The sequence below is a fragment of the Manihot esculenta genome, chromosome 8 (assembly GCF_001659605.2).
Source record: "Manihot esculenta cultivar AM560-2 chromosome 8, M.esculenta_v8, whole genome shotgun sequence".
NCBI lineage: Eukaryota > Viridiplantae > Streptophyta > Magnoliopsida > Malpighiales > Euphorbiaceae > Manihot > Manihot esculenta.
This window is the reverse complement of record NC_035168.2, coordinates 8,718,886-8,790,974: the sequence shown is the minus strand read 5'-3', so window position 1 is coordinate 8,790,974 and position 72,089 is coordinate 8,718,886. Positions and strand designations below refer to the sequence as shown.

Below are 72,089 nucleotides of genomic sequence, written 5' to 3'. Positions count from 1 at the left end.
AATCGGAATCTTTCAGTCCTCTTCCATGTTCATAACTTTGAAGAAAAGTTCAACCTCTGCCAATTAATCAAGAACAGATTCTACATTCAACGAATCAGAAAAGTTCTGAAGGTCTATCTTTCCCTTGTAACCTTCTTGATAATTCTGTTGGAGATTTGCAGGCATAGGATTGGCGGCCACAGGATTGGCGACCACAAGATTTGGAACTGGCTGGGGGCATTTGGCAGCGGCAGGTTGGTGGATTCCCTACTGTAGAGCTAACTGTTCGATTATCTCCCTCAATTCTGCTAAAGATGCCTCAATTGTAACAAGTCATGCCTCTTAGTTGTCTACCATGGATGAACTTCGCTCTGATAACAATATGATAAAGGACTTACTAGACTCCGTCAGGAGTTTTAATTAATATCATTTGGCTAAGACGATATAAAAGAAATGATAGGGTAGAAGCCGAAAAGTCTTATTAAAGTTCTTCAAAGATTGAAAAATGAGTCTCAAATAGTCAAGGAAATGCTATTTATAACAGAAAAAACCCTAATATGAAAAATTATAAAAATATCCAAAAAATATTTAAAATGCAAAATTGACCCCCTAAACGGTGGAATTTTCGCTTCAAACTTTGTGATAGGCCTATGACCCTCGACACACTTTTGAAAGTCGTGCGTCTCAAAATTTCATTTTCAAAAAACTATTGTGGGTCTCCATCGGACGTTGGTAGCAAAAGTTAGGACCAATCCAAATTTACCGTAAAGTCTAAGTCTAGTTGCTCCTTGTCAACGCAAAATGTAGAGAATGTGGGTGCTTTGAGTGGATCGATTCAAAAGTACCGACTTAGACTATTGATGTGATAAACGAACTGTTGAATGAAAATAATAAGATGCAACGTGAGCTTGCAAAGATGAGCCTGGGTTGGCAGAGGTATGATGAACCTGGGTTGGTAGAGGTTTTAATGCTAGAGAGCATATGAAAGAAGAAGATAGCAAATTATGGGCCATTCTAACTTTAATGGATGTGAGCCACTCTTCGCCTTTTAATGTAAACGATGCTAAATTTTTATATTAGTACTAAATTGTCTTATTTAATAATTTTGAGAGCCTGATTAGACCAAAAAATTATCTAAGGGCTTAACTGGACTTTTGATATTAGTTTAAGGGCCTAAATGAGCCTTTTGCCTATACATTAAAATATTTCATTAAATGTTAATATTCAAGACTATTATATTATATGTACAATTATCCGTATATGTAAAATTATATTTCATACTTATAATATTAAATACAAAAAAATATTTTATGCTTTATGCTCCATTTTTTTTAAAAATAATTTATTTATACAAAATATTTTCTATAAACAAATTTTTTAGAAAATATTTTTCATAAAAAAATATTTTTTAAAAAATAATTTATTTTTTATTTTTATTAAAATTTAAAAAATAAAAATATTAATAATTTATATATAATAGTGTTAATAAAAAAAAATTTTGTGTTTGCGCATTTATCTCTTTCGACAAAAAAAACATAAATAATATTGCAAAAAATGCTCATTATATGATTGAGCAACTTGCAAAGAAGATAAATGAGGTGGCTGGTGCCTAGAGACAACCACTCTGACACTCAAATTAGAAAAATGCTTAAGCGGGCAAGTGAAACAAAAACTGTAATTGTGTTAAATGAGTAGTAGAATACATACCTTAAATCTATGTCCTAAATTACTTTTACACTGTAGAAAAGAATAGGTTAGTTAGTAGTTTTCCCTGAGAATCCGGAATGTACCAGCTAGTAGATTAGAGATTATGTGATGATAAGAATTCTAGTGATTATCTTGTAACGACCCTTAACTATATGTAACAGGTTTCCAATAAGACTCTGCCTACACAAGTGTAGGTTTTATCAAGACCGAATGTCTTTATAAACATCTTGAGAACCGGGCCTCCACATCTCGAGTCCTCGAGCCTTGATGTCTGAGTTTTCTAATCAAGGCCATGTCATCACTTAGACCAATAGAAGGCCACCAACGTGTACCATATTTTGATCAAGTACTGAGTCATATAAGAAGTCCTCTGATGATTTTCGATTCTTTAGGTTCAAAATTTCAAGTAGGTGCCCACTATTGGGACACATGATGCCTCTAGATTGGATTCATATCCCACGTTTTTTCACCTATCTGAGATGCTTCATTTCTCAAGTGTTATTAAAGCCAGCCATCATAACCATCCTATAAATTCCTTACTTCTTTTTCTATTACCACTTTCGTTTCCGACGATCTTCTGCTACTGCTATTCTGCCTACTTCTTCAATCCAATTTAATTCTCTAGTATCCTTGTCCTTAAGTTAATCTACAACCCCTTTCTTCTTTTACAACCTTACAGTAAAAATGAGTCAAGAGGTTTCATCTTCCTCGTCAAGAATGCCTATTCATGGTGAGGGTATTTTTTCATCATACTCCTTCGATTCTTCCTCTTCTTATGGCCCTATTCACGTTCTTATTCCTATAATACCCTTGAGAGCTCACCCCTCAAATAATGAATCCTTTCTGATCCACGATATTCCATCTATTATCTCAAAAAGAGATGTGAACAGGCTTCACACTCTTTACCAAATCCCTAATGATTTTTTTCAAATCGTTCCACCTAGTCTCAAGGCTCGGGCAAATGGGCCTGCTGACCACAGAACCCTTATGGTATATAAGGAATAGCTGAAGATTAGACTTTGCTTCCCTATAGATCTTTTCTTTTTTAGGGTTCTTGCTTTCTACAAAATCTCGATGGCTCAGCTACATCCAAAAAGCTGATGGATGCTTATAGCATTCAAGTTTCTCTATACGAGCCGTGGGATAGAGCCAAGTGTGGCCCTCTTTCCCCAATTTTATCAATTCGAAACCCGAGTAAATGAGCAATACTAGTTCTTTAGCGGGAGGAAGCTGTTAGTGTAAGCCCTAGTCCCATGTACATTGTAAAGACATTTTATCTACAAGACATAAAGATGAGGCATTTGTTTTATCACTTTGTTTATTACTGTGCATATTAAATTGATAAAACATCCTTCAATGTTGGATTCGTTCAAGTTATCAAGTGGGAGGCACTTGGTAGTAAAACCTTGGAACTTTAAAGAATAATATTCTAAACTTTCCTAGTCAATCATTGTCATGGGAGTGACATGAACTAAGGCTAGTATGGTCTCTGTGAGATGATCATATTTTACGGGTCATAGGATATTGGATATCAATTAGAAAATATAAATACAAGTTAAGAAAATTATATTTGGAAATGATCCACTTATGAGAACACTATATGGTTGAAAGTTATAAGTGTCTCTCTAGTGATACTTGTACTAGAAGTCTTTAGACTGAAATTCTCTATGGAGGCTTAGATGAGTCCTTGTATGCTTTAATTTATACCTAATGCACTCGTAAATGGGTTAGCAAGTACTGGTATGATTGGGTAGGCCATGATTCATGCTAAGCAACATGAGAGAAGTGAAGGATTGCCTCTCTCGAACAAAGAGAAAATATCATCAGCCACTTGACTAGTAAAACTGAGAAGAGTATGGCCATACCCAAGTTGTATGATAAGAGTATTGATTCAGTATCACTAATAGATCAAGAAAAATAATTTAGCAATGAGTAAGGATGACTTATTTCATACTTTATGTAAATCATGATATTTTATGGTGAAGGATTGTACTAGTCCACTAATAGGGTGATTTTGTGAGCAAATTCATAACTATTTAATTTGGATAATTATAATATCTTGCTAGAGACTAATTATAATTTATGGACCTTAAAAATCCATTGCCAATATTAAATATTCCTACAGGATCGTACACGATAAAATTTAGATAAAGGGTATTTTAGTCTTTTCTTATCGGGCCATTAGTAAGTATTTTATTTAAAATATTATCAACAGGCTCATATAAATTTCGGTACACATTCCTAGGCCCACTTAATGTGGCTTAAGATTTGATATAATTAATTAATTAAAAGGTTCAATTAATTAGTAAAAAGAGAGAGAGTCCTAATAGGATTAGGGCTTGTTTTAAGGAAGTTTATTTTGAATTAAATGCCAATATTTAATTGGATTTGATTTCAAACTAAATAAAAAAAATTTTATCCAGGTTTCCCACTCCCTTGGCCGATTTAAGGTTCCTAAAATAGGGGGAAATAAAATCCTCATAGGACTCTGAAGGTGTGACTATATATAAGTGAGAAAAAGGAGAGAGAAGCACACACTTCTTCCACCTTCTCTCTTTAGCCGAATTTCTTAGAGAACAGAAGAGATTTTTCTCCTACTTACTCTTATGTTTTTGGCACTAAACACTTGAGGGATTGAAAGAGATCATATCTCCAATTATCTACCTAAGTCGAACTCATAAAACCGAAAGAAAGAGGCAAACATTCAAGGTGCTAGCATACTTCCTTTGGCCGAGAATTTCAGTGTGTGAAGTTGTAGAGGAGAGTTACTATTGGTGTAATACCCGGCTAGACTCCGGTATAGGAATTCCTACCGTCCGGTGGAATCTCGGGTGTCGGAGACTTCTAGAAGGGTAAAACCATGTTTTTTATAAAATGTTTTAATGCATTTTTATGTTTTTAAGCAAGAAAGAAAATGAGTTTTTGCATGAAAATAGCATTGGAGGAAAACTCGGGTTCGGCCGCCAAACCTCAAGTTCAGCCGCCGAACATGCATGCGCTTCGGGAGTGCTTTAGGCCCTCGAAGGCATAAGTGAGGGAAGCCCAGGTTCGGCCGCCGAACATGGCATGCATGCGGAGGCACGTTAGGCCCCCGAAAGTGGCCTGGCCAGCCACCTATAAAGGGGTCCCCATGTCCGAATGGGTGAGCTTTTTCTCCCCATTTTCGGCCAAGGTGAGTCTCCGCTGCTCTCATGCCGATCTTGAGTTCTTCCTTCAAATCTTCCATGATTTTTATGAGTTTTCACCTTTGTTTTGAAGATTTTTAAGCAAATAGCAAGTTTTGGAGCTTGGAGGTTCCAGGAACTTGATCTCTCCCATCTCCGAGCTAGGATCGTTTTTCCTCTCGATCTTCAAGAGGTAAGAGTCGATCTTGAGCTCATTATATATTTTAAACAAGTTTCAAGTTGATTCTTGGAGTAGAAATGCATGTTTAGGTTAGTTGAGCTTTGTTAGGTTTTGTGTTGTGTTTATGGATAATGTAGGTTGCTGAGTTGCTTTTGATGTGTTGTAGTTGGGGTTTAGGATAGTTTGAAGCCCCTAGGAGCTTATGTATGTGTGTATGCATGTTTTGGTTGAGTTGTATACATGATTGAAGGTTTTGGAAGGCAAATGTGCTTAAGAGCCGAGTTTCTACCACTTTGGGAGAAACTCAGGTTCGGCAGCCGAAGGGACTTTCGGCCACGAACCTGCCTGTGGAGGCAAGCTTTCGGCTGCTGAAGCCTGCCCCCGAAAGTGGACTTTCGTCTCTGGAGGGGACTTTTGGCCGCCGAAGGTGCCGCCGAACATGCATGAGTTTCGCCTCTGGAGAGAACCTTCGGCCGCCGAAAGTGCCGCCGAAGGTGCATGACTTTCGGCTCTGGAGGGACTTTCGGCCGCCGAACCTGCCGCCGAAAGTGCCCTGTTCAGCCCTCCTTTACATGAATTCTTTGATTGTTTTGAGGTGTTTTAAGGGATTTTTGGGGGATATTTTTTTAGAGTCATGTTCTAGTACGTTTGGTCCCTTATTTGAGTCCACCTGTGTAGGTTCGGACCCAAGGAACCGAGGACCCCAGCAGTGAGTCAGCTGCTTCCGTTCATTGTCAGAGTTAGCCTGAGGTGAGTAGAATAAACCTTATGTTTTAAATTAATGCAAGCTTTAGCATGAATCATGCATCACGAATGACATGTGATATAATAGGTTGTTACATTAGAACCCACGAATATGTTGCACTGCATTCTTTGTTGTGGATGTGGGTGAATGCTGTATGATCTAATTAGTCCCTGAGGAAAGACCAGGACTCCATTCTACGGCCTGGCATGGTATGAAAGACCAGGACCCCATTCTACGGCCTGGCACGGTATGGAACGCGAAGACCAGGTGCCCAGATGAGACCCTGGGGCAATGGTAAGTAATGTTATGATATGACAGGAAGACCAGGACCCCATTCTACGGCCTGGCATGGATATGATGCTGGGACTATTTGGTGACAGGTTCACCCTTGATGTGATTTGTCTGTGATATGATGCATTACATGATGGCATATGTTTTAAATATTTTAGTATTCTGCTCACTGGGCTCTAGTAGCTCACCCCTTTCCCTATATCCCCCAGGTTTGCAGGTATGGGCTAGATCAGGAAATCCAGAAGAGTAAAGTCATGTGATTTGTAATAGTTAGATGTGGACATGATGATTTGTAAAATGATGTAAGGTTATGATCAGTCATGTTATGTAATATTGATATTGAGGATTAGAATTGTGCTTGACCATAGTATGTTTGAATAATCCCATGTATATACATGATCTATGTTTTATGATGTTTATGTTCAACCAAACTTGATGTTTGATGAGATACCCCATTGGAGCATGTGATGAGACTCCAGTGTGTGGTTTATGTTTATGTTCATGTGCATGCACAGGTTGAGCTTGGTAAAAGAAAAGAAAAAGTTCTCATGTTTATGTATATGTATGATCATGTATGGGATTTGACAGGTACTCAGGATGTATGTTTGGCTTGCTATGGGTCCCGGCGACCTTAAGTCGATCTGGATCCTAGCGCCGGTAGCGGTCCGATTTCCGAATCGTTACAGAGTGGTATCAGAGCCCTAGGTTCATATGGTCGGACCTACAGTGTGTCGGGCTCATAGGTGTCATAGAAGGTCAAGCACAATAGGAAAGATCATGTCCACTAGGATAGGATGTAGAGTCCTGTCTTGAATGATGATGTGAAATGCCATGATTATATGCATGTGCATTAATGTTATGCTATGATATGTGATGTATGTGATGCGGGTTCATGTGTTTGCACATGAACCATTTGATGCTAATGTTCTATGTGATGTGTGCTGTTTTTTAGAAAACAGGATGAGAGGAACTCGTCGATCTGCACGATTGACTGGAGTACCACCCCAGGACGGTGGCACTGATGCCCGTCCTCCTGCATTGCCTAGGGCAATGTCAAGTAGGTCTAGCAGAGAAAGAGCAGTAAGAGACCCTAGAAAGTCTTTGGATCTAGGTAGAAGCAGATCAGTGAGGGGAACAGTGCAAGGGGACATGTCAGAGGATGTGGGGGATCAGATGGAAGTGGGGGATCAGATGGATGTGGATCAGAGGAGGGATGGCAGTCTCGGAGTAAGTATATAATAGCCCGAAAACCGAACTGCTACCAGCGCTAGGATCCAGATCGGCTTAAGGCCGCCGGGACCCGTAGCAAGCCAGTTGTGAACTCTGTGTACCTGTGAAATCCCATACATGTGCATACATAATCTGTCAAACCATTAAAACATTTCTTTCCTCCAAGGCTTAACCTATGCATGCACTATCTCTATACTGTAAAACCCCTGCTAGAGTTCTCTTCTTTGCTCTAGGCGGGTCACACTCATAATGTTAAGCCTGGATGTCTCATATACATAAAAGAAAAACATATACATAAACTGACCATGTATATACAACAAGGGATTACCATAACTGATCAAGCATAAGTCTATACCTGGTATTACACAACTACTATCTCTTAATGGCGCATTGCATAATACGATGACTATGAGGAAGTGGATAGACCAAGGCGACTCCAATAGCTCTAGCTCTGTTATAAGACCTGGCCGGGCCAGGAATCCATCTGTAGGTAAGACCTGGCTAGGCCAGGCAGCAGAGATAGTAAGACCTGGCTGGGCCAGGCAGGCAGAGTTTGTAAGACCTGGCCGGGCCAGGCATACTGAGGTTGTAAGACCTGGCTAGGCCAGGCATCCTTACATTGGGAATTTTGGTGGTCATGTCTATCCCTGAGATGAACTGTTTGTGATGTGATGCATTCCATGAGATCATGTTTTAAAATCATGTTTTATAGTTCTGCTCATTGGGCTTGTATAGCTCATCCCTCTCCCCTAACCCCAGTCTTGCAGGTTCAGAGTCCGGAGGGAGTCCAGCAGTGTATGGAAGAAGAAGAGTTATGTAATAGCTAGTGTAGACATGTATTTGTGAGTTCTGCCACTTTGGAAGAACTCAGGTTCGGCAGCCGAAGGACTTTCGGCTGCCGAACCTGCCTATGGAGGCAAGCTTTTGGCTGCCGAACCCTGCCCCCGAAAGTTGGACTTTCGGCTCTGGAGGGGAGTTTCGGTCGCGGAAGGTGCTGCCGAACATGCATGAGTTTCGTCTCTGGAAGGGACTTTCGACCGCCGAAGGTGCCGCCGAAAGTGGCTGAGTTTCAGCTCTGGAGGGACTTTCGGCCGCCGAACCTGCCGCCGAAAGTGCCCTGTTCAGCCTTCCTTTGCATGATTTCTATGATTGTTTTATGATATTTTAGGGGGTTTTTGGGGAGTTATTTAGAGTCATGTTAGTCTATGTTTGGTCTCTCATTTGAGTCCACCTGTGTAGGTTTGGACCCGAGGAACCAAGGATCCCAGCAGTGAGATAGCTGCTTCAGAGTCTTTTCAGACCTAGCCTAAGGTGAGTATAATAACTCTTTATATTGCAAAGTAAATAAATAAATTTTGAGCATGTTCATGCATCACGAATACCATGAGATATATTAGGTTGTTTGCATTAGAATTCACGAATATGTTGCATTGCATAATATGATGTTGATGTGGATGAACATTGGATGATCCATTAGCCCTCGTATGGTATGATATGATATGATGATGATACGGTATGGAAGTCCAGGAAGACCCATTCTACGTCCCTGGCACTATGTAAGAGAAAGTCCAGGAAGACCCATTCTACGTCCGTGGCACATTAGAATGTTATGATACGTTATGTAAGGGAAAGACCAGGACCCATTCTATGTTCTGGCACTATTGGATATGTAGAGGGCTATTGGTGACAAGTTCATCCTTAATGTGATTTGTTTGTGATGTGATGCATTTCATGAAAGCATGAATTTTAATATAATGTTTTACTATTCTGCTCATTGGGCTCTAGTAGCTCACCCCATTCTCTTAACCCCCAGGTTTGCAGGTACAGGATAGACCGGGAAGTCAGCAAGAGTAAAGAAGTCATGTTTATGTAATAGTTAGATATGGACATGTATTATAAAATGGTATAATGTGATGTAATGTAAAGAATTGTATTGAGGATAGAATTGTGCTTGGCCCTAATGTATGTTAATCCCTTTTTGGTACATGATTTTTTTAATGAAATGTTTTAATGATGTTTATGTAAACCAAGCTTAATGTATGATATGTTGCCCCATTGGAGCATTTGATGATGGCTCTAGTGTGAGTTTTATGATTATGAGTTGTGCATGCACAGATTTAGCTTGGTAAATGAAAGAAAAAGTTTAAAGTTTTATGTATTCGTATGATCATGTACGGGATTTAACAGGTATACAGGATGTATGTTAGGCTTGCTATGATCGAGCATAATTTAGTCCATTTTATATTAATATTATTAATGAATATTTACATGATTTCTGCTTAATTTAGCACTTTTAATATTATTTTGCAGAAAATAGTGTAAAAGGACAAATTGGAGAAAATGCCCCTAAAATTACCTTATTTGGAGTCAAAGAGAACAAGTCTGCTAAGTTGGACTCAAAACAAAGCAATTCACAAAGGCCAGCACACAAGGGACTGCACATGGACAACCATTCACGCCCAAATGGATCAATTCACGTGCGCGTGGGCCCAGCGCTCATCTCCCCGTGGACCGCATGTGGCCAGCACTCACGGGCCAAGCTCTCCTCGCGTGGGTCGCGCTTCACGCCTCCCCTCCGCTCCAGCGCATGGGCCAAAACACTCCACACGTGGCAGTCCACTCACGCCATGGGCCACTCTCTCGCCCAAGGCAAGCTCATATGGGCCCGCGCATCCCTTCACCAACGCGCACGTGGACCGCCTAGGCTTCAACTCCAGCACATGGGACGCTCACGTCACAAGGCCAACAACATGGCCAAGCGCATTCTCACGCGAAAGATCCACCAACGCGCACGTGGACCGCCGAAACTCTCCTCGCGTGGGCCCGCAAGATCATTCACGCAGCCCACTCGCTCCAGGCGCCCGCACGTCCACCTGCTCGCTCCAGCACCTCACCGCACCTGATCCACTCACGCCCTCGCGGTCAGGAAAATTTCCTAAACAGCGTGGCTCCTCTGCACCTATTTAAAGGCTCTTCAGTGCACTCACACAATTCAATTCGGCAGCCCGACGCAAGAATTTTTCGGTTCTTTCTTTTTCCTTTTTTTATTTTTTATTTTTATTTTATTTTTCTGTTTTTAATTCAGCCAATGAGTGGCTGATTTCTTTCATCTAGTTGAATATTGGTTGAAGCTTTAGTTGTTTAATGGGTTGTGAGACTTGATCAAATATTGTTTAATTTTGGGAATTCAATATTCATGCAATTTCATATTTAATTCTCATATTATTTTGTTATTGAAATCTACGTAGATTTTTTATTGCAAAATAATTATTTGTTAGTTTGAATAATTTAAGTCCGTAATTGCTTGAGTTATTCTTACATGAGAACACTTTGGATAAAACCCAAGGAAATTGCATGATCTAGCGTTATCTCCATACGTTTGGGTAGCTAGGATTGGATCTCTCTATTTCTTAATGCAATTGACAATTGTTTTGATGCCTAAGGCCTAAGGACGTTCCTTGGCAATTTGTTAATTAGTAATTAATTAGAGAACGTTCCCTAATTGGTTTAATCATAAGGAGAGATAATGGTGGTGAGAAGCGTCTTCCATCTCCATAAACTAATCTATTGAATCAACCCAAAAGAACAAAGTGTTTGTGATCAATCCCAACGACTAAAGTGGATCCAATACTTCAACTAGAGCTTTCTTATTATTTATTTCTCTTTTATTTTATTATTCGCTTATTTTAATTGCTTTTAGTAGTTTGTTAATCAAATCAATCTCAAACCCCCCCATTTTACTTTTACTGCAATTTATTTTTATTCCGCTTTCAGTTTATCTCATTTTTGTTTATCTCATTGTTTCAGTTTATTTTATTGGTCTTGTTGAGAAAAAAATAAATAGGTAATCAATTCTCTGTGGATTCGATCCTTCACCACTATCTGCAGTTGTAAATTGTTGATAACCAAGAAGGTTATTTTTGACCGGCTTCGACAACCGCGAGTCATGCTACGGGTCCCGGCGGCCTTAAGCCGATCTAGATCCTAGCGCCGGTAGCGGTCCGGTTTTCGGGTCGTTACAAAGAAGCTCCGGTCACACCAGAAATCCAAACATATACTCGGAAGGTACCATCTCATCCGAGAGATTGCCGGAGAAGGGATTGTCAAGATAAGCAAGATTACAAGTCAAGACAAGGTAGCTGATCCTCTAACTAAATAGTTAGCTAGAGACAAACATGAGGGACATGTTAGATCATTTGGGCTTAGAGCTATGCCTAATTGGGACTAGTTCTAGTGGGAGATTTTCAATGTAAGCCCTAGTCCCATGTACATTATAAAGACATTTTATCTATAATAAATAAAGATGAGGCATTTGTTTTATCACTTTGTTTATTTTAGTGTACTCCAAGAATGCATAGGAGCATGCCCATCATCTGAGAAGAGTGGTGTAGACCTTGAGAGAATATAGGTTGTATGCCAAGTTCTTTAAATGTGAGTTCTAGTTGAGGAGTATCTCTTTCTTAGGGCATTTAGCATTAGAAAATGGAATCGAGGTAGACCCTAAGAAAGTAGAAGCAGTAGCAAACTGGTCCAAACCCACTACAGAAATAGAGATTAAAAGCTTTTGGGTTTGACAGGTTACTACAGGAGATTTGTTCAGGATTTCTCCAAAATAGTTGCCCTATGCTAAGTTAACTCAGAAGAATCAGAAGTTTATTTGGTCATATCAGTGTGAAGAGAGCTTTCAAGAGTTAAAGAGAAGGTTGACGTCCCAGTGTTAGCTCTGCCTACAAGTAATAAGGATTTCATAGTTTTCTGTGATGCATCTTGAGTGGGACTAGGTTGTTGTAATACCCGGCTAGATTCCGGCATTAGAATCCCTACCTTCCGACGGAATCTCCATTGGAATCTGGAATTCTGAAGATGCCAGAGGCTTCTAGAGGGGTAAAATGTGTTTTCTAAAATGTTTTTACTGATTTCATGGTTTTAAATGGAAAGAAAATGAGTTTTGGAAAGAAAAGACCAAGGAGGCATTTGCCAGGTTCGGCCGCCGAAAGTGAAGTTCGGCCGCCGAACATGGGAAGGCTTCGGGAGCGCCTTTGGCCTCCGAAAGCTTTGTTTGAGCGAGCCAAGGTTCGGCCGCCAAATCTCAAGTTCGGCCGTCGAACCTGCATGAGTTTAGGGGGCACGTTAGGCTGCCGAAGGTCTTTGACCAGGCCACCTATAAAGAGCCCTCAGATCGGAAATGGGCGAGTTTTCTCCCCATTCTCGAGCTCAGGTGAGTTTTTGTCCTCCCTTGGCCGTTTTCATGTTTTTCTTCATCTCCTTCATGTTTTCATGAGTTCCATGGTTATTTTGAAGAGTTTTCAAGCTTAGATCAAGTTTTGGGAGCTTGGATTCTCCACACCTCCGAGTTAGAGATCACGCAACCCTCGATCTTCAAGAGGTAAGTGTAGATATTTGCTTTCCTAGTGTCTTTTGAAGTTTTATGAAGGTTTTAATGGTAGAGTATGGGTAGATATGCATGTTAGGATTTATGTGGGTTTTATGCCCAATGTATGTTATGTGATGCTCATGTATGTTTATATGATGCTATGTTGAATGTTTAGGCTAGGTTATGCATGTGGGAGAGTGTATGCATGAGTGGGAAAGAGCAAGTGAGATTATGGGTTGTTTTGATGGTTTTGGCCTATGTGGGTCATAAGCTATCTATGTATGTTTTGATGTTGCTTTTGGAGTTTAATCAAGCTATTAAGCTCCTTTGTGCATGGTTAAGGGTTTATGCATGCTTTAGTGAGGTTGGGTGTTGTTTTGGGGTGTTTGGAAGGTTTGGGAGGCTCGAATGCGTGAGAAGCTGAGTTCTGCCCTTCTGGGAAGAACTCAAGTTCGGCTGCCGAAGGTGGTTTCGGCCGCCGAACCTGCCTTTGGATGCATGGATTGGCCGCCTAACCTTGCCCCTGAAAGTTGAGTTTTGGCTTGAAAGCAGACTTTCGGCCGCCGAAGGTGATGTTCGGCCGCCGAAAGTGCCTGACTTTCGTCTCTGGAGAGGGACTTTCAGCCGCCGAAGGTGCCCGAGTTTCGTCTCTGGAGAGAGGGTTTGGCCGCCGAAGGTGCCGCCGAAAGTGCCCTGTCCAGCCTTTTCATGATTGTTTTCTATGCATGTTTAAGTGATGTTTTAGGGGGTTTTTGGGCAGTTGTTTATGAGTTGTTTAGAGTGTGTTGGCACCTCATTCGAGTCCACCTGTGTAGGATCGGACCCGAGGGATCGAGGAGGCCATCAGTGTTAGCAGTTGCAGAGTCTGTTCAGCGTCTGCCAGAGGTGAGTAGAACTAAACTTAATCTTTATTTTATGAAATCAAATGCCTAAAGCATGCTCATGCATCATGTTTATATGTGTAATAGGTTGATTGCACTAGTTACACGAATATGAAGCATTGCATTAATTACTGTTGATGGAGATTGGACCAAGGATGACCCCACTAGCCCTAGAAATGTTGTGAGACCTGGCCGGGCCAGGCATACATATACAGTTATTGTAAGACCTGGCCGGGCCAGGCATACGAAGGTTGTGAGACCCGGCCGGGCCGGGCATACTGAGACTGGAAGGGATGTTTTGGGGTTAGGTCCAATCCGTGATATGATATGTTTGTGCTGTGACGCATTTCATGAAAGCATGTAATTAATGAACTGTTTTCTTTGTTTCTACTCACTGGGCTTTTTAGCTCACCCCTTTCCCCTAACCCCAGTTTTGCAGGTCAGAAGTAGTCCAGGAGGACGTCAAGGGTAAAAGTCTTGTAATAGCAATATCTTAGTATTAGATTAGTGTTTTAGTGTGGACATGTATTGCAGATTGATGTAATGTAAACTGAGATAATGTAATGTAAAGTTAAGCAGAGTTATGTTTATGGATTAGTATTGTGCTTGGCCCTAAGACTTGGTTAGTCCCTGTTTAATGCATGATGTATGTTATGGTTTAGATGCTGAGTTGTGTTGAACTAAACCGGTGGCATGTGTTGTTTACCACGCTATGGTAATTGATGAGGACCCTAGTGGAGGTCTTATGTTTGTGGTTTAATGCATGCACAGGTTAGGTTCTAGTTCTTTGGATGTGACTCCGGCTTGATGTATGTTATGTTGACCCAGCTAGAGTTTTGAGGGCTCTAGTAAGGGGGTTTCTTTACGTTTTCAGTTATGTCGCATACAGGTCAAGCTCGGCTTTTACACCAGATGTTTCAGTTTTTATGTTAAAGTTTTGATCATGTATGGGATTTGACCAGGTGGTAGGAGGTATGTTTGGCTTGCTACGGGTCCCGGCGGCCTTAAGCCGATCTGGATCCTAGCGCCGGTGGCGGTTCGGACCGTTACAGAGGAGTACCGGTTTCCGGGTCGTTATAGTTGTGTATTGATGCAAAATGATAGGGTAATAGCTTATGCTTATGGAAAGCTAAAGAAGCACGAGTTAAACTACGACAATTGTGATATTTGCACTTAAGATGTGGAGGCACTACCTTTATGGGGCAAAATGTGAGATCTTCAAAAATCATAAAAGCTTGCATACATCTTAAGTCAGAGAAAGTTGAATTGAGATCTTCACAAATCATAAAAGCTTGCATACATCTTGAGTCAGAGAAAGTTGAATTTGAGACAGAGGAGATGGGTAGAGCTGCTTAGTGATTATGATTGCAAAATTCAGTACCATCCAGGTAAAGCAAATATAGTAGCAGATGCTCTTAGTTGCAAATCACTTGGCAGTTTATCCCATATCTTAGTTGAAAGGAGACCTATAGTGAAAGTGTAATACCCGGCTAGACTCCGGTATCGGAATTCCTACCGTCCGGTGGAATCTCGGATGTCGGAAGTCTCTAGTAGGGTAGAAACATGTTTTCATAAAATGTTTTAAGGTATTTCATGGTTTTAAGTATGAAGATTTAATGAGTTTTTGCATGAAAATTCTTTGGAGGAAAACCCAGGTTCGGCCGCCGAAAGTCAAGTTCGGCCGCCGAACATGCATGCGTTTTGGAGGCACGTTAGGCCCCCGAAAGCATGAGTGAGGGAAGTCCAAGTTCGGCCGCCGAAAGTCAAGTTCGGCCGCCGAAAGTCAAGTTCGGCCGCCGAAAGTCAAGTTCGGCCGCCGAAAGTCAAGTTCGGCCGCCGAACATGGCATGCATGCGGAAGCACTTTCGCCCCCCGAACATGGCCTGGCCAGCCACTATAAAAGGGTCACTTAGTCGAAATGGGTGAGCTTTCTCCCATTTTCGGCCATAGCTAGCTTCCGACCTCCCTCTCCCCAGATCTTGTGTTCTTTCTTCAAATCTCCTCCATTTTTCTTGAATTTTCACCTCTCATTGCAAGTTTTGAGCATTTAAGACAAGTTTTGGAGCTTTGGGAACTCAGGAGCTCATTTGCTTGGATCTCCGAGTTTAGGTCGTCTCTCTCTCGATCTTCAAGAGGTAAGAGCCGATCTTAAGCTCATCTTAAGCTCATTATATGTTTTAAGTAAGTTTTATGCAAGATCTTTGGGGTAGAACTGCATGTTAGGCTATAAGCTGAGTTTATGGGTTTTGATGATGATTTTGAACAATGTATGTTGATTTTGTGTGTTTGAAGTGTTGTAGTTGGGGTATATGATAGTTTGAGACCCCTAGGTGTGATGTATGATGAGTAGGCATGTTTTAGAACAAGTTTATGCATGATTTGAGGTTTTGGGAGGCAAGAGGTTCGTTTGAACCAAGTTTCTGCCCATTGGGAGAAACCAGGTTCGGCAGCCGAAGGGAGTTTCGGCCGCCGAACCCCCTTGTGGAGGCAACATTCGGCTGCCGAAGCTTGCCCCCGAAAGAGGACTTTTGGATCTGTCTGGGACTTTCGGCCGCCGAAGGTGCCGCCGAAAGTGCCTGACTTTCGGATCTGTCTGGGACTTTCGGCCGCCGAACCTGCCGCCGAAAGTGCCCTGTCCAGCCATTTCTTGCATGTTTTTATGTAGTTATTTTATGATGTTTTAGGGGGTTTTTGGGGAGTATATTAGAGTTATGTTTATGTATGTTTGGTCCCTCATTGGAGTCCACCTGTGTAGGTTCGGACCCGAGGAACCGAGGACCCCAGCAGTGAGCCAGCTGCTATAGAGTTTGTCAGAGCTAGCCAGAGGTGAGTGGAATAAACCTTAAGTTTTAAAATAAATGAAATATGAATTTTGAGCATGATCCATGCATCATGAATGCCATGTGATATATTAGGTTGTTTGCATTAGTATTCACGAATATGTTGCATTGCATTTATAATGTTGATGTGGATTGGTTATTGGATGATCCTTTAGTCCTCATATGGCATGATGATGTTACGGCATGATATGGTATGGAAGTCCAGGTTGTACCCATTCTACGTCCCTGGCACGATGTAAGAGAAAGTCCAGGTTGTACCCATTCTACGTCCCTGGCACATTGGTATGTCATAATATGTTATGATAAGGGAAAGACCGGTTGTACCCATTCTACGTCCCGGCACAGTTGGACTATGTAGAGGACTATTGGTGACAATACCATCCGAGATGTGATTAATTGTGATGTGTTGCATTACATAATGGCATGAAATTTTAATGTATGTTTTTCACTATTCTGCTCACTGGGCTTTGTAGCTCACCCCTCTCCCCTAACCCCAGATGTGCAGGTACAGGGTAGACCAGGAGGTTAGCCAGAGTTTTGAAGTATGTGTATGTAATAGTTAGATGGTGGACATGACAGTTGTACTATAATGTAATGTAAGAGATTACAGTATGTTATGTAATGAGGTATATTGAGGTTATAGATGTGCTTGACCCTATGAGTATTGTAATCCCTTGTTGATGCATGATCTTAGATATTTGATGATACAGATGTTAGCCAACTCAATGCATGTATATCGCCCATTGGGGCATTGATGAGATCCCACAGAGGGGTCAAGTGTATGATTATGTTTTTAGTGCATGCACAGGTTGAGTTTGGTGTATGAGAAACGAATGAAAGAAAAGTTTAAATTTTTATGCATGTTGTTGATCATGTATGGGATTAGACAGGTTTACAGGTTATATGTCAGGCTTGCTACGGGTCCCGGCGGCCTTAAGCCGATCTGGATCCTAGCGCCGGTAGCGGTCCGATTTTCGGGTCGTTACAGAATGGTATCAGAGCCCTAGGTTCATATGGTCGGACCTAGAGTGTCGGGCTCATAGATGTTATAGAAGGTCAAGCACAATAGGAAGATCATGTCCACTAGGATAGGATGTGGAGTCCTGTCTTGCATGATGATGTGAAATGCCATGACTTTGTGCATGTGCATTAATGATATGCTATGCTATGTGATGTATGTGATGAGGGTTCATGTGTGCCCACATGAACCATATGATGCTAATGTTTGTATGATGTGTACTGTCTTTCAGAAAATAGGATGAGAGGAACTCGTCGATCTGCACGATTGACTGGAGTGCCACCTGAGGATGAGGGCACGAGCGCCCGTCCTCCCACATTGCCTAGGGCAATGTCTTGTAGAGCCAACAGAGAAAGAGTGTCAAGGGACCCTAGAAGGTCTTTTGATGCTAGCAAAAGGGGGACTGATAGAGGAGGAAGTTCTTCAGATGTGAGGGAGGTTATGGAAGAGGATCAGAGGAGGGATGGGAACCTGGATGTGAGCATGGAGGAAGAAGGGACAGGGGAGTCTCAGGGAGGCGTTCAGGCCTCGGGGTATGGTTTTCCACCCCATTATCCACCCTTCCCACAGGGTTCAGGGTATCCGATGGGAGGTACATCGGATTACTCCAGCTTTAACCCCTACCCTACCTACATGCCTTATCCACCTTTCTATCCACCTTACACACAGTACCCAGCTTATCCACCCTCACCCTTCTATCCAAACTCGGCAAACCCCACCTCGGGGAATGCTGCACCTCCACCTCCACCACCTACAGAGCCAGCAGCCCCAGTTACTCAACCTCCTAGACCTAGCTCAGCTGATGGGAGCAAGGTAAAGATGACAGATTACCTCAAGCTAGATGCTCCCAAATACAAGTCAGGGGATGACCCCTTTGAGTATCTGAGAGTGGTGAAGACAATAACTGATGAGCTAGGGGCAAGTGACAGCAGGGCCATTCAGATGGCAGGGTTCACTTTAAAGTGCAAGAAGGCACGGGAATGGTTCAAGTGTTATGTGGACCCGAGACTAGACGGTATAACATGGGAAGAATTTGCGAATGAGTTCGCTGAATGGGCTTTTCTAGACAGTTCTAGAGAATTGAAGATGATTGAGTTTGAGCAACTGAGGCAGTCAGAGCACATGGGTGTAGAGGAGTTCACGGATAAATTCTTAGAGCTATTGCCTTTTTCAGGGCAAGCTCTAGATACAGATACGAAGAAAGCCAAGAGGTATGTTATGAAGCTGCATTCCAGGTACTCCTCGTTGATTCAGTCAGCTGAGAGGGAAAGTTTCCACACTGTGGTGGATATGGCTCGAAGAATGGAAGCAAGTGCTATAGTTGAGGGGTCAGTGAAGCAGTCAGTGACCCAGTCTTCAGGGGTTAAGACCCCAGGCAGAGGAGGACCAGGTTTCTCTTCTCAGAGCTCAGGTAAGAAGAGGTGGGATAACACCACCAGGAAGCCGAAGAAGAATAAGTTTTGGAACAAGTTGAAATCCGGTCTGGGATTTGGCGGTGGCTCGAGCTCAGGCTCAGATGGTACAGAATGCCAGAGATGTGGAAGACCGCACAGGGGAGTGTGTCGAGCTGGGACTAATACATGTTTCAGATGTGGACAGGAGGGACACATAGCTCGGGAGTGTCCTAGAGCGCCTTTTATGGGCCAGCCCCAGCAGACAGCTTCTGGTAGTGTGGCACAGCCAGCAGTTCCAGCCACAACTCAGGGCAGTGGCAGAGGTAGAGGGAGAGGGGCAGCCTCTTCTTCTGGTTCCCGAGGTGAAGGTCCATCAGCTCCAGCCAGGATCTTCACCATGACTCAGCAGGAGGCTAACACATCCAACACCGTGGTGTCAGGTAATCTCGTCATTGGGTGTTCTGATGTGTATGCATTAATGGACCCGGGTGCATCCCATTCTTTTATTGCTCCGAGAGCCGTTGAGAGGTTGGGTCTGATAGTCTCTGGGTTAGAGTGTCCCCTATGGGTCAGTGGACCCAAGTGTGACCCGTCAGTGGCAGTGTCAGTCTGCCAGTACAGTCCAGTTTTTATTGAGGGAAGATGCCTCTCCGCCGACCTTGTGGTTCTAGATTTGACAGACTTTGACGTCATTCTAGGGATGGATTGGCTATCTACCCATGGTGCTACCTTGGACTGCAGGGACAAGATAGTCAGGTTCAGAGATCAGAACGGGTCAGAGGTCGTCTTCAGAGGAGACAAGAGGGGCACGCCTAGAGGTCTGATATCAGCTCTTCAGGCTCGTAGGTTGCTTAGGAAGGGATGTCAGGGGTACTTAGCTCATGTGAGAGAGCTAGACAGTCAGGTCAGGGAGCCGGCCTCGGTGCCAGTTGTCAGGGAGTTTCAGGATGTTTTTCCGGATGAGCTTCCAGGTTTACCACCTGTTAGGGAGATAGAGTTCGAGATAGAGTTGGTGCCTAGAACTAGACCGATCTCTATCCCTCCCTACAGGATGGCTCCAGCCGAGTTAAAGGAGTTGAAAGAGCAGTTGTAAGAGTTGGTAGAAAAGGGCTTCATCCGACCGAGCACCTCACCTTGGGGTGCACCAGTCTTGTTTGTCAGAAAGAAGGATGGATCCCTTAGGCTTTGTATCGACTACAGGCAGTTGAACAAAGTCACTACCAAGAATAGGTACCCTTTGCCAAGGATCGATGATCTATTCGACCAGTTAGCAGGAGCAGGTTGTTTCTCCAAAATAGATCTGAGTTCGGGGTACCATCAGCTAAGGATAAGAGAAGAAGATGTGCCGAAGACAGCTTTCAGGACCAGATATGGGCATTTTGAGTTCCTTGTAATGCCGTTCGGGTTAACCAACGCCCCTGCAGCATTCATGGATCTCATGAACAGAGTGTTTAGCCAGTACCTGGATCACTTCGTTATTGTCTTCATAGATGATATCTTAGTGTATTCCAGGAATGCAGAGGAGCATGCCCATCATCTGCGGTTGGTCTTGCAGACCTTGAGGGAACACGGCTTGTATGCCAAGTTCTCTAAATGTGAATTCTGGCTGAGGAGCATATCGTTCTTGGGGCATGTAGTGTCAGAGAATGGGATAGAGGTAGACCCCAAGAAGACAGAAACTGTGGCTAACTGGCCTAGACCCACTTCAGTGACAGAGATTAGAAGTTTCTTGGGTTTGGCAGGTTACTACAGGAGGTTCGTTCAGGACTTCTCAAAGGTTGCAGCTCCTCTGACCAGACTAACCAGGAAGAATCAGAAATTTCTGTGGACCGACCAGTGCGAAGAAAGTTTTGAAGAGCTTAAGAAGAGGTTGACTTCAGCACCAGTTTTAGCTCTGCCATCTGGTGATGAAGACTTTACAGTCTTTTGTGATGCGTCCCGTGTGGGACTGGGTTGTGTACTGATGCAGAATGAGAGGGTGATTGCTTATGCTTCTAGGCAGCTGAAGAAGCATGAGTTGAATTACCCCACACATGACCTTGAGATGGCAGCAGTAATCTTTGCACTCAAGATGTGGAGGCACTACCTCTATGGGGTAAAATGTGAGATCTTTACAGATCATAAGAGCCTGCAGTACATCCTGAGTCAAAGAGATTTGAATTTGAGACAGAGGAGATGGGTGGAGCTGCTGAGTGACTATGATTGCAAGATTCAGTACCATTCGGGTAAGGCGAATGTCGTGGCAGACGCCCTAAGCCGGAAGTCACTAGGCAGTCTATCCCACATATCGGCAGAGAGGAGGCCAGTGGTGAAGGAGTTCTACAAGCTTATTGAGGAAGGTCTACAGATGGAGTTGTCTGGTACAGGTGCCTTGGTGGCCCAGATGAGAGTGGCACCCGTGTTTCTGGAGCAGGTGGCTCAGAAACAACATGAGGACCCGGAATTAGTGAAGATTGCCAGGACTGTTCAGTCAGGCAATGTTAGTGAGTTCAGATTCGACAGCAAGGGGATCCTCCGCTATGGGAGCAGACTATGTGTACCAGATGACTTTGGGCTAAAAGGAGACATTATGAGAGAAGCTCATAATGCAAGATACAGCATTCACCCCGGAGCCACCAAGATGTATCAAGATATGAAGAAAGTGTATTGGTGGCCAGCTATGAAGAAAGAAGTGGCACAGTTCGTGTCAGCCTGCGAAGTGTGTCAGAGGGTGAAGCTGGAACATCAGAAGCCGGCTGGAATGCTTAACCCGCTACCTATTCCAGAATGGAAATGGGAAAATATAGCTATGGACTTCGTAGTGGGGTTATCGGTGGCGTCCAACAGAGTGGACTCCATATGGGTGTTCGTGGACAGACTCACCAAATCTGCTCACTTCATTCCTGTCAGGAGTGGCTACTCTGTAGACAAGTTGGCGCAGGTATATGTGGATGAGATCGTCAGGCTGCATGGGGTTCCTGTTTCGATAGTGTCAGATAGAGGGCCCCAGTTCACCTCCAAGTTTTGGCGGAGTCTGCAGAATGCCATGGGTACTAGGTTGGATTTCAGTACTGCCTTCCACCCCCAGACGGGCGGACAGTCCGAAAGGACCATCCAGACTATCGAGGATATGCTTAGAATGTGTGTGCTGGACTTTGGCGGTTCTTGGAGGCAGCATCTACCTTTGGTGGAGTTTGCCTACAATAACAGCCATCATGCTAGCATCGGGATGGCTCCATATGAAGCTTTGTACGGAAGAAAGTGCAGATCACCTGTTTGCTGGGAGGAAGTTGGAGAAAAGGCCTTAGCAGGGCCTGAGCTAGTAGAGATCACCAGCAGGGTGGTACCCATAATCAGAGAGAGAATCAAGACTGCTGCCAGCAGACAGAAGAGCTATGCAGACGTCCGCAGGAGACAGTTAGAGTTTCAGGAGGGGGATCTGGTATTGCTCAAGGTGTCTCCAATGAAGGGAGTGGTTCGCTTCGGGAAGAAAGGTAAACTAGCCCCACGATACATCGGACCCTTTGAAATCTTGCAAAAGATTGGGAATGTGTCGTACAAGCTGGATTTATCTACTTCAATGGAAAGAATCCATCCGGTTTTTCATGTTTCAATGTTGAGGAAGTTTGTGTCAGATCCGAGCAAGGTTCTTAGTGAGCCTGATGTGGAGGTCCAAGAGGATCTCACTTATGTTGAACAGCCAATACGGATCCTAGACACCCAGATCAGAAAGTTAAGAAACAAGGAAATCCCGATGGTGAAAGTCCTGTGGAACCACCACAACTTGGAAGAATGCACTTGGGAGACACGGGAGTCTATGCTCCAGCAGTACCCTCATCTCTTTTAAGGTTGGATCTCTTTGTGTTTATGTGCTATGTATGTATGTTATGTTTTATGCCATGCTATGTGTGCTAGTTGAGGTACATTCGGGGACGAATGTTCTTAAGGGGGGGAGAATGTAATACCCGGCTAGACTCCGGTATCGGAATTCCTACCGTCCGGTGGAATCTCGGATGTCAGAAGTCTCTAGTAGGGTAGAAACATGTTTTCATAAAATGTTTTAAGGTATTTCATGGTTTTAAGTATGAAGATTTAATGAGTTTTTGCATGAAAAGTCTTTGGAGGAAAACCCAGGTTCGGCCGCCGAAAGTCAAGTTCGGCCGCCGAACATGCATGCGTTTTGGAGGCACGTTAGGCCCCCGAAAGCATGAGTGAGGGAAGTCCAGGTTCGGCCGCCGAAAGTCAAGTTCGGCCGCCGAACATGGCATACATGCGGAAGCACTTTCGGCCCCCGAACGTGGCCTGGCCAGCCACTATAAAAGGGTCACTTAGCCGAAATGGGCGAGCTTTCTCCCATTTTCGGCCATAGCTAGCTTCCGACCTCCCTCTCCCCAGATCTTGTGTTCTTTCTTCAAATCTCCTCCATTTTTCTTGAATTTTCACCTCTCATTGCAAGTTTTGAGCATTTAAGACAAGTTTTGGAGTTTTGGGAACTCAGGAGCTCATTTGCTTGGATCTCCGAGTTTAGGTCGTCTCTCTCTCGATCTTCAAGAGGTAAGAGCCGATCTTAAGCTCATTATATGTTTTAAGTAAGTTTTATGCAAGATCTTTGGGGTAGAACTGCATGTTAGGCTATAAGCTGAGTTTATGGGTTTTGATGATGATTTTGAACAATGTATGTTGATTTTGTGTGTTTGAAGTGTTGTAGTTGGGGTATATGATAGTTTGAGACCCCTAGGTGTGATGTATGATGAGTAGGCATGTTTTAGAACAAGTTTATGCATGATTTGAGGTTTTGGGAGGCAAGAGGTTCGTTTGAACCAAGTTTCTGCCCATTGGGAGAAACCAGGTTCGGCAGCCGAAGGGAGTTTCGGCCGCCGAACCCCCTTGTGGAGGCAGCATTCGGCTGCCGAAGCTTGCCCCCGAAAGAGGACTTTCGGATCTGTCTGGGACTTTCGGCCGCCGAAAGTGCCTGACTTTCGGATCTGTCTGGGACTTTCGGCCGCCGAACCTGCCGCCGAAAGTGCCCTGTCCAGCCATTTCTTGCATGTTTTTATGTAGTTATTTTATGATGTTTTAGGGGGTTTTTGGGGAGTATATTAGAGTTATGTTTATGTATGTTTGGTCCCTCATTGGAGTCCACCTGTGTAGGTTCGGACCCGAGGAACCGAGGACCCCAGCAGTGAGCCAGCTGCTACAGAGTTTGTCAGAGCTAGCCAGAGGTGAGTGGAATAAACCTTAAGTTTTAAAATAAATGAAATATGAATTTTGAGCATGATCCATGCATCATGAATGCCATGTGATATATTAGGTTGTTTGCATTAGTATTCACGAATATGTTGCATTGCATTTATAATGTTGATGTGGATTGGTTATTGGATGATCCTTTAGTCCTCATATGGCATGATGATGTTACGGCATGATATGGTATGGAAGTCCAGGTTGTACCCATTCTACGTCCCTGGCACGATGTAAGAGAAAGTCCAGGTTGTACCCATTCTACGTCCCTGGCACATTGGTATGTCATGATATGTTATGATAAGGGAAAGACCGGTTGTACCCATTCTACGTCCCGGCACAGTTGGACTATGTAGAGGACTATTGGTGACAATACCATCCGAGATGTGATTAGTTGTGATGTGTTGCATTACATAATGGCATGAAATTTTAATGTATGTTTTTCACTATTCTGCTCACTGGGCTTTGTAGCTCACCCCTCTCCCCTAACCCCAGATGTGCAGGTACAGGGTAGACCAGGAGGTTAGCCAGAGTTTTGAAGTATGTGTATGTAATAGTTAGATGGTGGACATGACAGTTGTACTATAATGTAATGTAAGAGATTACAGTATGTTATGTAATGAGGTATATTGAGGTTATAGATGTGCTTGACCCTATGAGTATTGTAATCCCTTGTTGATGCATGATCTTAGATATTTGATGATACAGATGTTAGCCAACTCAATGCATGTATATCGCCCATTGGGGCATTGATGAGATCCCACAGAGGGGTCAAGTGTATGATTATGTTTTTAGTGCATGCACAGGTTGAGTTTGGTGTATGAGAAACGAATGAAAGAAAAGTTTAAATTTTTATGCATGTTGTTGATCATGTATGGGATTATACAGGTTTATAGGTTATATGTCAGGCTTGCTACGGGTCCCGGCGGCCTTAAGCCGATCTGGATCCTAGCGCCGGTAGCGGTCCGATTTTCGGGTCGTTACAGAAAGAGTTTTACAGGCTAGTAATAAAGGCTTACAGTTGCAGTTGTCTAGTATAGGTGCTTTGATGGCACAAATGAAATTGACACTTGTATTTATAGTAGAAGTGGCACAGAAACAACACAAAGACCTAGAGTTGGTGAAAATAGCAAGAGCAGTTCAATAAGGTAAGAATGGTGATTTCAGGTTTGACAATCGATGGATTCTTTGTTATAGAAATAAATTAGGTGTACCAGATGATATATGATTGAAAGGAGACTTTATGAGAGAAGCTCATAATGCCAGGTATAATGTCTACTCTAGAGCTATCAAGATGTATCATAATTTGAAGAAGTATACTAGTGGTCTTCTATGAAGAGAGAAGTGGCTAAGTTTGTGTCTGCTTGTGAGGTGTTTCAGCGGGTCAAGTTAGAACATCAAAAGCCAGCTGAAATGGTCAAACCACTACTAATTCAAGAATGGAAAAGGGAACACGTGGCAATGGATTTCATAGTGGGGTTACCAATAACATCCAACAAACATGACTCTATATGGGTAATAGTGGATAGATTGACCAAATCTGCCCATTTTATTGCTGTTAGACGTGGTTACTCTATGGACAAGTTGTCACAGATCTTGTCTTAGGCTCCATTTTCTATAGTGCCATATAGGGAATCCCAGTTTACCTTCAGATTTTAGTAAAGTCTGCAAAATGCTATGGGAACAAGGTTAGATTTTAGCACTTGTTTCTATCCACAGACTTATAAACAATCAGAAAGAATCATCCAAATCATAGAGGACATATTAAGGATGTGTGTGCTAGACTTTGGTGGTTCTTGGAAGCAACATCTACTATTGGTGGAGTTTGCTTACAATAATAGTTATCATGCTAGCATTGGAATGGCTTATTATGAGGGTTTGTATGAGAGGAAAAATAGATCATATGTTTATTGCAAAGAAGTAGGAGAAAGGGCTTTAGCAGGGCTAGAATTAGTAGAGATCACCAATAAAATGGTGCCAATCGTTAGAAAAAGAATCAGAACAGATGTGAGTAGGCAAAAGAGCTATGCAGACATCCGTAGGAAGCAAGTTGTCTTTCAAGAGGGAGATGTAGTTTTGCTTAAGGTGTCTCCTATGAAAGGAGTGATTTCTTTTTGAAAGGGGTGATTTCTTTTTGAAAGAAAGGTAAACTATGTAACGACCCGGAAACCGGACCGCTACCGGCGCTAGGATCCAGGTCGGCTTAAGGCCGCCGGAACCCGTAGCAAGCCAAACATACATCCTGTGAACCTGTTCAATCCCATACATGAACCAAAACATACATAAAAATTTAAACTTTTCTTTCATTCACACATTTCTTTACCCAGCCTAGCCTGTGCATGCATAAACATAACATAAACCCCTCAGTGGAGTTCTCAACAATTACTCCAATGGGGTACATAACATATAGCAGGCTTGGGTTATATAAACATCATAAAACATTTATCTCATGTATTTAAGGGATTACAACAGACTCTAGTCAAGCACACTATAAAACTTACATTACATAACATACTTTTACATTATGAATAAACCATGTCCACAGCTATGCTATTACATAAACTTCTCTTACTCTTCTGACTCCTCTATCTACACGGTACCTGCAAGACTGGGGTTAGGGGAGAGGGGTGAGCTAAAAAGCCCAGTGAGCAAAAGTAAAAACATGATATTAATTCCTCCATTTTTAGGTATTTTATTCTCCATTTTAATATTAGCATTTGCTTTAATTCCACACTTTTTAGATATATTATTATTCATTTTATTAATAACATTAAATAACATAACTTTTACTTTACATGCTTTCATGAAATGCAACACATCACATTTAATCACATAAAGGATGGTATTGTCACCATTAGTCCTCACATCTCCAAGTGCCAGGGGCGTAGAATGGGCCTCGCTGGTCTTTCTCTTACATAACATACATAACATAACATTCCAAAGTGCCAGGGGCGTAGAATGGGCCTCGCTGGTCTTTCTCTTACATAGTGCCAGGGGCGTAGAATGGGCCTCACTGGTCTTCCATAACATATCATCATAACATAACATTAGAGGACTATGGATCACCCAATAACCATCCACATCAACATCAAATTATGCAATGCAACATATTCGTGAATTTCTAATGCAAACATCCTGAAACATCGCATGGCATTAATGATGCATGAGTATGCTATCAGATTCATTCATTTGTTCATTTATTCTAAAAACTTAGGGAAAGATCCCACTCACCTGGTGACCGAAGCTTTAACGACGGACTCTGAAAGACTATCTCACAACCGGGGGTCTCGGGTCCTCGGGTCCGAACCTACACAGGTGGACTCAAATGAGGCACCAAACAACAAGAACATAACTCTAAACATACCCCCAAAAACCTCCTAAAAGCACCTCAAAACATCCCTAGAAAACATGCAAGAAAAGGCTGGGAAGGGCACTTTCGGCGGCACCTTCGGCGGCCGAAAGTCCCTCCAGAGCCGAAAGTCAGGCAGGTTCGGCGGCACCTTCGGCGGCCGAAACTCCCAGACAGAGACGAAACTCATGCATGTTCGGCGGCACCTTCGGCGGCCGAAAGTCTCGGACAGAGCCGAAACTCAAACTTTCGGGGGCAAGCTTCGGCAGCCTAAAGCTGCCTCCCAAGCTGGTTCGGCGGCCGAAAGTACCTTCGGCTGCCGAACCTGGTTTCTGCCAAAGGGCAGAAACTTGGTTCTTCATGCCCAAAACAACCCCCTACACAATCAAACATGCCTAAACCTATTCTACAACAAGCATACTCAAACATACAAGCTCCTAGGGGTCTCCAACAAGCTTAAACCCCAACTACAACACACAAGCAAGCCACATTGCACATAAACACACATTAAAACCATGGATTTCTCATAAAAACTCATCAAGCCTACTCATGCATTTCTACCCCAAAAACTTGCATAAAACTTACTTAAAACACATATAGAACTAGAGATCGGCTCTTACCTCTTGAAGATCGAGAGAGAAACGATCCTAGCTCGAAAATGGGGAGATTCGAGTTCTTGAACCTCAAAGCTCCAAAACTTGCTTAAACTTTGAAACTCTTCAAAAACAAGATGTAACTTGTTAAGATCTAAAGGATTTGAGGGAAAACACTTAAAATGACCATAGGAGGGCTAAAGCTTACCGTCGGCCGAAATGGGAGAGAAAACCTCGCCTGTTTCGGTCACGGGGTCCTTTATAGGGCAGGTTCTGTCACCTTTCGGCGGCCTAACGTGCCCCCACATCTCATGCATGTTCGGCGGCCGAACATGAGGTTCGGCGGCCGAACCTTGAGTCTTTCAAACAAGGCTTTCGGAGGCCTAAAGCGCTCCCAAAACCCCACCATGTTCGGCGGCCGATCCTCACTTTCGGCGGCCGAACCTGGCAAAGCCTCCTTTGGTCTTTTTCATTCAAAACTCAATTCCTTTTCACTTAAAAGCATAAAATACATTAAAAACATTTCATAAAACATGGTTTTCCCCTTCTAGAGACTTCCGACATCCGAGATTCCACCGGACGGTAGGAATTCCGATACCGGAGTCTAGCCGGGTATTACATTCTTCCCCCCTTAAGAACATTCGTCCCCGAATGTTCACCAAACAACACAAAACATGGCAAACATATAACATACATATAAGGCACAACAACACATAGGGATCTAACCTTAAAAGAGCTGAGGGTACTGCTGGAGCATAGACTCCCGTGTCTCCCAAGTGCACTCTTCCAAGTTGTGGTGGTTCCACAGGACTTTCACCATCGGGATTTCCTTGTTTCTTAACTTTCTGATCTGTGTGTCTATGATCCGTACTGGCAGTTCAACATAGGTGAGATCCTCTTGGACCTCCACATCAGGCTCACTAAGAACCTTGCTCGGATCTGACACAAACTTCCTCAACATCGAAACATGGAAGACCGGATGGATTCTTGCCATTGAAGCAGGTAAATCTAGCTTGTACGACACATTCCCAATCTTTTGCAAGATTTCAAAGGGTCCGATGTATCGTGGGGCTAGTTTACCTTTCTTCCCGAAGCGAACCACTCCCTTCATTGGAGACACCTTTAGCAATACCAGATCCCCCTCCTGAAACTCTAACTGCCTTTTGCGGATGTCTGCATAACTCTTCTGTCTGCTTGCAGCAGTCTTGATTCTTTCTCTGATTATGGGTACTACCCTGCTGGTAATCTCTACTAGCTCAGGCCCTGCCAAGGCCTTCTCTCCAACTTCCTCCCAACAAACAGGTGATCTGCACTTCCTTCCGTACAAAGCTTCATATGGAGCCATCCCGATGCTAGCATGATGGCTGTTATTGTAGGCAAACTCCACCAAAGGTAGATGCTGCCTCCAAGAACCGCCAAAGTCCAGCACACACATTCTGAGCATATCCTCGATAGTCTGGATGGTTCTTTCTGACTGTCCATCAGTCTGGGGGTGGAAGGCAGTACTGAAATCCAACCTAGTACCCATGGCATTCTGCAGACTCCGCCAAAACCTGGAGGTGAACTGGGGCCCTCTATCTGACACTATCGAAACAGGAACCCCATGCAGCCTGACGATCTCATCTACATACACCTGTGCCAACTTGTCCACAGAGTAGCCACTCCTGACAGGGATGAAGTGGGCAGATTTGGTGAGTCTATCCACAACCACCCATATGGAGTCCACTCTGTTGGACGTCGCCGGTAACCCTACTACAAAGTCCATAGCTATATTTTCCCATTTCCATTCTGGAATAGGTAGCGGGTTAAGCATTCCAGCTGGCTTCTGATGTTCCAGCTTCACCCTCTGACACACTTCGCAGGCTGACACGAACTGTGCCACTTCTTTCTTCATTGCTGGCCACCAATAAACTTTCTTCAAATCTTGATACATCTTGGTGGCTCCGGGGTGAATGCTGTATCTTGCATTATGAGCCTCTCTCATAATGTCTCCTTTTAGCCCTATGTCGTCTGGTACACATAATCGACTCCCATAGCGGAGGATCCCCTTACTGTCGAATCTGAACTCACTATCATTGCCTGACTGAACAGTCCTGGCAATCTTCACTAACTCGGGGTCCTCATGCTGTTTCTGAGCAATTTGCTCAAGGAACACGGGTGTCACTTTCATCTGAGCCAACAAGGCACCTGTACCCGACAACTCCAACTGTAGCCCTTCTTCGATGAGCTTGTAGAACTCCTTTACTACTGGTCTTCGTTCTGCTGTGATGTGGGATAGACTGCCGAGTGATTTCCGGCTTAAGGCATCAGCTACTACATTAGCCTTACCCGGATGATACTGGATTTTGCAATCGTAGTCACTGAGCAGTTCTACCCATCTTCTTTGCCTCAAATTCAAATCTCTTTGACTCAGGATGTGCTGCAGGCTCTTATGATCTGTAAAGATCTCACATTTTACCCCATAGAGGTAGTGCCTCCACATCTTGAGTGCAAAGATTACTGCTGCCATCTCAAGGTCATGTGTGGGGTAATTCAACTCATGCTTCTTCAGCTGCCTAGAAGCATAAGCAATCACCCTCTCATTCTGCATCAGTACACAACCCAGTCCCACACGGGATGCATCACAAAAGACTGTAAAGTCCTCATCACTAGATGGCAGAGCTAAAACTGGTGCTGAAGTCAACCTCTTCTTAAGCTCTTCAAAACTCTCTTCGCACTGGTCGGTCCACAGAAACTTCTGATTCTTCCTGGTTAACCTGGTCAGAGGAGCTGCTATCTTTGAGAAGTCCTGAACGAACCTCCTGTAGTAACCTGCCAAACCCAAGAAACTTCTAATCTCTGTCACTGAAGAGGGTCTAGGCCAGTTAGCCACAGTTTCTGTCTTCTTGGGGTCCACCTCAATACCATTCTCTGACACTACATGCCCCAAGAACGAAATGCTCCTCAGCCAGAACTCACATTTAGAGAACTTGGCATACAAGCCATGTTCCCTCAAAGTCTGCAAGACCAACCGCAGATGATGGGCATGCTCTTCTGCATTCCTGGAATACACTAAGATATCATCTATGAAGACAATAACGAAGTGATCCAGGTATTGGCTAAATACTCTGTTCATGAGATCCATGAATGCTGCAGGGGCGTTTGTTAACCCGAACGGCATCACTAGGAACTCATAATGCCCATATCTGGTCCTGAAAGCTGTCTTTGGCACGTCTTCATCTCTGATCCTCAGCTGATGGTACCCAGATCTCAGATCTATTTTGGAGAAACAACCTGCTCCTGCTAGCTGGTCGAATAGATCATCGATCCTAGGCAACGGGTACTTGTTCTTGGTAGTGACCTTGTTCAACTGTCTGTAGTCGATACAAAGTCTAAGGGATCCATCCTTCTTTTTCACGAACAACACTGGAGCACCCCAAGGGTGAGGTACTCGGTCGGATGAAACCCTTATCTACCAGCTCTTGCAACTGTTCTTTAAGCTCCTTCAGCTCTGCTGGCGCCATCCTGTAGGGAGGGATAGAGATCGGTCTGGTTCCTGGCATCAATTCTATCTCGAACTCTATCTCCCTCGGAGGCGGTAAACCTGGTAGTTCGTCTGGGAAGACATCTAAGAACTCTCTAACCACAGGCACTGAGGCGGGCTCTCTGACATCTCTGTCTAGCTCTCTCACATGAGCTAGATAACCCCGACAACCCCTCCTGAGTAGCCTACGAGCCTGTAGGGCTGATATCAAACCTCTAGGCGTACTCCCCCTGTCTCCTCTAAAGACAACCTCTGACCCATCCTGACATCTGAACTTAACTACCTTGTCTCTGCAATCCAAGGTAGCACCATGGGTAGATAGCCAATCCATCCCTAGAATGACGTCAAAATCTGTCAAGTCTAGAACCACAAGGTCGGCGGATAGGCATCTTCCCTCTATGAAAACTGGACTGTACTGGCAGACTGACTCTGCCACTGACGGGTCACACTTGGGTCCACTGACCCATAGGGGACACTCTAACCCAGAGACCATCAAACCCAACCTCTCGACCGCTCTCGGAGAAACAAAAGAATGGGATGCACCCGGGTCCATTAAGGCATAAGCATCTGAACAACCAATGATGATATTACCTGACACCACGGTGTTTGATGCGTTTGCCTCCTGCTGCGTCATAGTGAAGATCCGTGCTGGAGCTGACGGACCTTCCCCTCTGTAAGCTGATGAAGAAGAGGCTGACCCTCTCCCTCGGCCTCTGCCACTGGCCTGTGTCGCGGCTGAAGCTGTTGGCTGTGCCACACTACCTGAAGTAGTCTGCTGGGGCCGCGCCATAGGAACTGCTCTAGGACACTCCATGGACATGTGTCCCTCCTGCCCACACCTGTAGCAGGCTGTTGTCCCAAAACGGCATACCCCTCTGTGTAGCTTACCACACCTTGCACATACTGCATTATCAGCACCAGAGCTTGAGCCACTTCCTAGTCCCAGACCTGACTTGATCTTGCTCCAGAACTTATTCTTCTTTGGTTTCTTAGTGGTACTGCTCCACTTCTTACTAGCTGAACTCAAGGATGAAGGATCTATCCTTCCCCCACCTGGGGTCTTAGAACCAGAAGGTTGTGCCACAGACTGATTGACTTTTCCCTCTATTACGGCACTAGCCTCCATTCTCCTGGCCATGTCTATAATGGCATGGAAACTTTCTCTATCGGCTGACTGAATCAAAGAGGAATACCTGGAATTGAGCCTCATGGTATACCTCCTCGACTTCTTCGAATCTGTGTCCAGATGTTGCCCCGCAAACGGCAACAACTCTAAGAATCTATCGGTGTACTCATCGACACCCATCTCATCTGTCTGTTTCAGCTGTTCAAACTTAATCATCTTCAGCTCCCTTGAACTGTCAGGGAAAGCCCATCCTGCGAACTCATTCGCAAACTCCTCCCATGAAAGACTGTCCACCCTTGGTTTCACATAGCCCTTGAACCACTCACGGGCCTTTTTGCATTTCAGGGTGAAACCAGCCATCTGAATGGCTCTACTATCATCAGCACCTATCTCATCTGTAATTGTTTTGACCTTCTCCAGGTACACAAACGGATCATCACCGGTATCAAACTGGGGAGCACCCAACTTCATATAGTCGGTCATCTTGGCCTTGCTCCCTCCAGATGAGGCAGGTTGAGGTCTTTGGGTTTCTGGAACTGTGGGTTCTGCTGGTGGTGGAGGTGCGACATCCCCTGGGATAGGGTTTGCCGTGCCTGGATGGAAGGATGGAGGTGGGTACATAGGGTACTGTGGATACTGTGGGTAGAAAGGTGGATATGGCATGTGAGAAGGGTAAGGATTAAAACTGGGGTAATCCGATGTACTTCCCATCGAATACCCGGGGTATGGTGAAAAAGGTGGGTACTGGGGTGGAGGAACAAACCCCGAGGCCTGAGTGCCTCCCTGTGACTCACCCATGCCCTCTTCTGGCATGTTTACACCAAGGTTACCATCCCTCCTCTGCTCCACATCCATCTCTACCTCGTCATCAACTGACATCCTTTCCTGAACTGTACCCCTTACTGATCTGCTTCTACCCAGATCCAGAGACCTTCTAGGGTCCCTCACTGTTCTGTCTCTGTTGGACCTGCTTGACATCGCCCTTGGCAATGCTGGAGGACGGGCGCTCGTGCCCTCATCCTCCGGTGGTACTCTAGTCAATCTAGCTGATCGACGAGTTCCTCGCATTCTGTTTACTGAAAAACAGCACAGATACAAAACATCAGCATCAAATGGTTCATGTGGACACACATGAACCCACATCATATACATAGCATATCTCATGGCATACATACTTTCATGCAAGACAGGACTCTACATCCTATCCTAGTGGACATGATTTCCTATTGTGCTTGACCGTTCTATCACATCTATGAGCCCGACACTCTAGGTCCGACCATATGAACCTAGGGCTCTGATACCATTCTGTAACGACCCGGAAACCGGACCGCTACCGGCGCTAGGATCCAGGTCGGCTTAAGGCCGCCGGAACCCGTAGCAAGCCAAACATACATCCTGTGAACCTGTTCAATCCCATACATGAACCAAAACATACATAAAAATTTAAACTTTTCTTTCATTCACACGTTTCTTTACCCAGCCTAGCCTGTGCATGCATAAACATAACATAAACCCCTCAGTGGAGTTCTCAACAATTACTCCAATGGGGTACATAACATATAGCAGGCTTGGGTTACATAAACATCATAAAACATTTATCTCATGTATTTAAGGGATTACAACAGACTCTAGTCAAGCACACTATAAAACTTACATTACATAACATACTTTTACATTATGAATAAACCATGTCCACAGCTATGCTATTACATAAACTTCTCTTACTCTTCTGACTCCTCTATCTACACGGTACCTGCAAGACTGGGGTTAGGGGAGAGGGGTGAGCTAAAAAGCCCAGTGAGCAAAAGTAAAAACATGATATTAATTCCTCCATTTTTAGGTATTTTATTCTCCATTTTATTATTAGCATTTGCTTTAATTCCACACTTTTTAGGTATATTATTATTCATTTTATTAATAACATTAAATAACATAACTTTTACTTTACATGCTTTCATGAAATGCAACACATCACATTTAATCACATAAAGGATGGTATTGTCACCATTAGTCCTCACATCTCCAAGTGCCAGGGGCGTAGAATGGGCCTCGCTGGTCTTTCTCTTACATAACATACATAACATAACATTCCAAAGTGCCAGGGGCGTAGAATGGGCCTCGCTGGTCTTTCTCTTACATAGTGCCAGGGGCGTAGAATGGGCCTCACTGGTCTTCCATAACATATCATCATAACATAACATTAGAGGACTATGGATCACCCAATAACCATCCACATCAACATCAAATTATGCAATGCAACATATTCGTGAATTTCTAATGCAAACATCCTGAAACATCGCATGGCATTAATGATGCATGAGTATGCTATCAGATTCATTCATTTGTTCATTTATTCATTACTTAAAACTTAGGGAAATAATCCCACTCACCTGGTGACCGAAGCTTTAACGACGGACTCTGAAAGACTATCTCACAACCGGGGGTCTCGGGTCCTCGGGTCCGAACCTACACAGGTGGACTCGAATGAGGCACCAAACAACAAGAACATAACTCTAAACATACCCCCAAAAACCTCCTAAAAACACCTCAAAACATCCCTAGAAAACATGCAAGAAAAGGCTGGGAAGGGCACTTTCGGCGGCACCTTCGGCGGCCGAAAGTCCCTCCAGAGCCGAAAGTCAGGCAGGTTCGGCGGCACCTTCGGCGGCCGAAACTCCCAGACAGAGACGAAACTCATGCATGTTCGGCGGCACCTTCGGCGGCCGAAAGTCTCGGACAGAGCCGAAACTCAAACTTTCGGGGGCAAGCTTCGGCAGCCTAAAGCTGCCTCCCAAGCTGGTTCGGCGGCCGAAAGTACCTTCGGCTGCCGAACCTGGTTTCTGCCAAAGGGCAGAAACTTGGTTCTTCATGCCCAAAACAACCCCCTACACAATCAAACATGCCTAAACCTATTCTACAACAAGCATACTCAAACATACAAGCTCTTAGGGGTCTCCAACAAGCTTAAACCCCAACTACAACACACAAGCAAGCCACATTGCACATAAACACACATTAAAACCATGGATTTCTCATAAAAACCCATCAAGCCTACTCATGCATTTCTACCCCAAAAACTTGCATAAAACTTACTTAAAACACATATAGAACTAGAGATCGGCTCTTACCTCTTGAAGATCGAGAGAGAAACGATCCTAGCTCGAAAATGGGGAGATTCGGGTTCTTGAACCTCAAAGCTCCAAAACTTGCTTAAACTTCAAAACTCTTCAAAAACAAGATGTAACTTGTTAAAATCTGAAAGATTTGAGGGAAAACACTTAAAATGACCATAGGAGGGCTAAAGCTTACCGTCGGCCGAAATGGGAGAGAAAACCTCGCCTGTTTCGGTCACGGGGTCCTTTATAGGGCTGGTTCTGCCACCTTTCGGCGGCCTAACGTGCCCCCACATCTCATGCATGTTCGGCGGCCGAACATGAGGTTCGGCGGCCGAACCTTGAGTCTTTCAAACAAGGCTTTCGGAGGCCTAAAGCGCTCCCAAAACCCCACCATGTTCGGCGGCCGATCCTCACTTTCGGCGGCCGAACCTGGCAAAGCCTCCTTTGGTCTTTTTCATTCAAAACTCAATTCCTTTTCACTTAAAAGCATAAAATACATTAAAAACATTTCATAAAACATGGTTTTCCCCTTCTAGAGACTTCCGACATCCGAGATTCCACCGGACGGTAGGAATTCCGATACCGGAGTCTAGCCGGGTATTACAAACTAGCTCCAAGGTACATTGAACCTTTCAAAATATTACAAAAGATTGAAAATGTATCTTAGAAGTTAGATTTATCTGCTTCCATGGAGAGAATCCATATGGTTTTCTATATTTCTATGTTACAAAAATTCGTATCAGATCCAGGTAAGGTTTTAAGTGAGCCTGATGTAGAGATCCTAGGAGATCTCACCTATGTTGAGCTGCCAGTACGGATTGTAGACACATAGATCAAAAAGCTGAGAAACAAGAAAATTATGATGGTAAAGTTTTTATAAAATCAGCACAATATGGAAGAGTGTACCTGGGAGACTAGAGAGTCGATACTTAAACAATATTTTAAAATGTGTTATTTTAAAAAAATGTATTTCAGAAATTTCAAGTTTGGCTGCCGAACCTCTAAATTCAGCCGCTGAATGTGCCTTTTCCAGTCCACCTATAAATTAAGCTCAACGTAAAAATGGAGAAAGATTTTCTCCATTTTCGGGCAGAGATGAGCCTAAGAAAAACTCTTGATATTTTCGCTTTAATATTCCATAAATCTTTCAGAAATTCATGATTTTATTTTTTATTTTGAAGAATCAAGCTTGGGTTTTCGAGTTTTAGCTTTTGGGACACTTTGGAGCTTATCTCTTCCTCTTCTCTGAATCCTTTGTTGATGTGGTCCTTGTTCCTCCAAGCAATAAGTTGTGATTTCAAATTTCTTTTTGATTTGTGGAGTTGCAATCCGAATTTCTTTATGTTTTGGGGGAGTTAGTTGGATTTGCATGCAAGGTTATGCTTGTTTCTTTTATGCTAAATTCCTGTATGATAAATGTACTGATTTGATTGCATATTGGTGTTTTGGTATTTCTTAAGTCGTTCTGAACCTTCTAAGTCAATGTTGTATATTTCTTTGTATTGTTGAAGCGTTTGCTTTCCTTTTGGGGGCTGCTGACAGAAGGCAAAATCGGATTCTGCATTGCAGAAGAATCCAAGTTCGATCGTCGAACCCACTTGCAAAGGCTACCCTTTAGGCAGCTTAACTTGTCTTTGAAAGTTTGACTTTCGGATCTGTAAGGGGACTTTCGACCACTGAACCTGCTGCCGAAAGTCTCCTGTCCAGCCATTTTTAACTTATTTTCTATACACTTTTTTATGTGCTTTTAGAGTTTATTGGAGTAGTTTTAAGAGTTGCAAAAGTCATGTTTGATCACTCATTTAAGTCCATTTATGTAAGATTGGACTTAGAAAACCATAGAGGTCGGCAGTGAGATAATTGCTTCAAATCTAGATTTGCGTCAATCAAATTTGAGTAGAATTAAATTAAACTATTATTTTAAAGAAAATTAAATATTTTAAGCATGTTCATGCATCACAAATGCCATGTATATATAAATATGTTGTTTTGTATTAAAACTCATGAATATGATACATTACATAATTAATTGTTGTTGTGGATGGATGTTGGATGACCCACTAGTCTTGAGTATGTTATGATATGTTATGACGGATACAGAAGTCTAGGTTGAGACCCATTCTACGCCATTGGCACTATATAAGAGAAAGACAAGAGCGTCCATTCTACGCCCTTAGCACAATGGATATATTATGTGATGTTTAAGAGAAAGTTCTGAGGAGCATGCATTGTGGGCCGAATACTGTTGGCTTTATGGAGGGTTAGTGGTGACAAGTCTATCTTGATATGAATTGTTTGTATTATGACGCATTCACATGATCATATGTTTTATTAAAATGTTTTATGTTATGCTTTTGCTCACTAGGTTCTAATAGTTTATCATTTTCCCTTAACTCCAGATTTTTAGAACCAGAGTTAGCCTAGGAGGTTAACAATATTCTATGGTATAACTCTTATGTAATAGTTTAGTTGTGATATATAATGTATTATAGTTTAAAATTGTGTTTTACCCGAGTTTTTTTTTTATAATCTCCTTCTTAATGATCTTATTATCCATACTAGAGCATTTGATGAGAACTCTAGCATTAGTTTATATTTTTAGTTACGTATATATGCACATGTTAAATCTTGATTCATGTTATGAAAATATTTTAGGTCCATTTTAAGATCATATTTGGGATTATATCAAATATAACAGAATGTATAGTAAGTTTGTTACAGGATTCAATGATTTTAAATCGATCTAAACCCTAACGCCGGTAACGGTCCGATTTTCGGGTTATTACACTAAGTATGGAGTTTTCATATTCATTATTTTTCTGTTCTAAGTCTTAAATTTTTCCAGGCTCATTTCTTCTTAATATTATGAATTCTACACAAAACCAAAATAAACAGCTACAAGCTATGAGAATCATTTAGTTGGTGTCAAATCTAGCAACTGGAAATGGCAAGGTATTGGTAGCTTCTTAGTGAGCTCATGATCGCTACTCATATGGAAATGTAAAATCTCATAGCCCATAGCCTGTAATCTCGTCGCCTTTTCCTTTGTTAGGAGGCACGGTAATGTAGCTGCCCATATTCTGGCAGCAAAAGCCTTAGGGGAGTCAGGGGATGAGATTCAGAGGACTTATGGGAGCAATAATCTTCAAGAAATCAAAATTAAGCAAATAGAAAATGGGACAAAGTGAGCAATACAGGCTGACGAGATTCAGGGGATTTAAGGGTTCATTCTCCTAGTTGATATGATCGAAAATCTAATGAAACATTGTTCATCAACTTTTCCATTTAATATGAAACTAACCCAATTGTTTACGCAATTAGTTTCTCATACCCCATCATTGTTTTCTATTATAGAAGCACCACAACAACTGCCAAAATTTACAAATCTACGTCCTAGCCAAACAATGAAGAGAAGGACTTGCAGCAAAACAATGGCAGCCATGATCATTGCCACTGTAAAAGGGACAATGAGTTTAGTTGGTCCAATGTAAAATATAGTGATCAGAAAGCTACCAGTTGTGGCTAGGACAGCAATCCGGAGCAGAAGCTTCAGAGGAAATCCACTTAGGAGCATTAGAATCATAACAATGGATGAAAAGAATCCGACCAAATTCAAAAGCATAAGGGCAGTGAAAATCACGACATCAGATGATATTGCAGCCATTCCGTTTGAATGTTGGCCATCATTGGGTTGTTGAAAACCACCTGGGGGGCTTAAAACTGCTTGAAATGTGACAGTTGCAATTAGTACTGCCACCACCATCACTGCACTTCGCATCTCTGAGGGTGAATTTTTTACTTCCCTTTTTAGTTTCAACCAGAGCTCACATGTAAGAAAGGAGGAAACTTGTTCCGAGAGATACTTTCGCAGCTTCTGAGGAAGACAATTGAAACATACACTAGGATTCTCATGTTGAAGTATAACAATGTCTTGGCTTTGAAGTGCTCCTGCATCTTGAAGCATTCTGCGGATGCTCTTCCAATTTGCATCTGCTTCACTTGTAGACTTTTCTGGAAAATCAAACATGTCAAGCGCAGTTAAATTGTTCTTGTTCTTGAGGTTCACGTCCACTTTATCTATAGCAATGGCATCATCCGTACCCAACAGGACTTTAACAATCTGTTTGGCATTAAAAGAAGAAGAAGAATTGGTAATTAATCCCAAATAATCACTGAAACACAGTATATACTCGTTCCATTCATCTAATTGAAAGGGGTATTTTGTCCAATATTGATCGAGCCTAACATCACCCCAAAAGACATTTTGTAGAAACAGGATTCCTAAGTTAGATATGAAGCACTTTTGCCTTATATTCAGCTTGTGTGAAATAACATCTTTCTCATATAAAGGGATTTAAGGATAAGCATGATCCACATATTTTTAGAGAAGAAGGAAAAGGCTTCATACATAGTCTACTGGCACGAATCATACAGAAACACATGGATTAAAAATTTTATGAACTTATGAGCTTGCATTTTTTTTCTTCTTTTTTTAAAAAAATAAATAAATAAATAAATAAAAGAAGGAGAGAGAAAGATAAATAAACCTACTCTGTGCTGCTTTTTAGAGGTTGCAAGATGAAGAATTGTGTTGCCATTGCAGTCCTGAGCATTCAGCATCTCATTCATCTCTTGTTGGTTGATTTCCTTGAGCATAAGAACAAGCCGTCGAAAAGCCTCAAACTGGCAGTTCTTCACTGCAAGGTGAAACACAGAATCTCCCTCAGCAGTCAAATCATTCTTGCAATCAGGAACCGCTGCGATCAATTCACTTATAACGTCAACACTCCCTGTAATTACAGCAAAATGAAGTGCTGTTCTTCCATCTCCACTTCTGAGATGACACATCTTTTGCTTGTCACTTGACAGGAACACTCGCACTATCTCTGCATACCCATTTGCCGAAGCCATATGAATTGGGCTAAAACCATCTGCATTGGGTCTCTCAGCTTCAGACTTGCGGGCCATTACCTCCTCCACAAAAATAAGCTTTCCAGCTAATGTTGCAATGTGCAACGCAGTATCTGCTGTGTCAGATAGAGAACTGCGAGAAAGAATCAGCTCATCCTCATCAATTAAGGAATGTAGATCATCGGTGTCTCCCATTTGTGCTGCCTTAAATAGCCTTCCAATTCGATCCATTCTCGCAGACAAGGTATGCCGAGCTTACTTCGTTGTCAAGACGTTGCAGAAACCTTTCAACACAAAGCATACAGTAGAGCTTGACTAGGCTTTCAAAGTCTTCGTCAACTCGTCGACTTGGCCAGACATTGCTTTACCCCTTTTGATCTTAAAAATGGGAATTGTAATTGATTTTCCTTTTTATTTTTTATTTTTAACATGTACAAACTTTTACATATTAGAATTGACGTTTAAAATCAAGCAGAAAATTAAGTATTTAATTTAATTGGGTTAAATCGGGATTCAGCTGTATAAGATTAAATAAATAATTATAATGCCTATTTATAATTATACTTTTTTAAAATTTAAAAATAATTACAAAGAAAAATAGATTAAATTTTAATTTGGAAAAATTTATATTTCCAATTAAATTTAAAAATATATATACAATTAAATTATTTATAATGAAGAAATATTTAAATTAAAATATTATAATTAAAAATACTAATAATATAAATAAATTATTTATATTATTAATTATTTAAATTACAATTATCCAAGTTAAAATATTTAATTTTTTTCTTTTTATTTCCAACAAGTAAGATGAATGTAAAGACCGTTCACTTTTAATATGAGATCTCGAATTTGAGCTTTTAATATGATAGACCTCGAGTTTAAGCTTTTAATATGATATATTTTTTAAATTTGAGCGGAAACACTTTTTTCTCTTAATTGATATATTCGATACAAATCCAAATTAATCAAAGGAATAAGATAGAATTAAAAATTAAGTTTCAATTATATAAGGCCACATATATTTGAGATGCTTTAGTTGTACTCGTGAAAGCACCAATTAAGTCAAAGAAAATAAGATGGAATCCATCATCTATCAATATGAGTTATTCAAAATGAAATATGACGAAACTGTTAGCCAAATCTATTATAGGCTCATTAAGATTATTGGAGAGATGAATTATTTTGGGAAGACATTCACAAATGAAGAATTGATGAAGAAAATTCATAGATATGTATCAAAGGATTAGCTATTAAAGATGATCTCCTTAAAGGATACTAAAAACTTGAGCAATGTACAATTGGATAAAATTTTGAGGAATCTCATTGATTATGAGATGACACTCAAAAGAGAGCAAGTGGAAGAAGCCAGTAAAGCTAAAAAGAATATTGCTATAAAAATATCTTTCGAAAAATCTAGTAAAAAAGAAGAAGAGCTAAATGAAGAAGAGTTGGCTTTGGTGATAAGAAGAATAAGAAAAGTGCTACTTCAAAATAGAAAGGTCATTCTAAAAAAGAGTTTTAAAAAGAATAAGGTGAATCAAGTAAAAAAGAAATTATTTATTATGAGCTCATCAAATCGAGTTAGTACAAAGTAGATTATTCTAAGTTTAAGAAACCTATCAAAAAGTTTAAGAAGAAGACATTTAAAGTAACAAGAATAAGTTAAGTGATAAAAAAAAAGAAGAGGTTGGTGATGTGACTTTATTCTATGGTAATAATTCATAATTTATTTTGACTAATTATTGTATTTTATCAATTATTATAATTAGATATTATAAGTAAATATTTTATTTTGTGAGCGGACACTCTTGCAAAACTTTGTTTGAGTTTTGTTACCGGATAAATGGATGTTGTAGTGTCTATCTTCCCCCTCAACCTTTGTTGTGAGTTTTTGTTGCATTGTTCAGTCTTATGATGCAAGTTTATATATGAAAAAGGAAATTTCAGTTTTCACAACCATGTAGAAATTGGCATTTATAGAGTGCTTAACCCGCACCCAACAAATGAAATTGTGCCACTTATGCACGTGGCCAGCTTTCATCATCATTTTTTTATGACCAATTAACTAAAAAAAATCATATTTATATTTTAATCTAAATTTTTTAATTTTAATTTAATTTATTATATTTTTACGATTTTAATCAAAATTTTAAATTTAATAATTTAAATAGTAATTTAATTGTATACGTGTTATGTATATTATTATAATTATTTTTTAATTAATTGATTTATTAAAAATGTTTGTATTATTTTATATTTTAATTCATACATTTAAATTTTAAATAAATTGATTTAAATATTTATGTTTAGATATAATTTTAGCTAATTTTTAAAATTAAAATTAAATATAAATAACTTAATTATTAAATATTTAATTCACATCTTTAACTATTCTAAATTTTATTTTATTATAATAATTATAAATATTTTATAATAAATATATTATTTAATTTAAAATAACAATATATATAAAATAATTAAAAATAATATATATATTATAAAATCTTCGTAATTATTAATACGACATAAAATTTATGTAGTATTCAACCTCATATTTAACGGTTAAATTAATGTTATTTTTAAAATTAAATATATTATTTAATTATAGTTAAAATGAATTAATATTATTTTCATATATAAAATTAATTTATATTTAAAAAATAATAAAATATTATATTTAACATTCTATTTTATCTCTTAAATTGACTAAATTTAAAATCAAATATAAATATTGAAACAATTAAAAAAAAATTTAAATATTTAAATTAAAAAATAAATACACATAAACATTAGTCCTTTTTCAATCATTTAATCTTTAATTTATATAAAATAGAATAATAATAATTCAGTGACATGTCAGTTAAATTATTAAATTGTTATATAAATTATTAAATTTAAAAATTTATCAATTAGCTAAAATTATACTAAAATTTAAAAGTTAAACTAATTAAATTAAAATTAAAAAATTAAAATTAAAATATAAATACACACAAATATAACTTTTTTAATTAATTGACCTTTATTTATTTGTCTAATTGACAAAGAAATTTTACATGTAATTATTAAGAAAAAGGGATTTCCAATTAAAATTTTAAACTTTAATTAAAAAAATTATTTTGTCTACAAAATCCAAAACCTTATATGTTTCTTATTAAAATAATTCAAATCTTTCGATTTTAGTATAAGAGGCTAAAAATTTCAAATTTTAAAAATTTTTATCTAAATTTGTATTTGATTAGGGAGAGTGTATCCTATTCCTACATGGCAATTCATATAGAATTTTTTGTTTAAAAATGTGGGGCCCATATGATAAGTCATGTGTAAACATGAATGGAATAAGAGTGTGTGTCTGAACCAGTTCGACTCAATTTCCTTCATCAATTAACAACATTATCAACTTGCCTTTACAATTGACCTAGTAAATTCTCTCTGCTGTAGATACTGGACGCAAGAATACGACAATTACTGTAATGTTATCTTTGCTGCCTCTCTCTGCAGCTTCTGTCGCCAATCTCTTGGAGCACATTCCAGGTTCTTTCACAGTGTCCCTTATTATGCTTATTACCTCTGCATTGCTCACCACATCCCAAAGTCCATCACTAGCCATTACCTAATAATAATTGCACATTACTTTCATCAGAGTCCAATTGAAAATAGTACCGTGCACTTGTTAAGTCTATACACATAATGACAGCAATTAAAAACTTGATTGTAAAATCCATCCTACATTCAATTCATTAATTGGTAGAACATGAGATTTCAATTTAGAATTCTCAGGTTTAATCTCATTACATGCAGTCACAATTGTCTGTCTGCCATGAACAGTGGGAACAATGTTCCAATTGCAATAATAGAGAATGGATGCTAATTGATGCGGGATTTGATTAAGGTTTCCAATGAAACTTTCAAGGAAAATGATTTCCCATGAAATTACTCAGATGAATTTCTTAGACATCGTCCTGGAGATTTTATCAATGTTGACTAAATGGATATAGTTGTAAAATTTTTGAGATCAAATGGGCCACAAGCCCTTGCAATGAAAAGGATACTTTATGAAAGGAAAAGCTAATTTCTCATATATAGTGAAAAAATTATTTAGCCGATTGTTATGGATGCATTCATTGTCAAACACTACAAGAAACGTGAAGAGCAACGAAGAGGACATGGGACTAACGGATATATACACATAAAACCCTACTCACTGATTTCTAAGCCCTCTCACAGTGCTGCTTGCTCGCATTCTTCGCTTCCTCTCAATTTCTTCTCCCTTCTCAGTCTGCGAAACTTCCTCTCAAGCTCACCCTTGCTCTCAAATTCTTCTACCTTCTCACAATCTAAATTGCTCCCTCTTCAATCTATGACATGCGAGGTTCTGAGTTTATGAACTTCTGAGATCAAGACGATAAGATGCAAGACGTTGCTTGAGGCACGAGTTTCATACTCATTAATTTTTGAAGTATTTGTTGACTTATTTGATATGATTTGATTTGATTACGGATTCTAGACATAAATTAGAATTCTTAATTATTTCTGTAATTATTATTTAATTCTTGTTTAGTTGTTATTCTTTGTATATAAATAGTCATGTAAATCACTTGTAAATATTAAGAGTGAAATACAAAAACACTCTAAAATGTTCCAAAATATTTCATCGTATTAGAGCTTTTTGGGTTTAAATTCAATTTTTCCTCTTTAGAGTTTCAAAATCCTAAATCTACTTTTTTTGTACTACACTATCTAGGGACCTTTGCATATCTCATCGCCGACACCAAGAGGATCGTCGGACTATCGCCGACCAGACCGCCCGCTCCGACGCCGGAAAGACGCACGTAAGACTCACGCACCCTCTTTTCTCGGCGCATGAGACACCGTTCGACGCTGCTTCGGGGCTCTGATCACTCCGGTGCCGATTCCAACCCTCTTTTTGGCCTTTCCATGACGCCACCTGGTCTTTTGGTGATTTAGTTGGATTCTCTTGTGTGTACAATCTTGGATACCTCCTACTATTTCATAGTTCATTTGTTTTTACCATGGTAGAAGGTAAAAAAATCTCGCTTCCTAACTCTAATAATCCTTTCTTGCAAATTAGTCCCATAAAACATGATAAAAACCAATTATCTTGCTTGGTTAAGGTCTTATTTATTGTTTATTAAGACTAGAGGACTGCAAGGCTATATCACTAGTAGTAAGAAGCAACCGAACGAGAGTGATCTAAATTTTTCTCAATGGAACTACTAGATAATTGTTTATTAAGACTAGATAATTGTCTTGTTATGACATAGTTACTTAACTCTATGCAACCTCATATCTCTAAATCCTATTTGTTAATTGATATTGCTGCAAAGATATGGGAGGCTTTGTCCTTAACTTTATCCAAGATTGGGAATGATACCCAAATTTATGATATTCGGAATAAGATCCATTTTACTAAGGAGAAATGACTATCTCCCAATTTTATTCTGAGTTATGTGGCTTATGGCAGAAGCTTGATTACTATCAAGACTTCTAGGCAGACTGTACTGGAGATACAGTCAAATTTCGGAAAATAATTGAAAAGAAACAGGTCTATGATTTTCTTGCAAGATTGACAAGAGAAAAGTCGCCGACATGCTATGTTTTATACTGCACCAATTGAAAAGACTGGGTTGGCTACTAGTTTGAGCACATTATAGCCTCTTAATTCTGAAAAAGATCACATGCATTGTGACAAGGCATACCAAGGAGACTTGCTGGAAGTTATATGGTCGTCCAACTAGAGACCGTGGAGGGAAACAATGAGGTACTTCTAGAGCTCAAGCTAACTTAGCAGAAACTGTGGAGGAGCCCTTTAAGAAGACAACAGCTGCTGAGTTTCTTTCACCTAATGAAATTTAGATTCTCAAGCGCCTCATGTCTCATATTGAAACATCTTCCTCCTTTAATGCCACATCTAATTTTGAAAAGTCAGGTGATACTTTCTCTCTTGATACTTGTTGACCAACATAGAAAGATCCTAATTAGGAGGATTCAAATCTTTGGAATCCTAATTAGGCTTGATTTAAGAGATTTTATTCTTATTGTAAATATTCATAATTTAAGCTGATTCTTTAAGTATAAATACTCAAACCTTGTAAAGATCAATTCAATTGGAATAGAATAAAAAATTCATCACGGTATTAGAGCTTTTTTCCTAATTTTAGAGTTTAAATTCATTTTTTTTTCTTAGCTTTTATATCTTCATCTCACCGCCGCCGCCAGCAGGGTCGCCGGACCGTCACCGGCCAACCGTCCACTTCCGGTGTTGGAAAGCCACACACGTGAGGCTCACGTGCCCTCGCAAGATTCTGCGTCTTTCCCATGCATCGGCACATGTGACATTTTCCGGCGGTCATTTTCGACGGCAATTCTTTCCAGCAAACTCGCCTTCAAGTCGCACATCTAACCTATGTGGATCCGTGACTTGGTTCACCTTTTTCCGTCGTGGAAGACGTTTTCCGGTGGTTTTTCCGACAGTGATCCTTTCCAGCAGATTCGCCTTCAAGTCACGCTTTTGATCTGCTGGACCCGTGCCTTTTTCGCCGGTGAAAAGTGATTCTTTCTTCAGTAGCAATAATTTTCCACTGTTTTTTACAGAAAAAGGATAATTTTTTTCTTGAAATGGCAGTGACTTATATTGGTAATTTAAGGACTTCTAATAATGCTTTTGTTTCGTCTCTTAATTATGCTCTATGGATTATTGATTCTGGTGCAAATAGACATATGACGGGCTCCTCAGAAGGCTTTCTTAATTATCTTCCATGTCTACAAAAAGACAGTCAAAATCATAGATGGTTCTTCCACTCCTATATTTGGAACCGGTTTTATTATTTGTACTCCAAATATCAAGCTATCCTCTATTCTCTGTGTTTCTTGTTTCTTTGTTAATATTTTATCTGTTAGTGCTCTCACCAAAGCACTTATTGTAAAATTGAATTTTTTCCTGACCATTGTGTCATTCAGGACCTTCAAACTGGAAAGAGGATTGGCAATGGTAGACTGCACAATGGCTTATATATGTTGGAAGAGAATCTGAATTTGAATTCACCTCGGACTCTTTTTGGAAGAAATCTGGATGTCAACCAAGAAATCATACAATGGCATCGACATTTAGAACACCGATCTTTCTTTGTTTAAGAGAAACTTTATCCTGATTTATTTTTCAAGGCTCAATGTGGTTTTTTTTTTGGGATACTTGTGAGTATGCCAAAGCATACAAGAACCTCTTATTGCTCCAGTAACAATAGGAGTATGATCCCTTTTGTAACCATCCATTCTGATGTTTGGAGACCTACTCAAACGGTCTCACTATCTGGTAATTGTTGGTTTATTACTTTTATTGATTGTTGCACTCGCATGACTTGAGTTTATTTGATAAATGCAAAGAGTGATGTTATTTCTTGCTTTCAATCTTTTCACAAGATGATTTGTACTCAATTTGATGTTAAGATAAAAGTTTTGAGAACTGATAATAGTATAGAGTACATGGATGGTCGTTTTTTTTGCTTATCTGGAGTCTAATGAGATACTGCATCAAACTAGTTGTCTTTACACTAGTGCCCAAAACGGTATTGCTGAAAGAAAAAATAGACACCTGTTGGAAGTAACCCGATCTCTCATTTTCACCATGAACCCTCCAAAAACCTATTGGGGGAATGCAGTCTTAGCCGCAGCTTATCTCATTAATAGAATGCATCTTAAAGCTCTTACCTTTAAAAACTCTTTAAAGGTACTACAAGGGAAAAATGCTTATATTGTTCCACCAAAGATATTTGGATGCACATGTTTTGTTCATACTAGAATAGGTGGAAAGCTCGATCCGAGGGCTATTAAATGTGTGTTTGTTGGGTATTCTCTCACACAAAAGGGTTACAAGTGTTACCACCCTCCATCTAGAAAATATTTTGTCAGTATGGATGTTACATAGAAGGTTCCTAATTAGGAGGATTCAAATCTTTGGGATCCTAATTAGGCTTGATTTAAGGGATTTTATTTTTATTGTAAATATTCCTAATTTAGATTGATTTTTATGTATAAATACTCTAGTAAAGATCAATTCAATTGGAAAGAGTGAAGGGCCTGCTCTTCTTCTCCTTGAGCAAAGGGTTGAAGTCCCTTATTTTATTCTTCTTCTTCATTTAAGCCAAGGGTTGAAGTCCCTACCCTTTTTTCTTTCCCAACGCTATACATTTGAATCCTAAAAGCTATTTTCCTTCTTATAAGTTTGTGTCCCTAGACTGTCACTCTCTCCCTAAAATTTAAATTCTAAAAATCTGTTGTTTTACCCAAGCTTTTGGCGAGGAGAAGGGAGCTTAACCAAATTTATTGCTGCCACTTTAAGGTGTTGCTAAACTACTTAGTTGTTGGACCTGTTGTAGCACTCTAATAATGATTTTGAGTCACTTTTGTACTGTTGTTTTTATAGTTTGTGTTAGAGTTGATCTTTAGATTAAATGAGAATCTAATCAAGGGAAAGTATTAGAATTTATGAGATTCTTTAAATTAAAGAGAAAAATAATCCTAATTTAGGGATTAATTGTCTCCTTAATTTGAGGGATCTGTGTTTCTTGTTTAAGGATCTACATCTTGATAGTTTTTCATCATAAATGTGCATTATGTATTATGTGAATAGTAACATAAAAATTTGAGTAAAAATGTAGCCCTTTTAGTTATTTTCCTTCTCTTGTATCCTTCCCTTCCTTTCCTTCTTTTTCTTATAATAAAAAGATAACATACACAATTTATCTGCAATTAAAAGACATTACCAAAAATTCATCCTCCACTGACAGAGTAGTTTCAGTTATCTCAGGTTCTGCAGTTACAGCAGGCTTCAAATCGTCATCACCAATGGAACGAGTGACCTGATTAAAGAAATAAATTAATCAATCAGAAAAAGTAGAAGAATAAATGTTACAGTAACCTTCTAGTTAAAAAGTTGCCAGCTGTCTATTCTGCACTAATATCAAAAGAACTCCTATTCCTTATATCATAAGAACTCGAACTTTAATTTCTAGTTTTACTGAACTCTTTAATAGAGATATTCTTGCAAGATTCCTGTGACAGTGTCCTGTAGGGAAAGCATTGCAAATTCATTGATAGAATATTTATCATCCAACTCAGCTGTCATTGTAATTGCAGCTGATGCCATACAACATAAAAATTCCAGATGTTTAGTCAGAAAATTGATAGTGTAAAATTGAGACAAAGGAATGGTAATATAGCTAATGAAAATTATATTGATTCAACAGAAAGATGTATCCAAAGAAGAATTACAACCCTCTGATATTGGCTTCTCACAAAACTCTCAAACAAGAAAAAGAAGCATAGAAATGGCTGATAAAACAACCCCCAGGAAATACAAGTCCCGTGCCAGCAGAGCTAGCCCCAGCTACAAGCTGCAGATTTTAGTTAAAAATTCCACCCCCACTTTGTTGCACAAGCTTCCTTTTACATAGGTCTCTCACCTCACTATTTTGTTAGTGCATTCCATGTGGCACTGTCCCTGCAGCTTCCTCTAACTGAATAACTTCTTTATTTTTTTTCCAGCTGCTTGTTTCTAGAATTTTCACCACTATTTCCCAATTCCAGCTCATCCATATTTCTTGTATGATTTACTTTTAATATTTTTGGGTCATGGGTCTCATATTCTGGGCCTTTAGTTGAATTCCCATCAAAAATCAATTGAAAGCTCACCAAGTTTGTGCGCACAATTTCTTTCTTTTCTTCCCCGGGAGATTTATTTCCACTTTTTGGAAAAACTTAGCAATGTAAATTGCTAAATTATATGAAAATAAATTTTGACATCCAAAAAGAAATGGTAATTACTGACCAACCGCTGCTAGCCTACAAATGGCAATATTACATAAAGGAATTACTGGTATTTATCAGAAGCTACATATCATTAATCATTATCCTACAAATTTTAATCAAATTTGATACAGGGTTCCCAATGAACAAACCACTAAAGATGTGGTAAATGAAACCAGTGAAATCAAGATTTCAAATAGAAGAATAACATTGTTTATTATATGATGAAAAAAAAGTAAAATATGAAAAGTGAAGAAAACCTGGAGCGCGGCAGAACCAACCCTCCAAGTATCAACTTGCCATTTCACCTGTCCGCCTGCACTAATAACACGCTCCCTCTCCTCAATACAGCTTGCAATGTGATCCTAATATGTCAGTCAATTAGTTTCAAAATATACCTAATAAAGACATGAACAGATTTTGTCTAGAACAGTTCAACTCACCATACTTAGGGGAAAGGCATGGCCAGCCCGACATAAAATTGTTCTGCAATCACCAGCATTAGCAACAAAAAGCTTGTTTCTAACTATTAAGGCTGCAACAGCAGTGCAGCCAGGATGCCAGTCCTTCTGAATAACTCCCCTAGATTTACGATGAGAATCCAGTTCATTTCTAAATGCTGCATCTGTACTAACAAATGCTTCAAATAATGCTTCAGTGGGACTGCATCCATACAGAAAACTAAGTTATTTAATGGACATGTATCATTTGTAGAAATGATGAAAGATTAGAACCCAAAAGAATAGACCTCCTCATAGAAGCTAAAGTTCGCAGATATCCTGGCAAAGCCTGAACTGAAAACTCAGCTGCTGCAGCACCTGCATGTAAAAATAGCATTATTAGATGAATTGGAAAGCAGGCTGAGGAAGAAATTATTCAAACACTATTAGGATCTAGAAAACTTAGCAAGTCTTAGACACCTAAGATCTAATCATAGGCCGAATCAACATGCGGAGGAATTCTTTTTGCATGCTTCTTTACATAACTAGAGAAATGGCTAAAAATGGTACATTGATTGTTTGCACTGCAAGATGAACACGACTTCCCACATCAGACAACTGAATGCTCAATAGAAATTTTGCAACATAAAATTCTTTGGTCAATGTAAGCCACATTTTCAAGGATTTTCTTTCACAACATTTGCTTTAAAAAATGGAACATATGATGGGGGAAGCGAATCATCTTGAAATTATAAAAGATCTCAGAAATTTGTGCCCTTTCCTAGTTGTTCTTTACCTAGGAATCATTTCATCAGCAAAGTCCATAAATATAATATTAGTAACTTAGTTCAAGGTCTCCAAGTTAATTGTCTACTGAACTCTATTTGTCATTTGAACTGTTCGTCCTCATACTGAATCTGAGAGGACCATTACTAATGAAAGTCCTTTTCCTCTTATACGTAACAGAAAGTCACCCCATACCACACCTCTATGACCATCGAAGATGCCAAAAAGATGGATATCCTTTTCACTGCACATGTGGGGCATAAGGAAGTGTGTATCCTCCATTGTTTCTCTTCTCCCACATGTAGCAAACGATCCCCAAGAAAGTACAGGATGATAAGCCAAAGGTTCATTTGAAGAATCAAGCCAATTATTCATATGTGAATTAATAGCTAAAGAAGATTCCTTAGACAATTTTTCTCCCTGAGTAGACCAGTTAACACCCTCATGAAATGTTCGAAGGTTGTCGGCATCATCAATGAACACTTCAGCCTCTAAAACAGCAGATGCTACAGGGGCCAAATTTTCTTCCATTGATTTTTTTCTGTGCTCCAAAATTGGAGAAAGTTCCAAAATGATATCACTAAAAGAAGGCCTATTTTGAGGATTTTCATCCCAACACCTCTGTATCAATGTCAGCATACTTGCAGATGCCCCAGACTCAGGACCAGCAAGAACAGGTCGCAGTTTGCTAGACACCACTCCTGCAGTAAGTTGCTGCTCAGTATAGTTCATCTCCAATACAGTATGAGCCTGCCAGTAGTTAAGGAGTCAAACCACATATTATTTGGGGTTAATTTCATCTGCAATCACTGAACTTGTAACTAAATATCATCAAAGTCAATAAATTTCAACATTTTAAAGTCATCAAATTATAATTTTAGAAATAATAAAATCATGATGCCAAATTAGGCCCAATTTAATTCGAAATATAATTGGTTTTTAAATATATTAAGCACATCCAAGACATTTTTAGTTTTACTCTCTCTTTCCACCGTCTTTATAGGGAAAACACGAAAAAAATAAATAAATGAGAAAGCTAGTAGAGAGACTGAGAGAGTAGGATATGAGAGGAGAAGATCACTTCTATTTTTCATGTCTGTTACTAACAAAGGAGAAAAAAAAGAAACTGTAAATAGATAGCTAAGTTTCTAATGGCAAAATTAAACAGATTAAGGTTCAAAACAAAGAAAAATTTAACAAAATGAATAAGAAAATGACAAGCCAAACATATGAAAGGTCTAACCTGAGCTTCAGCACGAAGATCAGTATATGGGACAACACCTGTAAGAAGCTCACTGCAATAAAATGGAAATGGAGTTTCTTAATAAAAGGGAAAACAATGAATGAATAATTTTCCTTTGCAACTCTAGAAGCGACCTAAAAATGAGAACTAGGTAAATGGCAATGCAAGTAATTGAGACCAACATAATGGATAGGTAGAAGCATCAATCTAAATACGCTATTTTGCATCTATAATTAGCCTAAAGTGATATCGCCACTATCAACAGCTTAAAGTAATGCATTACATAGTGTATTTTTCTTGTCCCAGATAAAAGTAGAAACCCAAGCAATTAGTTGAGAAGCCTACTTTGAGTGAGTCATTGCCACTCCACCTCACTCTCTCACACACGCAGAGATAGTTGAATATATAGACAAAGCTCAACTAAATTTTATCTTGAAGTGATAAGGATCAGTTGCATTATTACCATTCCATTTGCCATACCTAGAGGCTTACTTTACAGCAGAATTTTACAATCAAATATTTTCTTATCACTTAATCCAAGTCATTTTCGGGTTAAAAAAGGGCATAAAATTATGTGTGCTAATGTATAGTACTACAGTTTGCTTAAAACTCACAATTTTGCAATAAAGAAATCAATTAGTTTCTTATTTTCATTAATGATGGTGATTACTAATAAGAACCCTTATCAAAATTAATATATAAGTTCAAAAGTGCACCCTATAACTCAGCTTTGTTGCTATGAAGCCTTATTTTTTTTCTTTTATCTATTTATCACCTAAGGTTTTTGTCCCTGATGAATTCAGTATCATGTTTGGCCAATTTTTTTTGTTTATTATTTTTCACAAGTTGCACAAAATAACAATTTAATTTAATACCTTTGTAACACCTATATGGATTGCAATGTCTCAGCCTTTACCAATGAGAGAGCTAGTCAATCTCACTAGTTGTGGAGGCTAGTGAGGTGCACAAGGAAGGAGGTGCACAACTATGTCATTGAGTCCATGCCTAATGGAGGACCCAATTCAATCTATGATCAGAAACCTATGCTCAATATAAAGGTGAAAAAACATTCAAAAGAATCAACTTGATTGGAAAATATCCACAGCTAGTAGAACTTTATATATGATTATCTCGTGAAGTGAAGATAGCTTCAAGTTTTTGATATGAAACTAAACGCAAAATGATTAGCACTAAAAGCAACTGTGCAAAGTCAATTTCTTCTGCCCTTTTTGATTTACAGCACACTTAGGCTCCTCTTTGTTCTCTGTGTGATTCTAGAAATCCTTTCCTATCTTCTACATTCAAAAATCTTATCATCAAAATCCTAAACATCCTTTCTCTAGCAACCTCCAATCATCCCATTTTATTTCTCAAACCAATAATTACTAGTTTTGCATGTTGCTCACAATTTCCTGCACCCTTTTTTCTCCAATCTACCTAGGTGCTCTTTTGTAAAACATCAATGGTCCAGTTCCAAGTCAATTTCACAATTAACCTAACCTTTAAAATATGAACCCTAAACATGTTTTTCCTTCATAACTTATTCTGCTTGTAAACATAGCCTTCAGTCCTAGGTGTACACATTATTTAAATATAACCGAAAAACAAATAAAACCAATGAAATTTGTTTGTTTTGACAAAAGTATGTTCAATTTGGTTCAGCCATCAATTAGTAATTCCTACAATTTTTTTTCTAGTACCGATTCAATTACCGTTGATTTGATAACCAAACTAATCAAGATAACTGAATTTCTATTAAACGATATATTAACTATAATGTTATTAATATTATTATTATTATATTTTATATAATTATTATTTTTATAACTTTATTAATAATGTTTTATTGGCTGAATATATACTATATTCTTATACTAAAAGGATTAACCTATTGAACTTCTGAACTAAAATTATAATTTATTCCACACCTGAACTTATAAAAATTATAACAATTAAATACAAATTAGTTATATTATCGATAATTTATCTGAAAAGAAAAAGCATTTTTGTATTTTGCTAATTGAAGACTTTTGAGAAAATTTAGAGTATTCTTGTATTTCACTCTTAATCTTTACAATTGGTTTACATGACTATTTATACACAAAGAATTATATCTAACAAGAAGCAAATAAACAAATAATAATTACAGAGATAATTAAGGATCCTAATCAAATCAAATCATATCTCTACAATCAGTTAGGATCAGCAAATAAGTCAACACTCCCCCTCAAGTTGGTGCAAAGATGTCGCACATGCCCAACTTGCAAATCAGATTATGATAGATCTTGTTGTTGAGCCCTTTAGTAAACACATTCGCAAGTTGCGTAGTAGAAGTCACATGAACTAGACTCAAGACACCGTCTGTTAATTTTTTTTTAATGAAATGCCGATCAATTTCAATGTGTTTTGTCCGATCATGTTGGACTGGATTTTGTACTATATTTATAGCAGCTTTATTATGACAATACAAAATTATCTTGTCTCTCTCGGGCAACCTCAACTCCCTCAATAACTTCTGCAACCATAAGAGTTCACACACACCTTGGGCCATTGCTCTGTATTCTGCTTCAGCACTTGACCGGACAACAACACTTTGTTTTTGCTCCTCCAGGTGACAAGATTCCCTCTCACAACTATGCAGTAGCCAAAAGTGGATCTCTTGTCATCGAGAGATCCTGGCCAATCTGCATCTGTAAAAGTTTCAACTCGGAGGTGACTATGTTTGGAGTAAAGAAGCCCTTTCCCTAGCGCAGACTTTAGGTATCTCAAGATGCGAAGTACAGCCTGCATATGAGTCTCGCGAGGGTCATGCATGAATTGGCTGACTAAGCTAACAACATAGGTTATATCCGGTCGAGTATGTGAGAGATAAATCAACCTTCCTACCAATCTCTGGTATCTTCCAATATCCACGGACTCACCAGTTCCTGCTTCCGGCTCGTGATTACTTTCAATGGGAGATTCTGCTGATTTACACCCCATCATACCAGTTTCTTCCAAAAAATCCAGAATGTACTTTCTTTGGGAGATGAAAATTCTTTTTTCTGATCTAGCCACCTCGATACCTAGGAAATATTGCAGTTTTCCTAGATCTTTGATTTCAAATTCCTGAGCCAACAACCTCTTTAGTTTAGCCATTTCCTCTTTGTCATCACCTGTCACCACTATATCATCAACATACACAATAAGAAGGGTGATCTTACCCTTGTGATGTTTAATAAACAGAGTGTAATCAACATTACTTTGTTGGTAACCAAAGGACATCATGGCTCTGCTAAATCTGTCAAACCAAGCTCTAGAAGATTGTTTTAGCCCATACAAAGCCTTTTTTAACCTGCACACCTTTTCTTATGTCTTCTCATCAGCGAACCTAGGAAGAATTTCCATGAACACTTCTTCCTCTAAATCTCTATGGAGGAAAGCATTCTTCACATCAAACTGTTGCAAGTCCCAGTCCAAGTTGGCTGCACAAGATAACAGATCTCTGATTGAGTTCATTTTTGCAACTGGGGCAAATGTCTCTTGGTAATCCACTCCATAGGTTTGGGTGAATCCTTTAGCAACCAATCTGGCCTTAAATCGTTCAATTGTGCTATCAGCTTTGTGTTTCACTGTGAACATCCATTTACAACCAACAAGTTTCTTTCCAGGTGGGAGAGTAACAAGCTCTCAGGTTTCATTTTTAGCCAATGCTTTCATCTCTTCAATCATTGCTTCCTTCCATTTAGGATCTACAAGAGGAAATAGATAAGGCAAAGGCTCTATAGAAAGGAGACAAGAATTCATAAGAAACAAAGTTAGAAATAGGGTGTTTAGTACAAGATCTGACCCCTTTTCTTTGTGCAATAGGTTTATCCAAGTCATTGGAGCATTCAAGAGTTGTGGGTAACTTACCAGAAGAATATTCTTGACTGAGTAACTCACCAGAAGAAGATTCTTGACTCTGAGTAGATTGCATAATGGCTTCTTCTGCCTTGTCTCTCCTCGAATACCTTCTCAAATCTGGCTTGTCCAAACGACCAATTCTCTCTCCCTGATTGGACATCTCCCCCTGTCTACTAGAACTCAAACTCTCTAGTTGAGCCATATCATTCAGAATCACCGAATTCAGGATCACCTCTTCTTGCTCATTATTCTCCCCCTGAAGAGGTGAGTGGATGGTACTGAAGTAGGGTTCAGTGTTTTTCGGAAGGTAACATCCATATTTACTAAGTATTTCTTAGAGGGAGAGTGATAACACTTGTATCCCTTCTGTGTCAGAAAATACCCAACAAACACACATTTAAGGGCCTTGGGATCCAATTTCCCTGCCGTCCTAGTATGGACAAAGCAAACACACCCAAATACTTTTAGTGGAACAACGTATGAATTCTTCCCTTATAAAACCTCTAAAAGACTCATAAACTCAAGGGTCTTGAGAGGCATTCTATTGATAAGATAAGAAGATACAAGAATTGCATCTCCCCAATATGCTTTGAGTAGATTCATGGTGAACATAAGAGATCGAGCTACCTCCAATACATGCCTATTTTTCCTCTCAACAGTGCCATTTTGAGCACTAGTATAAAGACAACTAGTCTGGTGTACTATCCCATTACTCTCCAAATAAGCAGAAAAGCTACTATCCATGTATTCTCTTTCATTGTCAGTTCTCAAAATTTTCACCTTAGTATCAAATTGAGTACAAACCATTTTATGAAAGAATTGAAAATAAGAAAAGACATCACTTTTAGCTTTAATCAAATAGACCCAAGTCATTCGAGTACAACAATCAATAAAGGTGACAAATCATCGATTACCAGATAAGGATACAGTTTGAGTAGGCCCCCAAACATCAGAATGAACAGTCGCAAAAGGAATGTGACTTTTATTATGACTCAAAGGATAGGATGTTTTAGTGTGTTTAGCATATTCACAAGTATCACAAAATAGAGAATCAAACTGAGTTCTAGCAAACAAATTAGGATAAAGTTTTTCTAAGACAAAAAATGATGGATGCCCTAACCGCCTGTGCCACTGTATTATTTCCTAATTGACATCCTTATTTTCTCTAAAACAGGCTTGAGATATCGAAGAACCTGGATCACCCTCCAACATATATAAGCCATCATGCAGCCTACCATTGCCAATCCTCTTTCCTATGCGAAGATCCTGAATAATACAAATAATCAGGAAAGAAATCAATTTTACAGTTAAGGGCATTGGTGATAGCACTGACTGATAAAAGGTTGACAGGAAGGTGGGGAACATGAAGGACAGATGATAATTTAATGTTGGATGTGCAAATAACAGAACCTGTTCCGGATATGGGAGTAAAAGAGCCATCAGCAATTCTGATACTATCTTTAGTTAGAGAAGGAAAATAATTGAGAAAGCCTTTAGAAAAGCCTGTCATGTGTCTATTCGCACCAGAATCGATAATCCATGGAACATTATTAAGAGAGGAAGTATTACCTGACTTTACAAAGTTAGACGTGGCACCGGAGGATGAGTAATCAGAGTTAGGAATCGAGACCCTTTTACCTTCTGCCATCAAGACCCTTTTACCTTCTGCCATGGTAAAGATTTATGAACCGTGAAAGAATAGGAGGTACCCAAGGTTGTACAAACAAGAGAGCTCAATGGATTCACCAAAAGATCGGGTAGCAGCACGGAAAAGCCGGAAAGATGGTCGGAATCGTCGCCGGAGTGATCGGAGCAACAAAGCAGCGTCAGGCGATGGGACACGCGCGGTGAGAGGAGGAAACGCGCGGTGAGAGGAGGAAAGGCTCCTAGATGGGTTAGTACCAAAAAGGTAGATCTAGGGTTTTGAAACCCTAAAAAAGGAAAAATTGAATTTGAACCTAAAATCAGGGAAAGGCTCTGATACCATGGAGAATTTTGGGAAAATTTAGAGTATTCTTGTATTTCACTCTTAATCTTTACAATTGGTTTGCATGACTATTTATACACAAAGAATTATATCTAAACAGAAAGCAAATAATCAAATAATAATTACAGAGATAATTAAGGATCCTAATCAAATCAAATCATATCCCTAGAATCAGTTAGGATCAGCAAATAAATCAACACTAATTGTACTATGAATTTTTATAAATTGGTAAAGTTAGAGAGAGTAATTTTATCGTTTTGTGAAAATTTAGAGTTCAATCAGCAAATTTTCAATTGCAAATGGCAATAAGTCTAACTAATTTTTAACTTCTTTTAAGAAGTTATTAATGACATGGTTAATTTGTATTTAATTGTTATGACTTTTGACAAGTCATCAATAGATTATAACTATACAATCAGGTATGACACACTATCTCCATATGAAATCTCTTCATGCATATTTGATTTAGAAAAGATACATTTCATAGTTTCACAGTCCAAATACCCAATAACAATAGTGAAAAGATTATACCATAAAACTTTTTTTTCTTTTGTTTAAGCGTAACAAAAGCCTTATGACTACGAGATGGGACAAATATAAGAAATCCATTTCAAACTCTTACTTGGGATTAAACCATTGAACATATAAACTAAAATTATAACCTATTCAACGCTTGAACTTACAAAAATTATAATAACTAGATACAAACTAATTATATTATCGATAATTTATATAAATAGAAAGAGCGCTTTATAATTTGCTAATTCTGGCGTGAAATTTTTATAAATTGATAAAGTTAGATGAGAATAATTTTATCATTTTATGAAAATTTAGAGCTCAATGTCAGAGTGCAATTACCAATAAGTCCAATTATTTTTTACTTTTTTTAACAAGTCATTGATGATATGGTTAATTTGTATTTAATTGTTATGATTTTCGACAAGTCATCAATAGATTATAACCATGCAATGAAGTATAAGACTATTTCCATGAAAAAACTTGCTCATGCATATTTGATGATCATGTGATGATTTCATTGCAAAAGGTACATTTCATAGTTTTATAGTCCAAATACCCAAAATAATAGTGAAAAGATTATAGCATAAAACAATTTTTTTCCTTTTGTTTCAGCGTAACAGAAGCCTTATGAGATGGCACAAATATAGGAATCCATTTCAAACTCTTACTTGATTGATATCCCAAAACTGTAGACATCTGATTTTTCAGTATGCATCTCCTTTCTCAATATTTCAGGTGCCATATAAATGAGTGTACCAACCATGTTCCTTTTGTGGAAACCACCAGTTGGCTTTCCTGATGATTTCCAACTCTCAACAGAAACTCTTGTAAGATTCCTCCTGTATTCTGCCAAACCAAAGTCTGCTAGGTGTGGATAAAGGTTTCTCTCAAGCTGCATCACATTCATTATTGCAGTTAATTATTTGACATTTTCCTTGATATGATTTGTTCAAAACTGCTTATCCCAAAGGAAAACTATAGACTGATTAAGAGATTATGGAAGAACATTACAAGAACATTTGCTGGTTTCACATCCCTATGTACAATCCCATGCGCATGCAGATATTGTAAAGCCTTGGCTGAAATAAGAAAACAGAGCATAGTAGTAAAGTGTGATATCCTATAGAAAGGTTGTAATTGGGGAGAAAAATAGGGATAGCAAGAACATTGTAGAAAAAGAAATAGGGATAACAATAAAATTTTAGCAATATGCTGATAGAAGTTCCCCATGCAAAACCATGGCCAAATGAACTAAAAGAAACTACACAGAATAGGAAAACATCCTTCTGATATCAATATAATAACACAAAAAAAAAAGATAAAAAAAACAGAAACTAAATTGTTTTTTACAATAATCAACATATCATCATTCATTTAACTTTCACTCAGGTCATTCAATTCCTAAAACCTTGATTATATCCAATTAAGTTTCTTGTTAAAACAACTCTTCAGAATGTACCAGAAAAAGGCAACTTGCAAAAAGAAAATCTATTTTACCTGTTTTCAATAACAATAAATGTATATAAAGGATGCTGATTGTGTGTCAAATATACTATAAAGATTCCTTGTTGTCTATGATAACAATATGATCAGAAGTTTGGAAACGAAGGTCAGCAAGGAATCCTTGTATGTTTGTGGTGGGATAGGATTTGATAGGAATCTTGGATATGTAAATTGAGCTGGAGTCAAGATTATACTTTTAAAGCATAAAGCTATTTCAATTATAAAAAATAAATAAAAAGAAGGGTGCACATTCATAGGGTGAGCAAGATAAGAGAAATAAGTTGGAATCATGATCTAGGACAACATGCCTTTTGAAAAAAAAAATGTCGAACTTAACACACATTCCATCCTCAAAACACCAAGAAACTAACAATTTTAGATAAGTATTGGTGGAGACTAATTGTGAAAGCTTACAACTCTAAAATAGAAATGTTCTCATGACAAAGATTAAAATGATAACAAAATCATATCCCGAAAGTGAAGGTGCATAATACTCATTCAAAGAAGACGCAAGCATCAAGTAAATAACGTGCAGAGAAAGAGAGAAATCTAGGAAAATTGAAGTCATACCCAGCTGAACAGTGATCATGAGCACCTGATCAAAACTAGGAGTCCATTCTTCCACATGTAATTTCCCAGCAAGATTGCCAGATTCATAGAATTCAAAAAAGAATAGGTAATTGGGAGGCTTTGCATGAGCCGCAACTAGCCTGGCTATTCCAGGATGATCCAGCGTGCTTCATAATTAAATAAAGTACAATTAATATGAACAGTGACAGAACTATCATCAATATCATTCCATGAATCTAAATTTAGTAAAAGACACTTGTGTGCATGGACTGCATACATACATGGAGAAGAAACTCACACACCCAACTGCTAGCACAACTAAGTTGATCATTGAAGTCTACAAGGCTGCAGTTTAGCCTAATATGATTAATGGAAAGAAAAATGGCATAATAAAACAAACTTTTCCATAAACGAATGTGGCACAGGTGAAAGCGTCAACTCAGGGAGGGATAATTGATTAGATTTCCATGGATTATATAATGAATCATGAATGAGAAGTTTTAAGGCGTATGACCGTGTTAAGTACAAATCAACAAAATGCATCAATTTGGATGATTAAGCATATCAAATTACATAAACAATGAAAACGAGTTGAACCAAGGAAAAGACTGAAAAGGACAAGAGGCATGTAGCATCTCCAGACCTCAAATAACAGAACCCTAAATCTGAGTAAGATGGAAGAAAAGAATCCAAAGGCAATTCTCCTAGATTGAGTTTGAGCTTGAATTGAGACATAATTAAAAATGAGATCACCCTCATATGCTGCTTACAATATAATATTGTGTGCGTACGTTTTTCTTTTTTGGGGGGAGAATCAGAAACATAACATTATTACGATAGAAATCAGAAATAATCAACATAGCATCACAATGGCATATCACAAATATAATTAAGATATTGAGGACATTCCAATCCATTCATTTTTTTATCATAAGACCATAACTTCAATGTTCTTGAATTACTTCTGTAATATATGATTGCAAGAGTGAACTGTTCAGGTAATGCAATTACTTATACCCAACTTAAATTACAGTTTAAAAAAAATAATAAAAAAATTTTCCATTGCTTTAGGAGAGAGTAAGAGAGATACCACAAGAGTTGCAGCTCCTTATGGAACTTATCAATGTCCTCAGAAGTAGACAAGATGGGTTTCTTCACCGCAACTTTCCTCCCATCCAGAATTCCTTCATATACTACACTCTCCGCCCCTATATACACCAAAACCATAAATAAATAAGTAAACAACTATATATATATATATATATATATATATATATATATATATCAAAAAGAGGACAAATAAAATAAACGTCATTAAGAATTTACAAGCGATCTGATTGCTTGAAGAACAAAATTCAAAGCAGAAGTAGAAAATAATAATAATAATACTGGAGGAAGATTTCGAGAGTTACCTCTGGCAATTGGAGTGAGGAGAGTATAAGAAGACGGAGGCAGGTGTAAAGGAATGGAATTGCTGCTGCAGCAACCTCTGATGCATGTGTTTGGCTCCACAATTTCCAAGCCCATATGCATCAATCTCTCTCTCTCTCTCCACGCAGATTTGAAGACTGGAAGTAGTTAGAAAGCTGTCATGAAGCGAAGGAAGACCGGATGCGACTTTATTTCACTCGCAGTTTTTTTTTTTTTTTTTTTTTTTTGGCCTTCGTATCTCTCCTTCCAGGAAGCTTCTTTTCCTAGCTGTTATTGTTTTGGTCATACTGCTTTTAACATTTTAGCGGTTGTTCCAAATTCACAATTTAGTCCTTATAGAACGAGGGACATGAGAAACTCATTCATTTGTTAGTCAATTTTATTTTAAAAAATATATTATAACATTTTTAAAGTTTTAAAATTCTATTAATGAGGTCTTTCGATAGTTTAAATTGTTAAATATTTTCCTCTTTAATCTGTTTAATATAAAAAAATTATTAATTGCTATTTCAATTTTATAACAATATTTATTAATTAATTTTTTTACATTAATAATATTTTAAATTTTTTATAATTTAAACTTATTAATGTATATTTTATTAATATGGAGAAACTATTCAATACAATTTCATTGAAAATATTAAACAAAGCATATTTATTTTTTAATTTATATTTAATATTAGTTATAATATCTTTATTTTAGATGTATATAAATTAATAAATATAGTGAATAAAAGATAAAATTCTTGAGATGGGCTGAGGGAGAGGGATGGAGCGATGGGTTATTCCAGAAAATTCTTGAGATGGGCTGGGTTCTATTCGGGCTTGGACTGGAATTTGGGTTTATTTTTTTTATAGGCCAGTTTGGCTTTAATCAATTGCCCATTTGGTTTTAAATGCAACTAACCTGCATGATAAAAATAAAAAAAAAAAAAAAAATGAAAGATCACACAAAATTTGAATGGACACTGCTAAATGAAAACAAAAAAGTGCTAAGAGTGGATGAACATAAATAGATTTTGGGGTTGAATAGTGTAAATTAATATCTACTATCATTTATTCATAATATTCTAATTCGATATATTTGTATTTCCTCTGTTTTAAATAAAAATTTTGTAAAAATTTAATTTAATTAATTTTTTCTACTAATTTTTTTATTTGAAATAAAAAAAGTTAACTTATTTTAATTTTTAAAAAAAAGATAATGGAAGTCTTGCATGCATGATTTTTTACAAAACAATATTCATAGATATATGGAATCGTCTAAATTAATAAAGTGGGTAGAGTATTATATACACAAAAATTGAAAATTAAATACTAAAATATATATGAATTTAATTATTATCTAGACTATAAATTATGAAAAATGATTGTCAAATTTAAATAAAATAAATGATAAAATTTAGGGTAATTTACGATTTAGTCCCTGGGTATTGCCATTATTAACAAGTCAGTCCCTGTATTTTCAGAAACCTATTAAAACGTCCTTATATAATCAAAACGTTAACAAATCAGTCCTTCCATCCACTATTACCCTCTTTTCCGTTAAAAATAAGATGAAAATACCAAAATAACCTTAGTGTAACTTTTCCCCAAATCGATAATTTCTCTTCTCAAATCCCTATCCTCTCTCTCTCTTCTCCCGAAAATGAAAACCTCTGTTCCGAAATCCCTAATTTCTCTTTTCTTCCCAAATTGATAACCTCTCTCTTCCTAAATCCCTAACTTTCTGTCTTCTCCCAAGTCGATAACTTCTCTTCTCAAATCTCTAACTTCTCTCTTCTTCCCTAAATCCTCTCTTCTCGATTTTGTTGGTTTTTATCGAAGAGAAGTTGGGTTCTGTCGAAGAGAAGTTGTGGTCCCGATTTTGTTGGTTTTTATTGAAGAGAAGTTGGGTTCTGTCGAAGAGAAGTTGTGGTCCCGATTTTGTTGGTTTCTGTCAAACAACGGGGGAAAGGTAACTTTTTGTGCTTTGTGCTTTCCCTAAATCCTCTCTTCTCGATTTTGTTGGTTTTTATCGAAGAGAAGTTGGGTTCTGTCGAAAAGAAGTTGTGGTCCCGATTTTGTTGGTTTTTATCGAAGAGAAGTTGGGTTCTGTCGAAGAGAAGTTGTGGTCCCGATTTTGTTGGTTTCTGTCAAACAACTGGGGAAAGGTAACTTTTTGTGCTTTCTTTTATTTTTTTTTCTTTGGATGTGTGATCATAATATTTGTATTATAGTAAAACATGTGGGTACCACTTATTGTTACTGATAGTTTTAGTTTATTTTTTTTTTCAGGAGATTTTGACTAATTAAAGAATGTGTGATTCATGTGTGCAGGTCTGAAAACATGGCTGTGGAAGAGAGATTTACTGTGGTGTTGACATATGAAAACAAAACTGATTCTTTATATAATGTCCCTATTGTAAGGTATTCGTACATATCCTTGTTGTCTGATGTTTATAAGTTGTTTAACATAGCTGCATCATTTGTTTCGTTTGTTACTGGTAGTGGGATGAGTGTAGAAAATGATGATGATTTAATGTTGGCTTTTGAGTTGTACAAACATAGTCATAAATTGCCTTTGACTGTACACGTAAAGGGGGTCCCTCTGAACACTGAGATGTCTGATGATGACGATGATGATGATGATGTTTGTATTATTGGTGAGAGCAGTGATACTGGTGAGGGTAGTAACCTTGGTGAGGGTGGTAATACTGTTGAGGATATTAACCTTGATGATGCCTTAGGTAGAAAAACTCCCCCATTAAATAGGGATGTGTCCACAAGAGGTAGGGGCAGGAGTGTGCCATTAAGAGGAAAGGGAGGAAGAAGCAGTTTTACTAGAGGTAGAGGGATAAGACAGGAAAGTGTTAGTGAAAGTGGGCAGTTAGGGGGAGGGGCCAATGAATCACCACAAATTGATTCTGAAAGTGATGTATCATTCAATGAAAGTGAGGTTGGAGATGATTTACCTGAAGAAGTTATATTTGACAATGAGATTAGTACTGAGGAGTCAGATGGGTTATCAGGTTATGCTAGTGACAATGACAAAGAGGTTGAAGATAGTGAGAATGAGTCTTATGATCCAAATAATAGAAAGAAAAAATATATTGATCCTTATCATGGCATGTATGATCATCCCTTCCAACACAATGAAGGGGAAGGGATTTTGTTTAAAAAGGGCCAAGTTTTTAAGGACATTGTAACTTTGAGGAATGCAATGAGAGATTATGCTATTAAGGGGGGATATGATATTACAAGAGTTAAAAATGACTCTACTAGATTAACAGCTAAGTGTTCCAGTACAGGATGTCCCTGGAGGTTTCATGCATCAGTTTTGTCTGACCAAGTCACTTTCATGGTTAAGACTCTACATGATGAGCACACATGCATAAGACCATTAAGAAATGAAAATTTGAATTCAAACACTAAGTGGATAGTAGAAAAACTTAGGGAAAATCTGAGGGCAGACCCTGACATGAGTTATGAACTCATGCAGCATGAGTTGATGGGAAAATGGGGTGTGGAAGTTCCTGTGTGGCAATTATATAGAGCTAAGTGCAAGGCTAGAGATGAGAATATGGGCATGCATTGTGAAAGTTTCCAAAAACTTAAGAAATATGTCCATTATTTGCAAACATATAACCCGGGTACAGTTGTAAAAATTCAGCCAGCTCCAAGGGTTAATGAAGATGATCCTTTTGTTTTTCAAAGAATATGGATTATGTTTGATGCTATAAAGTCTGGGTTTGAGAATGGTTGTAGACCCTTTATAGGATTAGATGGTTGCCACTTGAAGGGTCCATATGGAGGGATTTTCCTAGTTGCAGTCATACTGGATGGAAATAGAGGTGTGCTACCTCTTGCATTTTCTATAGTTGAAGCAGAATGTGGTGATAGCTGGACATTTTTCCTAGAGAATCTTTATTCTTGCATTGGTGGAGGAACTGATGCTAGGCCTTTAACTATTATGTCAGATAGGCAAAAGGTATGAATTAATATTCAATTTTTTTTTTAATTTAGCATATTGAACTATATGCTATTAATTTAAGTTACTAACTATTTTTTTGTTGTAGGGACTCATTGATGCTGTCAAAAATATATTTCCCAATGCATCTCATAGAGTTTGTTGCAGGCATTTATACATGAATTTCAAGAAAGAGTTCCCTGGACTGATGCTCAGAGATGATTTTTGGAATGCTGCAAAGAGTACTCATTCTTATGAGTTTTGGCTTCACATGAAGAATTTGAAGCCCAAGCGAGATCAAAAGCCATATGACTGGTTGATCAACATACCATTCAGTCAATGGACTAGACATGCATTCTGGCCTGAAGCTAAGTGTGACAATTACACTAACAACATGACCGAATCATTCAATGCATGGATAGTGAAATTGAGAGGTTTGCCTATTATCAATATTATTGAATCTATTAGGCAGAAATGTATGGTTAGGTTGCATAGAAGATTTGCTAAAGCTCAAACATGGGAAGGGATAGTTACACCAAGAACAAAGAAAGTATTGAATAAAATCATTACTGCCAGTAGGTTTCTTAAATTGCTCCCTGGTAGAAATGAAGAGTATGAGGTTCATGAGGGTCCATGTAGGTTTGCTGTTAGTTTAGCTAAAAGGACATGCAGTTGTGGATGGTGGGATATAAGTGGTTTACCATGCAAGCATGCTGCTAGAGCAATTGCATATGTTAGGGGCAATATTGAAGAGTTTTGCCATGAATATTACACTGTGCAGTGCTATTCAAGAGTTTATGCAGGTGCCATACATCCTGTTCCTCAAGCTGAGCTTGAACCTGATAATAAACACCCATCAATGTTGCCACCTCCTTTGAGGAGGCAACCAGGAAGGCCAAGGAAGGCTAGAAAGAGAGATGAGAGTGAACCACCAGCAAGAGGAAGGAGGACAGCAACTGTCACTTGTGCTAGGTGCTTACAAACAGGCCACAATAAGAGAACTTGTCAATATGCTGCTGTTGGGGTAACTATACCTTTGTTTGCTTGCATATAATGAATCTATTTTAACCTTTTTAACCTTTTTAACCTTTTTATGTATTTCTCTAATTGTAGGCAAATATGGCTGCAAGTCAAAAGAAGAGAAAACACACTACTGCATCAGGTGCGGGGACTTCAAGAGGGGTTAATACTAATCAAGTGGGATCAAGTGGTGGACCAACTATCTAAAGGAGCCTTTGGAATATCAAATGATCTTTTTGAGAATGTTGTTAGTTGATGGGATATAATTTGTACATTTTAGGAAAACATGTATTTTGGGGCATTGGATTGAGCTTTTTGTCTATTTGGAAATATTGTAAATCTGTGCACAGATTCTTTTCTGGGATTTTATCATAGATATTGGTACAGTGCTACAGATATTGGCCTTACTTGATCATTAAAATGGCAGTAATAGATGTATGACATTGTAATGATCAAGTCTGATTTTGTAAAGTCTCATTTTGTAATACATATTTGAACAAAAAGGACATATTAATGAAGTTATGCCTTTAATTTCATTTGCTCAGCTCCAATTTTATTCATTGTGCATTTATAAAATTTGTTTGTATTTGATATTAAGTTACAGTTGGATAAATGTAACATTATCATCACTCTTCTATTACTTTTAATTTTACAACTTCTAAGTCCATCTATTTAAGTATTTAAAATTTCTCCGTCCTTTAAGTTTTAACGTTTACAATTTTTTAGTCCTTATATATTAAATTTCGAAACTATTAGGTCCTCCAGTTTTGAATCAGTACAACTGTTTGGTGCTTCATTTTAACCATTCACTTACAAGAAACTAACATGCTAAAATTCCACTCATCTAACTTAGATAAATAGTACAGAATTCATTCATACATAAAGAACATACTACAATCTGGTTCAACATAACTTCTATCTTCTGCAGCTTTATATAATGCATCTAAACAACTTTTTATGGTGTTTTTACAGCAAACACTATCAAGAGTAATAATATAATTATCATACAATTCTTCATCTGGTTCAAAATAGCTTCAATCTTTTGCAGCTTTACATGTAATTTTTTGGTCTCTTCATTAATCTTCAGCAACTCTTCTTTAATCTCTGCAATCATTCTTGATAAGTTGGCCTTGAATACCTCTAACCCCTCACCTATACTGTTTGATGTTGGAGAGTTCACATTTGTTGGAATGCACCACCCAAGAAATGACCCACATTTGTTATCTCGACAGTAATAATACAGCTTGTTTGGATTACTAGCAGATTCAGATATGCGAACCCCCGCTCTTTTTCCACAGCAGCAATTCACATTCATGTAACCACCATCCCAGCTTCCCATCGATCCGCTGATGCCAAACATTCTCGCGAAGATAGAATGAATCCTTTAGGTGCTTGATCGTCGGCTATTATGAACGAAACGGAGGTGGGATCCTTTCAGTGCTTGATCAATGTTGAAGATAGTTTGCCGAGAGATGATGGAGTATGCTGAAAAGGGTAAAATTGGAGGTGAGAGAGTAAAGGGAGGATTGTCTGCTGAGAGATGATGAGAGGTTGCTTCTAGGGTTGTAATCGGACTGTTATGGCAAACCCACCCATACATTTCTGCTTAATAGGGATTGAAAAGGGTAAAATAGGATTTTTAAAATATTCTCTCTCCTTTTCATCTTATTTTTAACAGAAAAGATGGTAATAGTGGATGGAAGGACTGATTTGTTAACGTTTTGATTATATAAGGACATTTTAATAGGTTTCTGAAAATACAGGGACTGACTTGTTAATAATGGCAATACCCAGGGACTAAATCATAAATTACCCTTTTATTAATTTTCTTTATTTTTATTAGATATTTATATTTAATTTTAAAATTTTTAATTTTATATTTTTATTTTGTACTTTATTTATTTTTATTATTTTTATAGAATAAAGTCAATTAAGGCATGAAGGAAGCACGTCTCAACACCAAAAATTTTTAGAGCATTTTTAAGAGAAAAAAAAAAAAAGGATGAGGCAGCCTGTGTAATCCAAGGCTGCCTTGTGTTTTCTCCTTTTATGCCGTATTGTTCATTTTCATATATAAAGCGAAACTTGCTTTTCAAAAAAAAAACTTAATTTTCCAAATTTACTTTAGAGGAATGAGTCTAATGGACTATAAATACATCGTAGAGTTTGAAATACTTTTCACTCACATTTTGATTTTTTTATACGATAAAGATCATAATGGATCAAGGAGAAAAATTTGAAGACTTAGAAGGAGAGGAATCTATACATCTAATCTATGAGTTGATTTTTTTTTTACTTGAACTATTATTCAATCTTTATATCAATGCTTTTGAGTACTATTTGTGCATCCTTAAATGATTTCATACCGAAATTAATATTGAGAGGAAATATTTCAGAACACAAGAGAATTAAATATCATAAAAAATTAATTGAATTGAAAATGAAAATTTGACTTAGTTGAGTTTTTAAAAAAATAATCATATTATATTGTTTGAAAAATTAATTAGAGATTACCAGTTATTAAAAGATAAGTGATAATATTTAATTAATTAATTTAATCTTACTTCGCCAGAGTCAATAACTTATAATTATTTACTTTAGTTTTAGTAATTAAATTAGATTATTAATCAGATGAATTAATTAAATCAAATATATATGATATAGTGTGTTAGTTCTTAATATTAATTATTTTTGTAAATTTTATCTTATTGAGTTATTAAATTTTAGGGTAATTTATGATTTAGTCCCTGGGTATTGCCATTATTAACAAGTCAGTCCCTGTATTTTCAGAAACCTATTAAAATGTCCTTATATAATCAAAACGTTAACAAATCAGTCCTTCCATCCACTATTACCATCTTTTCTGTTAAAAATAAGATGAAAAGGAGAGAGAATATTTTAAAAATCCTATTTTACCCTTTTCAATCCCTATTAAGCAGAAATGTATGGGTGGGTTTGCCATAACAGTCCGATTACAACCCTAGAAGCAACCTCTCATCATCTCTCAGCAGACAATCCTCCCTTTACTCTCTCACCTCCAATTTTACCCTTTTCAGCATACTCCATCATCTCTCGGCAAACTATCTTCAACATTGATCAAGCACTGAAAGGATCCCACCTCCGTTTCGTTCATAATAGCCGACGATCAAGCACCTAAAGGATTCATTCTATCTTCGCGAGAATGTTTGGCATCAGCGGATCGATGGGAAGCTGGGATGGTGGTTACATGAATGTGAATTGCTGCTGTGGAAAAAGAGCGGGGGTTCGCATATCTGAATCTGCTAGTAATCCAAACAAGCTGTATTATTACTGTCGAGATAACAAATGTGGGTCATTTCTTGGGTGGTGCATTCCAACAAATGTGAACTCTCCAACATCAAACAGTATAGGTGAGGGGTTAGAGGTATTCAAGGCCAACTTATCAAGAATGATTGCAGAGATTAAAGAAGAGTTGCTGAAGATTAATGAAGAGACCAAAAAATTACATGTAAAGCTGCAAAAGATTGAAGCTATTTTGAACCAGATGAAGAATTGTATGATAATTATATTATTACTCTTGATAGTGTTTGCTGTAAAAACACCATAAAAAGTTGTTTAGATGCATTATATAAAGCTGCAGAAGATAGAAGTTATGTTGAACCAGATTGTAGTATGTTTTTTATGTATGAATGAATTCTGTACTATTTATCTAAGTTAGATGAGTGGAATTTTAGCATGTTAGTTTCTTGTAAGTGAATGGTTAAAATGAAGCACCAAACAGTTGTACTGATTCAAAACTGGAGGACCTAATAGTTTCGAAATTTAATATATAAGGACTAAAAAATTGTAAACGTTAAAACTTAAAGGACGGAGAAATTTTAAATACTTAAATAGATGGACTTAGAAGTTGTAAAATTAAAAGTAATAGAAGAGTGATGATAATGTTACATTTATCCAACTGTAACTTAATATCAAATACAAACAAATTTTATAAATGCACAATGAATAAAATTGGAGCTGAGCAAATGAAATTAAAGGCATAACTTCATTAATATGTCCTTTTTGTTCAAATATGTATTACAAAATGAGACTTTACAAAATCAGACTTGATCATTACAATGTCATACATCTATTACTGCCATTTTAATGATCAAGTAAGGCCAATATCTGTAGCACTGTACCAATATCTATGATAAAATCCCAGAAAAGAATCTGTGCACAGATTTACAATATTTCCAAATAGACAAAAAGCTCAATCCAATGCCCCAAAATACATGTTTTCCTAAAATGTACAAATTATATCCCATCAA

At 38.7% G+C, this 72,089-nt stretch overlaps 3 protein-coding genes across 3 annotated transcripts; 1 reads left to right on the top strand and 2 right to left on the bottom strand.

Moving 5' to 3' along the window:
* Positions 1-38,475: 38,475 nt before the first annotated feature.
* LOC110620653 (ankyrin repeat-containing protein NPR4) lies at positions 38,476-41,139 on the bottom strand. Its single transcript, XM_021764462.2, has 2 exons — positions 40,280-41,139; positions 38,476-39,848 (listed from the first exon to the last, which is right to left on the bottom strand). Exons 1-2 carry the CDS (start codon positions 40,868-40,870, stop codon positions 39,054-39,056), a joined length of 1,386 nt encoding a protein of 461 aa, XP_021620154.1. The 5' UTR covers positions 40,871-41,139; the 3' UTR covers positions 38,476-39,053.
* Positions 41,140-43,913: 2,774 nt separating this feature from the next.
* LOC110621038 (protein kinase and PP2C-like domain-containing protein) lies at positions 43,914-63,077 on the bottom strand. The gene is made up of 12 exons (XM_021765061.2): positions 62,813-63,077; positions 62,491-62,608; positions 61,401-61,567; positions 60,339-60,406; positions 59,996-60,219; positions 52,937-52,988; positions 51,894-52,443; positions 51,216-51,285; positions 50,911-51,130; positions 50,728-50,832; positions 49,426-49,521; positions 43,914-44,255 (listed from the first exon to the last, which is right to left on the bottom strand). The coding sequence occupies exons 1-12, from the start codon at positions 62,931-62,933 to the stop codon at positions 44,061-44,063; spliced, it is 1,986 nt and encodes a 661-aa protein (XP_021620753.1). The 5' UTR covers positions 62,934-63,077; the 3' UTR covers positions 43,914-44,060.
* Positions 63,078-66,004: 2,927 nt separating this feature from the next.
* On the top strand, positions 66,005-68,299 carry LOC122724407. The gene is made up of 3 exons (XM_043959333.1): positions 66,005-66,801; positions 66,890-67,804; positions 67,894-68,299. The coding sequence occupies exons 1-3, from the start codon at positions 66,034-66,036 to the stop codon at positions 68,005-68,007; spliced, it is 1,797 nt and encodes a 598-aa protein (XP_043815268.1). The 5' UTR covers positions 66,005-66,033; the 3' UTR covers positions 68,008-68,299.
* The last annotated feature ends 3,790 nt before the right edge of the window (positions 68,300-72,089 follow it).

Coding starts and splice junctions, on each gene's coding strand:
- LOC110621038 (XM_021765061.2), bottom strand. CDS start 62,933: ATGCATATGGGCTTGGAAATTGTGGAGCCAAACACATGCATCAGAGGT. Junction 51,286..51,893: donor CATCTTCGATGGTCATAGAG/GTGTGGTATGGG, acceptor TTTTACATGCAG/GTGCTGCAGCAGCTGAGTTT. Junction 44,256..49,425: donor CAGTGGAGGATGAATTTTTG/GTAATGTCTTTT, acceptor AATTATTATTAG/GTAATGGCTAGTGATGGACT.
- LOC122724407 (XM_043959333.1), top strand. CDS start 66,034: ATGAGAGATTATGCTATTAAGGGGGGATATGATATTACAAGAGTTAAA. Junction 66,802..66,889: donor TTATGTCAGATAGGCAAAAG/GTATGAATTAAT, acceptor TTTTTGTTGTAG/GGACTCATTGATGCTGTCAA. Junction 67,805..67,893: donor GTCAATATGCTGCTGTTGGG/GTAACTATACCT, acceptor CTCTAATTGTAG/GCAAATATGGCTGCAAGTCA.
- LOC110620653 (XM_021764462.2), bottom strand. CDS start 40,870: ATGGATCGAATTGGAAGGCTATTTAAGGCAGCACAAATGGGAGACACC. Junction 39,849..40,279: donor CCTCTAAAAAGCAGCACAGA/GTAGGTTTATTT, acceptor AATGCCAAACAG/ATTGTTAAAGTCCTGTTGGG.